The 72,089-nt window shown below is 41.2% G+C and overlaps 2 protein-coding genes across 29 annotated transcripts in view; one reads left to right on the forward strand and one right to left on the reverse strand.

Annotated features, from left to right (window-relative positions):
• Window positions 1–14,949: 14,949 nt before the first annotated feature.
• Slc26a3 (solute carrier family 26 member 3) lies at window positions 14,950–56,141 on the forward strand. 22 transcript variants are annotated; one of them, XM_087551977.1, is made up of 23 exons: window positions 15,088–15,204; window positions 16,319–16,432; window positions 25,889–25,947; window positions 26,328–26,468; window positions 26,977–27,116; window positions 29,137–29,247; window positions 29,631–29,797; window positions 31,246–31,410; window positions 32,872–33,024; window positions 34,256–34,338; window positions 38,137–38,284; window positions 38,380–38,493; window positions 38,602–38,679; window positions 41,850–41,945; window positions 43,305–43,411; window positions 44,779–44,848; window positions 44,939–45,031; window positions 47,237–47,332; window positions 48,292–48,525; window positions 50,964–51,018; window positions 53,240–53,382; window positions 53,493–53,558; window positions 55,692–56,141. In XM_087551977.1, the coding sequence occupies exons 2-23, from the start codon at window positions 16,388–16,390 to the stop codon at window positions 55,713–55,715; spliced, it is 2,388 nt and encodes a 795-aa protein (XP_087408103.1). In that variant the 5' UTR covers window positions 15,088–15,204; window positions 16,319–16,387; the 3' UTR covers window positions 55,716–56,141.
• A 6,355-nt stretch (window positions 56,142–62,496) lies between these two features.
• Window positions 62,497–72,089, reverse strand: part of Cbll1 (Cbl proto-oncogene like 1) — a 14,233-nt gene continuing 4,640 nt past the window's right edge. For 3 of the 7 annotated variants that reach the window (XM_087553186.1, NM_001399564.1, XM_087553188.1), the window contains 4 exon segments: window positions 69,704–69,801; window positions 69,309–69,392; window positions 68,329–68,402; window positions 62,605–66,027 (listed from right to left, as the gene is read on the reverse strand). In XM_087553186.1, the coding sequence (XP_087409312.1) occupies window positions 64,992–66,027; window positions 68,329–68,402; window positions 69,309–69,392; window positions 69,704–69,801 (1,292 nt within the window). In that variant the 3' untranslated portion in view covers window positions 62,605–64,991. 7 annotated transcript variants of the gene reach the window in all.

A 72,089-nucleotide genomic window follows, 5' to 3' on the forward strand; every position in this document is an offset into this window, starting at 1 on the left:
TCAAAAGGAAAGAGAACTGTGTAACTGGTGCTGACATCTTCATTATGAACCAGAGATCCTTTCATCCCTGGATCCACTTGGTGCTACACACCACATTTCTGAAAGAAAAGAAAAAAAAAAAAAAAGAGACCTACATATTTGAGCTTTTCTCTGTTACATTCTGTTTCAGAGAGTGAAAGGACAAATTGACATGACTGAATTTGTTTGGGGAGCTTTTTAGGCTTCTTTGAATAGGCAAAGAGGTGTTAAGATAAAATTTGGAGTTAGTCATGAATTTAGAAAAGAAATTGCTAAGCCAATTGGTATTTGTGTGAAGGGAATATGAAGTTCACAATGGTGTTTCTTCTGAATGTTGACTAGCTGCTGTGCTGGATTAGCATGGGTCAGAAAGATTCTTCAGGAAAAAAATGCTTTAATATGAGAAAAGAGAGAGTCCAATGGGACTCCCATTTCCTATTTCTAAAAATAGAGCTCTACAGTCCAGAGTAAGCCCCGCTTCCTGGGCTGGCAGGTGCAGGTCAGTGGTGAAATGCTTGCCTAGCAGATATGGGCTCAGCACTGGAAGAAAAATCAGGTTTTTGATCAGCATTACACTTTGTCAAGAAAGCTCTCTTTTCAACAAAAGGAGTTATTTCCCCTCCTGCTCATCATTTCCCCATGCTCCTAAATTTTTAACTGCATCTTAAAGAATACATTAAATAAATTAAAGTTGGAACAACTTGTCTACTTGCCTACTTCCTACTGAATTCAACAAAAGATTTAGCAGTTAAAATTGTAACCCCCAACAAGCCATCCTTAAACTTGTAATGAGTTGTGTTACACAGAGGGTATAATAACTCAAAAGACTACAAATCAGGTCTGATCTTCTCCTGGGGACAATGCTACAACATCAAGGTCATGTTTCTAACCAAATGTTACATCCTATACTTTTTTTTTTTTAAAAAGGACCACATTCTTCCACTCAATCAGTGTACACTGCCCATTTATCAGATGACATCTTTGCAATGTACACACGCGTCAAATGCCAAATCCATCCAATACTGAAGCAGTGTAGTTGGGTAAGACAACCTAAGGATGATGGTTGACAAGATTAGCACCGAGGCTCTGGAGGGAGAGCAGTTAACCTGAGAGATGGCTATAAAAGGGCTCAGGAGGTACAGCAGCTCCTGGGAAATTACTTACATATGGAAGAAAAAGAAGCCTGAGCGGTCAGGTTGTGGAGACAAGTTAAGCACACGGTTCAGCCTCATACACAAATCGGGAGCACAAGGAAGTGGTCCATTGATAGTGGGGTGGGGAACCCAAGAATCTAAAGAACTGACTTGAGAGGTAAGGCCTCTTGTTTTAAACTTTGACTAACTCTGACAATCTCATCTGGAAACTTGTCTGCTTTGCTCAACCGCTCTTTGCTTCTAGTTCCTCTTCAGCAATAGAAACAAAAGTGCCTATAAGGATTTGAGTCTGTCCCTAACCCACCAAAACTATTTAAAAGAAAAAGATGGCTGCTTTAAAGATACACAAAAGATGGCTGCAGCTCCCTTCATCTAAGTATATTGTAGCAACCAATGTTTATAGATTCTTGCTTAAACTTGGCTGACAAGTAGAGTTGCCATGGTGAAAACTGACCTTCCTTTTTAGCCTCTAAATATTTCCACTGTGCTGATCTTTATAGCAAGCAAATTAGATTTTTTTTGCATCAAAAAAAAAAAAATCCAGCGCAAGGCCCTGGGTTCGGTCCCCAGCTCCGAAAAAAAGAACCAAAAAAAAAAAAAAAAATCCATTTCATGAATGGACATGAAAAGGACAGGAGACACATGGCTGACTTAGGTCCATAAATAAAAAGTAGAAAAGACAGTGAAACTGACATGGGAGAGGCAATGAGTGGGAGATCATGAGTGCAGTTGGAGGAGTGCGATCCCGCTGCTTACCCATGGGTTCTGCTCTTATGGGAGAAATAGCCGTCTCCTGAGCATCTGAAGGGTAGAATGAATGGCTTTAACTAACCTGGCTCCTAACTGTGCTCTACGGTGAGAGCAGCTGAAAGTCTTCCTTCTAGACTTATCCTGGAGCCTCAACAGCTGTCCAGCTGTCATGATGCTGTGTGTCCAGTCTGTGATCCCAAAGTATGCTCATAAGACAAAGGGAATTGACAAAAGGGTTTAAGGATGAAAACAGTATTTTTAGAAAATCACCTTGGATTGCTTCTCAGCCTTTTGGCTAAGATCAAGTGTAGAAAATCACCTTGGAATCAGTATGCAGTATGGATTAGAGGATGAAGCCCACAGAGAAAGCAAAAAACAATCATTTATTAAACTATGTGCTAGAAACCAAATTTTCCTACTTAATTTAATTTAAAAACAGGTGTGTCTGTTCCTTGTCAGGGTTGCTGCTCTCACCTTAGGTGTGAGGGAACAAAGGTGGTTACGAGCTCAGCTGTCTGTAATTGCAAACACATGGCAATGGGTCAAGACTAGAAAGCTGTGGTGAGGGGAAAAGCTTACAGACACTGAAGAAGAGAGACAGAATTGACAAAAAGCCAAAACCAAAAAGAACTTAGAGCTAATGACAGCCCATGAGCCACCCATCAGGAGAGTGAGGTGGGAGGAATCAGGGGAACCAGAGCATAAACTTATAGTTGTGTGGCACCGTGTGGATGCACTCTGTGTGTTTAAGCAGTCCTATCCTGGAAGCTATATTCAAGATGGTTCAGGCTAGGCTGTTGTTTATCCACAATCACAGGTCACAACTAGGAAATACTGCTATTTATGAACATGTATAACGAGGTAATTTCTTAGAAATATAATTGCCAAGTCAAATTCTATTTTTCAATTTTTAAAAAATAATTGTTCTAAAAAGATTGATAAATATTTCCAAGTAATTGGAAAATATTTCTTAGTAATCCATAGTATTACTGAGAAAGAAAGACATGCATGGTCAGAAGTAAAGCTTTACTTCTGGTCAGATTGGCACAAGGATAATGTTCTGCCACTCTTTTCCGTTGCTTCAGGGTCACTTAGCAAGAGATGCATTCTTGTAAGAGGCCAATAGAGAGCAATCATTTGAGTGCCCGGGGTTAACAAACATTTATATTAAATTGAGGAATTATTTTGTTTGATGGCTTTGACTTCTTTAGAGACTAGTCCTTAGGAAGACTGTAGTTCTGTCTTCAGAATTGTGAACACAGGATTGAAATTGTATAAATGAATGGGTGCAGAATTAGAAGAGAGAAGACCAAGATGTAAACCAGCTGAAGGGAGACTGATAGGAGACAGGGAGATCGAAGAAAATTTAAGATTGAGAAGGAAAGGAGGAATCAAGGAGATGGTGTCAAGACTTAGGAAAATAGCCGCAGAGAGTCACTGGATTTGACAGAGACATGGAAAGAATGAATTCACCTTTGGAGGTTGGAGCTCATGGACAACTGAACAATGTTAGAAACCTTGGTCATTTGGTGGAAAATCCCACCACCGTGGACTTGTGTAAGATCCTGCCAGCTCTTTAATTCTTTGCAAAGATGAAGCTGGACCACTTCCAAAAGTTTAAATGACGTCTTCAATAAAGTGTACAGCAGTTTCCAAATGACAGATCCAGCCTTCCCACACCCATTCTTTTATAGGCTGCCTCCCTTTAAAACGAGGACTGTAGCAGGGGGAGGAAGTCTGCCGTGGTGAGGGTAGAAAGTCATCATGTCGTACTGAGACTTATAAAATGTAATCCTTCATCCCAGTACTGCTATAAGACGTCCTATACTCCTACACATAATAAAACGAATCGAAATAAGAAGCAATAAAGAAAGTATGGCATGCACGAAATGGGAGTCATGAGTCCCAGGTGACTTGTCAAGCCCGAACAATGAGTACTTCCTGCAAATGCTTCGGGTCATAGCAATCCTTCCCCCTCAGCCGCCAGCGCCCAACACAAATGTCCCAGGATGGCCGCTTCCCTAATCTATGCTCCTCCAATGGAAAGACATTATTAAAAGCATATTCTACGGGGTTGGGGATTTAGCTCAGTGGTAGAGCACTTGCCTAGCAAGCGCAAGGCCCTGGGTTCGGTCCCCAGCTCCGAAAAAAAGAAAAGGAAAAAAAAAAAAAAAAGCATATTCTACAAGACTGAGATTTGGTTTCCATAATTCTCAGGTCTTGATTTTGACCAAATTGCGACACTAGAAGTTTGTTTCTGGTTAGCTACTCGCTACCTTGACTCTTTCCCTTGACATTCTGAATATGAGTTACCATCTGTTGTCTCTAGATTTATCTTAATACTAAAAGGGGTTAACAAACATTTATATTAAGCTGAGGAATTATTTTGTTTGATGGCTTTGACTCCTTTAGAGACTAGTCCTTAGGAAGACCATAAGAAAAACTGTTTAATTTCTAAGCATTACAAAAAAAATTGAGAGAGGACAACTTGTATGGGCAGAGATGGGCAGCCTGTACGATGTGAAATGTGAAGGGATTGAGCTCTACTGTTAGTTTCTAAGGTAAAGAGACTTGCTTTCCAGTTCAATATATCTAGACATATATCTGCATTAAGCCAGTAAATGTTTCAATCTATTCTCTAAACCATAGAAATTTAGTCAATGCAGGTACAGCAGGGCTCTGTCAAGTCAGTTACTTTAAATGGCTCTACTATTGTTTTTTACAGAAATTCTCATAACTGATTGCATCACAATTCTAACACTGAGAACTCTGCTATATAACTTCTCACATTTCTGTACCTTTGAGAATCTGCTAGGAACTATGAAATGCTCCCTCTGAAATAGTCATGCTTTCCAACTCACATGCACTTTTTAAAATAATGTTTACGTTGTTATTTTACTTTTTTCTATATTTGTGGGTGTTTCACCTTCATGTATATCCGTATACCACATCTGTGCATAGTACCTGTGGAAGCCAGAAAAGAGCGTCAGAACCCCTAGAACTGGAGTTACAGATGGTCGTGAGCTGCCGTGTGAATGCTGAGTCAATAAACTCTGTCTCCAGAAAGAGCAGCCAGTGTTCTTACCTGCTGAGCCATCTCCCAGTCCTTCTTGTGTATTTTTGTCAAAATGCAATAGGACCCCTGGATTCTGACCACCAAATCCCTTAGGAACCCAGTTACATTTAAACTGAATTTAAATTCTGGACACCTTTTAAGATATATTTTTAATTGAATTTTAATAGATTTTAATAGAATTACATCATTTTCCCTCTTTCTTTTCTCCTCCCAGCCCTTCCCAGGTACCTTCTATCTAATCCCTCTATGCCCACATCCCCACTCTCTCAAGCCTCTTTTTCTTTTATTGTTATATATATATATATATATATATATATATATATATATATACACACACATATATATATTATATGTGTGTGTGTGTGTGTGTGTGTGTGTGTGTGTATGCGCGCACACACACAGACATAAATACAGTTTGCTAGTTCATTCTTGCTGTCTGTGTGTATAGAGCTTCAAGGCTGGCCACTCAACATTGAACAGCTAATGGAGGAACTCATCCCTAGGGGAAACTAATTCTCCTCTTGACAGTCAGCAGTTACCTGTGGTTCTTTGTTTAAGCAGTAGGACCCCGAGAAACATTTTCTCCTTTGAAATTAGCATGACCATTGTTCCAGTGTTGCTTATGCAGCCATTTCTAGGAGAGGCAGCCTCGTGGCAGACCTCCTGGTGTTCTAGCTCTTACAATCTCCCATCCCCTTTTTGACAATGCTCCCTGAACCATAGATGAAGGAGCTCTGATGTATGTGTATCCCTTAGGGATGGGCTCACTGGGATCTGTTGATGTCTGCATTGTTTGCAGCTGCCATCTTCTGAGGTGCCATTTGCTGTGAGGAGACGCTATTTTACATGGTTGGTAGCTGCACTTACTCAGGGGATCATACACAAAGGTTTCAGACTGCAGAGCTGGAACTCAAGCTCTGAAAACTTTATCCAGAAGTTCCTGCTCTGAGGAGGAGTCAATGTAAGTGGGAAGCTGGTCTTTTAGGGTAAGACATTAGGAGGATGCCTTGTTACTAGATATGAAAGCTTTCTTCTCAGCAGTGCTCTAAGTCCAGGGTATCATTCTGAACAGCCCAGTGGATAGAAAACTTGATGACTTGTGAACACACCAGTTATCTTGTTAAATTAAGCAAATCTTTCCCATCATTAGTAAAGAACAAAATAAAAAAAAAGATTTTATCTCAATCCAAATTTGTAAATGGAATAGAATTAAGATTTCAGCACAACCTTGAGAGTGGGGTTTTTCTATTAAAAGAGAGATCAGTTTGAGCATTGGCTGTATGCCCAGCCCTGTGCTGGGATAGACTTGGCACAAGCCTGAGGACTCGAGGTTGGCCAGCACTTACTTAAAAAGCAGCCGTGGAGCACATGTCTGTGTGCCCAGCACTATAGGTGGTGGGAGATGGAAGGTAGATGAAGACAGGCAGACCCCAGAGGCTTCACTGGCCAGTTCACAATGCTAAGCTCTGGGTTCATTGAGAAACCCGTCTAAAAAGTCAGACAGAGGAATGATTGAGGAAGACGTCGTGATGTTAACTTCTCTTTTTGATATGAGCAAGCACCACACACATACATACACTCATACCAGACAAACACACACACACACACACACACACACACCAGACAAACACACACACACACATACCAGACAAACACACATACATACATACCAGACAAACACACACACACACACACATACCAGACAAACAAACACACACACACACACACACACACACACACACCAGACAAACACTCACACACATACATACCAGACAAACAAACACACACACACACACACACACACACCAGACAAACACACACACATACATACCAGACACACACACACACACACACACACACCAGACAAACACTCATACACATACATACCAGACAAACACACACACACACACACACACACACCAGACAAACACACACACATACATACCAGACAAACACACACACACACACACACACACCAGACAAACAAACAAACACACACACACACACACACCAGACAAACACACACACATACATACCAGACAAACACACACACACACACACACACACACTATCTTCAAGAAAGAGAATGGTAGGAAGCCAAGAGGACTATTCAAGGTATCATGCAATTCCAAGGATAAAATTTGACAGGAGAGAATATTTACTATAAGATATTTGGGGAAATCACCAGTAAAGATGAACTGTTATTAGTTTAAGGTGGTTTCAAATTATTTGTTTCTTTTTTAAAGAAACAAACATACATCATAATGGCCCAAACTGAAAACGGATACTACCAACTGCTAACAAGTTAAGGAACAGGTGAGATTTTCCAGCAATAATGATGAGAATCATAATCAATAACTTACTTTTCCAAAACTACTCCACAGTGTTACACAGTTACACATATTTCTGTCTCCTAGCCTAGAAAAATTTACAGTACTTCAGAGGAATTAAACACTTGTTCACAAAACATTGTATAAAAATGTTTCTCGCGTCTCAAGCTAGGAACAGTCCACAGACTCATCAGCAAGAGAATTATGAGCAAAACGCATCACGTTTATACAACGGAATACTTCACAACAATAAAAAGAAGTGGGCAATTATATAGATGAACTACAAAAATATTAAGCTGTGTGACCAAAACAAGATAACACAAGAGAACATGCTGTATCTCCCGTTTATGTGAAGATCAAGAATGAGTCAAACTCATCAAACTCATGAGGAAATCAGAATGGATTCCAATCTTGGTTATGCAACTTATGTAACTTCTGGGAGTTAACTGGGATTGGCTGGGAGAGGACATGATCTGGTTCCCTGGTGGGATGGAAATGTTCTCCACCTTGATGGGGTGGATTGTCCCCAAGGTGCTTGGCAGAATAATGACTTCTGAAATTGACCGTGTGCTAAGGCCCAAACCTGGGAATGTTATACTTTAAATGGCAAGAAGAACTTTTTGGATGTGATTAAGGGTAAAAACTCAAGATTGGGAAATTATCTGAGAGAGAGAGAGAGAGAGAGAGAGAGAGAGAGAGAGAGAGAGAGAGAGATTGCTAGAACTACAGGCAGAAGAAATTGACATCAGAAGAGAGCAGAGAGACCTCAATGCTGCCAGCTTTGAAAATGGAAAAGTCATGAGCCAAGGAAAGCAAGTGACTTTTAGATCAGAAAAGACAAGATGAGAGTCTCCTCTAGACTCCAGCAAGGAACATGGCCTTGTGGGACACTGACACTAGTCTAGTAGGACTCATGGAAGACTTCTGACCTATAGAAATATGAGGTTATAAATCTGTGTTGTTTCAGATCAAATGTGCAGTCATTTGCCATAGGATCAATTAAAAACTAACTCGTGTGGGTATGGTCATCTGTTAAGGCCCATTTAATTGTGTACCCCAAAGCAGCATGATTTACTACTTGTGAGTTCCATCCTGTTGTGGATTGAAATGCATCTCTGAAAAAGATGCTGGGAACCTTGCAGGACTTCAGGTAGCCCTTGTTTGGAAATGGGTCCATTGCAGACGTAATCAAGACAAACTCCTATCAGAGTAGAATGGGATTTTGATTCAAAGTGACTAATGCCTTTCTTATAGAGGGAAAACATGGAGAGACACAGCGAGAAGGACATATGATGAAGACAGGCCGAGGCCGCCGTGATGCTTCCAGACAAAGGTACAAGAGATGAAAGCCATCAGTGGAAGGTAGGAGAAGGCAGGGGAGTATCCTGGCCAAGGTCTCACTGCAACATGGCTCTAGAAGTAAGGGGAAATATCTTTTTGTTGTTGTTAGGTTTACAGATGTGTTCATAGTACTTTGTACTTGTAGGTCTAGAAAATTAATGCACGCCTCAACTCTTTTAAACAGATCTTCAGTAGGTTATAAATCTGTGTTGTTTCAGATCCAGTGTTCAGCCACTTGCCATAGAATCAATTAAAAATTAATGAGTGTGGGTATGATCATTTGTTTGTTAAAGACAAATAAAATGTATATTCAAAACCGGCATGTTTTACTGCTTGTAAGTTACATCTTGTTCTAGACAGAAACACATCCCTGAAAAACATGCTGGAAACCTTGCAGGACTTCAGGTAGTCCTTGTTCGGAAGAAGAAAGCCTGCTTCCTGTCCTATTAATCCCCATAATAATAATCACATCCTGTTTCTTTTTATATTCTCATTATTCATATACATTTGTTACATACCTATGAATCATAAGCTTCTTTTTATTTGCTATGCCCCCTCTGTTTCTGTCTCTCTGAAAGTTTCTTATTATGTAGCGCAGATTGGTCTCCTTGAATTCTCAATCCTCCTGCCTAAGCCTCCCACGTGCTGGTATGACAGGCATGTATCCCAGTGTCCGGCTTCCCTAGTCCTCTGCCATGTCTCTGTCTGTTTCTCTCTGTCTCTGTCCCCCTGCCCTCCCCCAACCCCATGTGTGTGTGTGTGTGTGTGTGTGTGTGTGTGTGTGTGTGAGAGAGAGAGAGAGAGAGAGAGAGAGAGAGAGAGAGAGAGAGAGAGAGAGAATATTCAAGATCTACTACTGTCTTTAGGTTATTGTTAATATAGTGTGTGTGTGTGTGTGTGTGTGTGTGTGTGTGAGAGAGAGAGAGAGAGAGAGAGAGAGAGAATATTCAAGATCTACTACTGTCTTGCCAAATTTTAAGTATGTTATTATTAATACTAACTGTAATACTGTATGTTAGAGCCTCAAGACATACTCATTTGACAACGTGAAGTTTGTATCTATGAATCAACAATATCACTTCCCCATCCCCAGCAGTCCCCAACAATCATTTTACAGAATGCCATCTTAGGAACAAAGTGCTTTGTTTTGTTCTTTTTCTTAGAAGCATGGTTTCTTTGTTCCTTGTACGATTTATGATGTCTAGGTTATTTCCTTTGTTGCTCTTCTGCTATTATGGCTATGTACACTCTGAAACACATGTAGTGGGAAGAATATACACTTGAAAATGGAGTTCCCTAAGTCTTAGAGATGCAAATCTTCAGCCTGAGAAGACGTTTGGAACTGTTCTGGGAATGATGGCTGTGTTTATGTTCACACAGCAGCGAGAGAACTGTTATAACTTCACACCCATGGCAACGGTGTCAGCCATTTGGGTTTTGGTTTTGATTTTGTTTGCTTTGCTATTTTATTTGGTCTTGAGGACTTGAAAGTAGGACCTCTATGCACGTGTTCTGGTTGGAGATACACCCTAGACAAGCATTTTGCTCACAGTGTCTGACCAGCAAAAGCAAATATACCACAAAACAAATATTAAGTTTAAGAACTCTTCAAAGATTTGCAAGCATCTATTTAAAGGCCCCGTAAGCAAATTGTGTATTAGAAATTGTGGCTTTTCTTTTTCTACATGCCCTACTTAAATACAGACAAAGCTCCACTGTCATTGCTGCTGGGTATAAAATGGTTTCCATTGTGGTTTTAATTTTTATTTCCTTGGTTTTCAGAACAACCGAGAGTGCTCTTACATGTTCACTGGCATTCTGTAGTTTCTGTGAGTTCTGCCTTTTGTCTTACTGACTTTGAAGGCTTCTTCTTCTCTATTGGTAGAAATCCTTTTTAAGATTCAGTTGGAAGAGCTGCAGAGAGGGCTCAGTGTTTAAGAGCACCTGTTACTCTTGCATGGAACCTGCATTTGATGCCTAGAGCCCACATGGTAGCTCATAACTATCTGTAATTTCAGTGACAGGGGATCTTCCATTCTCTTTTGGGCTCAGTAGGCACCAAGCACACATGTGGTGCATAGACATATGCAGACAATTACCCTCACATATATAAAATAATAATAATAATGATATAATAAGAATAATAATAAGAAGAAGAATAAAAAATTTAAAGATTCAAGTAGAGTCAATTGCTTCTCAGGTCTGGGACCTCTCTTTACTTTTACTATACTGTCTTTCATGATTAAATCTTAATGATGTTGTATTTAGTCATTTTTTCCTTTAAGATATTCATATTTTAGCTGGGTGGTGGTGGCTCACACCTTTAATCCCATAATCCAGGAGGCAGAGGCCAGTGGATCTTTCAGTTCAAGGTCAGCCTGGTTCCCAGAGCAAGTTCCAGGGTAGCCATGAATATTCAGAGAAACCCTGTCTGTAAAAGCAAAGAAGAAAGAAAGAAAGGGAGAAAGAAAGAGAGAAAGAAAGAAAGAAAGAAACTGTCTCAAAAAAAACAAAAAATAAAATAAAAAGAGAGAACTATGCATATTTTTCTAAGTTGCTTTAAAAATACTTTTAGATTGAGATTATAATGGTATATTATTTCCCCCTCTAAAGGTTAATTTTTCTACTTTTTATATTTGGATTTTCAGTTATCTTAATTTTTGTAGGTATGATGCAAAATTGAGATCTAAAAAGAAAAACAATTTCAGCACAGGGTCATGCTATATAGCTCTGGTGGGCTTCAAACCCACCATCCTCAAGCCTCTAATTCCTGAGTAGCAGGAGACCTAACCTGGACTTTTTCCATGTGGATAAACATTGTCTCAGAACCTTTGTTTACAATCATATAACCTCTATGGTAACAGTTTCAATGTATACCTTTGTTTACAATCACATAACCTCTATCGTAAACAGTTTCAATGTGTGTTTCTAAGACTTCCAGTCAGCTCCCATTAGCTTCATTATCTTCCATATAACAAATACAGCACTGATTATTACAGATTTTTAATATTATTTTTTAAATGTACTTTATTCTACTTTTGATTTGGGAAGGGCAATATTTTAGCTTAGAGCAGGAGCCTGGAGGCCTGAACTGAGGCAGAGCCCATGGAGAAATCTTCCTTACTGCTCTGCCTCTGGGCTCAAGACCAGCTACTTTTCTTACAAGCCCACAACTGCCTTCCCAGAGACAACAGCACCCGCAGTAGGCTAAGCCCCCTCCTACCATCAGTTAGCAATAAAAAAAGAGTAACATGGGCTGGAGAGATGGCTCAGTGGATAAGAGCACTGACTGCTCTTCCAGAGTTCAAATCTCAGCAACCACATGGTGGCTCACAACCATCTGTAATGAGATCTGATGCCCTCTTCTGGTGTGTTTGAAAACAGCTACAGTGTGCTTATATAATAAATAAATAAATATTTTAAAAAATGAATAACCTGCAAATTAAGTCTCTCAATTTTTTTTTCTACTTGAAACTTGTCTTGGCTGCTCTTGGCCTTTTGTGTTACCATATAAGTTTTAGAGCTGTTTATCCAGTTTGTAGGTTTTAAAAAGATTATTATTATTATATTACTATTATTATATTATTTCAATAATATTAATATTACAGTAATAATAATGATTACTATTACAACAGCTTCTAATTTAAATAAACAGTTTTATGATATTGAGCCTTCACCTCCATGAAAATACACAGCTTTATAGTTTTCCTCAAATTTGTTTAACCTTAAAGATAGTCTGTAATTTCCTCCATAGATTTGTGTCTACAGCTAAGGCTTAGCCGCACGGATCTTTGTAGCTTTTGTTACAAGTCTCAATAGAATCTTTCTATTAAACTCTCTAGTTGGTCATCACAAGTAAATAAAAATGCTATTTGCTTATCTTTGCTCAGTTCGCATTCACCAGCCACAAACTCTGTGATTTGTTCTAAAATCAATCATTTCAGTTGGATAGTTCTGAAATTCTATTTTTAGGTAAAACATTTTCCAGTTCTTTCTGCACCCAAACCTAAATATGCATTAGATTAAGGCACACTGCTTTAAACAAATGAGGCATACATTTGTTAACGTAACCAAAAGTGGTTTTATATCATTGTTAAAGAAATGACAGAGCTAAGTCATCTGACTCTGACTGACTCCGAGACTTACATCAAATCTCAATAGACTCGTTTGTAACTGGAATATGAATTAAAACATGTGTTGTATCTCATCCAATCCTCACAAGAATCACACACAATGCAGTGTGTCCTGGAATATTTTGGTTTCTCCATCTATGTTGATTGAGAGGTCTGCCGGGTACAGTAGCCTGGGCTGGCGTTTGTGAAGTTGAAGCTAGCCTGGTCTACAGAGCCAGGTCTAGGCAAATCAGAGTTACACAGTGAGACTTGATCTCAAAGGTAAAATGAAGTAAAATAAAGGGATAAATGATATTGTAGCTAATTCAGTTTCTTGATAAGTACATGTATGAGACATGAGATTTTAAACATGGGTTAGATTAACTTATAGAAACTTCAGCAACCTATTCTTTTAGACCTGTGCATATCAGATTCATTCATTAGCCATCGGTTATTCTGCAAGCCAGTTGTCATGGGTGCTGGAGATGCAGCAGTTCCCAAAATAAAGGTCAAGACGCTTCGATGCTTCAGGCTGTCATTCTGATGGAGTCCGACTTCATACAAATATATAAGTATGGATATATAAGTTACAATGCTTTTCTTTTTTTAAAGAGACTAGAAGAGAAAGCCATCAAGGCCTTGTTAAAATCCAGAAGGCAAACAGGTTCTCTCTGAAGAAGTGGAAAGTCAGACAACGAGGCAGACAGAAAGGAAGGAGTGGTGTCAGAAAGGGAGCTGCAAATTCAGGGGACTAGTGGAGGCCACTGTGGCAATGTGGAAGAGATCCTGGTGAGGTGGGGACCTGAGCAGGATACTGTGCAAGACTTTGGAGGTCTTTGTTTTTTAAGGTTTATTTATTTATATGAGTACACTTCAGACACATCAGAAGAGGGCATCAGATCCTGTTATAGATGGTTGCAGTGATGGGAATTGAAGTCAAGACCTTCTGAAGAACAAGTGCTCTTAACTGCCGAGCCATCCAACCCTGACTTTGAAGGTCTGTAACCCTCAATATGATCATTAGCTCCATTAAGAGGCTAGTATGAGAAGCTCATTCTGACTATTAGATGGTTAGGAAAGAGAGAGGGAGGGCTAAAAAAGTAATCAGGAGAGGCAGAAAGGGGCTCTTGCAAAACATGTTGATAGGGGTTGGGGATTTAGCTCAGTGGTAGAGCGCTTGCCTAGCAAGCACAAGACACTGGGTTCGGTCCCCAGCTCCGAGAAAAAAACAAAAACAAAAACAAAAAAAACATGTTGACAGCTTAGGTGGTGATGAGGGTGAAATGGTGGCTTTGTTTTGAGCAGGTCAGAGGTGGAGAGACAGTCTGCAAAAAGAAATGGTCCCAGAGTTTCTGACATGAGCAGAGGGAGTGATTTTTCTGAAATGGAAAATAGTTGAAGCAGATTTGAGAGGGAAAATCAAAGGCTCAGACTTGGGGGACCACTAGATGCCATCTGAGTGGTCCTGCAGAGATCCTGAGCAAGTCTGGCTGGAGTTAGAAATCTGAGGACCACTGGGGACCATGAAGCTTTATTTATGGAAAAGGGAGCAGAAGAAAACAGAGCCCAGGGCAGAACCTTGGGAGTGGTGAAGAAGGAACAGGGTAGCTGGCAATGTAAGGTGGAAATGAAGTCGGATAGAAATACATGTGAACCCTTTAACAAGAGGAGACTGGGAAGAGTGCAGCAGCAAGGTCAAAGGCTAAGTAAGAGGTTAAACAAGAAGAGAGCCGAAATATTTATTGACTTTAAAAAACATTGGGATTACTGCTCTTAGTCTTGGGGGTGGGGTGGAGGGGATGAGGTGAACCCAGAAGTCAGACTGTTACCTGGAGTTGAGAGCGCGTTCCTATCCTTTATCGTACCAGGAGTTAACTTGTACACAAGTCTTTTGCAGCTACTAAGTTCTGCGGAGTCATCCAGCCAAGAAACAACACCTCTGAACTCCCATCTAAGCTGGTAGGTGAAAAGTCAGAGAGATAACATTCGTGAAGATTTTTTTTTTAAAACACAGTTGTGCAAATCTCTGCAAACCAATGAAATCTCTCTGCCACACCACACACACACACACACACACACACACACACACACACACGCACAGGTGAGGTGGGTGGTTCAATCTCAACAGGAAGTTGAAGAAGCTATAGTCATCATCACTTCTGCTGATCAGAGACTCAAAGGTCAAGACCATACTGGAGTCTTTCCATTGTTGTAAAAGTTAATGAAAGTTAGTTATTAAAGCTGACAGAAAGGTAATTTGCCCACCACTTTACATAACCTATATAAGGACATCCGCAATACATATGGATGCACGCAGAATCTATAGACCCAAGCAGATGGGTCTATACTGTCTCCCAGAACAGGACTTCTTTATCTCAAAAACTCCCCACTGTTGCTGAAGGTCCACACTGAAGTATATCCAGGTAGGAAGTAAATTTAACAATCATTGTATTCAAACTGATTTGCTATGTATCAAAATTATTTTTGCTTACCATGGCTTATTTAGAAGTTATTGCTATAATCTTGATTTATAAGCATGAATATTTTGTGATTTCACTAATGGGCTAAACATGTGTCTGGAACTCTTGCAATGTAAATTCAGTATTTGAGGAGCTTTAAGTTATCAAGTAAATGGTTGTGTGCATTGTTAAGACTTAAATAGGCTTTTGAAAGATAGGAATGGGCTTTACCTTAATTGTTCAAATAATTCCCCTAATTCTCCACCTAAAATGGGTTCCAGGTAGATTATCTGCTCTGAAAGGTTAGCAAACACAGTGAGCTTCTAGGAAAAGGTGTCAGCAGCAGGTGGACTCACCTGTGTGAAGGGATTTAGAGAGGCCACCTGTCCCAGACATGAGGGCTTTATCTTCCAGACAGCCGACAAAGTCCAACAGGAAAGGAGAAAAGGAGAAAAAGCAACAGCCACAAGCATAGAGAGTTACAGGAGACAGATGGGGTGGGGGTGGGTGGGAGAGACAGCCACTGACAGCAGTTAAGTACCTGATGCCACCATTAATATAAGATCGCACAGGGTACCTATGCTACCCTTGTCGTACCCAGGATACCTGCACTATCACTGATCCATGTTAACTAGACTTAATTTTATTTTTTTTTAAGTGCCAGAAAATTTTATTTACAATGTTCCTGTTGGCTGACTGGTTTGTTTGCGATAGGGTCTCACCATGTAACCCAGACTGATCTCAAACTTACTGGGCTGGTCTTGAATTCACAGATACCGTCCTGCTTTAACTTTCTGGGTGTTGGGATTGCAGGCATGAGCCACTGTGCCCAGCTTTATAATGTTTTTAAATGTATAAATAATCAATCTATTAGATCATTAGACTAAATAACTGTGTTTTTTCCAAAGTAGATTAGTCATCTGGAGAAGTAGTGTAGGGGACGAACCCATAAACACTTATTAAATAGCTTGTTATTCCACCACAGAAAACAGTTCATGAATGGGACTGGGTTGTTGTCATGATCATCTGGTTTTTTCTTTTGTTTGTTTTGTTTGTTTGTTTTGTTTTGTTTTGTTAGAGACAAGCTCTTCCTCGCAGCCCAGGATGGCCTGGAACTCATGATACAGCCTAAGCTGGCCACAAGTTCATGGCCACCATCCTTCCCCAGGAAGTGAGTGCTGGGATTACAGGAGTAAGCACCACATACCGATTAATAATGTTTATTTTGTTGTTTCGGTTGTTGTTGTGTTGTTGAGACAGGGTCTCACTATGTAGCCCTGGATGTCCTGGAACTCACTCTGTAGACCAGGTTGGTCTGGAATTCACAGAGACATCTGCCTGCCTCTGCCTCCCAAGTGCTGCTGATTAAAGAAAGACATGTGCCACCAGGTTTGGCAATAATGGACATTTTCAAGTTACTAGAATGAATTAGTAACAACGCAGTCTAGCATTTCTCCACAATAAAGGTCGTGTTTCTCGAGAGAGAAAAAGGAGAGCTTCCTCCCGTCTTGGCTTCATTCTGCTAGGGTCTAAAGACTGGAACAAACCAGGTGGAGTCTCAGGCTATCCTGATTCAATTTTGTGTGTGTGACAGTGAGAGCAGGGGCTCTCCACTCAAGTACAGGGGTGCTCTCCTGGAGCCCCTTGGCTTGTGTCTTCTGTCTCCAGAGCACGGTTTGGCATGCTCCCACATTAACACACGAAGAAAACATGCAGCACCGTGAGTCTGTCATCATCATGAAACCTGGCTTCTTTTGTCCCTGGCTCTGTCACTTGATAGAAGATTCAGGAAAGCCATTTATTGTCTCTCCGTTTGTACATGTGAATTGGCAGTAATGATACCCACCTTGTCTGCATGTAGGAAATAGAAGTGCTCAGGAAACCACAAGGCCTTATGGGAATGGCTAGGAGTTTTCTTTGCTGACCTCTGAACCTACTAGTCTGACGCTTGTTAGAGCATCTCTCAGTGTGTCTCTGATGAGTCCTCCTTCTGACCAGCCAAATCTGCTCTGCAGTTGTGTGATCTTTCTGCCCACCTGCTGTCAGGCACATATGCATTGTACAGCATTCATGGCCTTTATCATGACATCGTCATACATGTATACCATGCATTTCTCTCACACTCGCCCCCATCACGCTGTTGCCCACCTCCCACTACTCCCCTCCTTCTTCCCACACAGCCCCCTCCACTTTCATTTAAGGCAGCACAAATGCAGGCAGAGCGGTCCTTCTGAGTCTGCCTTAGTTGGCTGATGACCTCTGGTGTCGATCATTTTCCTGCAAACTGCATCATTTTCTTCTTCCTTATGGCTGGATAAAGCTCAAGCTTGCATTATCTGTCCCACTGTCATTATCTGTTCATCTACTGTTGGACACCTAGACTGGTACTTAACTTGGCTATCGAAATGGCACTGTAATAAACATAGGTGTGCAGGTGTTTTTGTTGTGTGCTGACTTAGATTCATTAATGTATAAACCTAGGAGTGGTTTAGATAGATGATATGCTAGCTCTATGTTTAGTTGTTTAAAAAAAAACCTCAATACTGATTTCCATAATTGCTGTATCAATTCAATCTACATTCCCAGCAACAGTGTGAGAACCCCACTCCCATCCCAAATCCTTACTAGTCCTCTCTGCTGAGTCCATGCTTCTTTCCCATCATCCCTTGCAAGGAACGGGGTGATGTTTCTGAGGTCTAACTCATGACACAGGTCTGCATGAAATGTTCCTCAGCCCCTACCCTTATTCACAATCATCCTTCCAATGTATTAACTGTCCCAAACATTTTATATATGGGAAGTTGAGTGTTCGGGCTACATCGTGTGTGCAAAATATTTTGTTCATGTTTTACTTCATTTCAAAAACAATCTTCTTGCATTCTTACTACATTACAGGACTTTTGCAAAAGGAAAACAAAACAAGACAGAAAAAAAAACCCCTAAGATTTGAACTTTGCTCTTAGGAAACTCAGTCTTATTGGGGAGAAACCAGACACAAATAATGGTAATGCACTGTGATGCCGAGTAGAACTATGTCTAGTGAGCTTTCAAGAAGGAAATGGCTAACTCCAGCTGAGAGAGTCCAGAAAGCTTTAAACATTTTTTTAAAATCATACATTACTGAGTTCCTAACAGACTATACAGGTCAATCAATGCCTGTTGAAGGAATGAAGAAAGGAATTAATAGTGGGGCCAGCTGAATATTTTTAAGGATGAATAGGAATTTAGTGGGTGTTGGAAAATACCACAAATAAAGAGAACAATGCGGATAAAGACGTAGGGTGCTAAATTCCACGGTGTTTTAGGAACTTACTACTGTACTTGTGACAAAGCAGGAGAAAATAGTTTGTATGGAAAGTAAGAGCCCAAATATTAAGGGTCTCCCAGGCCATGCTAAGAAGTTGAGATTGGTAGATTCCTCAAAAACAGGGTTCAAACCTCGGTAAGAGTGGCAAATGGCTACGTTTTTGGAGATAAGCTGAGAGAAACCTGAGAGTCATAGGAAAGTTGATAGCATTACTGTGTGTCTTGAGACGCCATGACTACAGCAAGTCATGTCATTGGTGGTGACTTACGGGTCAGTCCATTATGGTTATGGTGGCACACAGGCAGACTTGGTGCTGAAGAAGGAGTTGAGAATTTGACGTCTGGGTCAGCAGGCAGCAGGAAGACACAGAGACACTGGGCCTGGCTTGAGCTTCTAAAAGTTCAAATCCCACCCCCAGCCCCTAACAATGCCGCACCTCTTCCAACAAGGCCACACCTCCTAACAGTGCTATTCCCTTTGAGCCTCTTATGAGTGTGTGTGTGTGTGTGTGTGTGTGTGTGTGTGTGTGTGTGTGTGTGTGTGTGTGTGTTGGGGTTGGGGAAGGATTTTCTTTCAAGCCACCACACTATGTATTCAATAGGTCTTAGTTTTGTTGCATAGACACAGTTGCAGTTTGGGTCTGTTGTCTATAGGAAACTCAGTCTTGGAGCTGTTATGTAAGAAATCAAGGCTTATAAGTCTCTGTGCTTTAGCCAGTTTCAGAGAACAGCCCTATCAGAAAGATCAATAGCTTCTTATTTCTAAAATTAAGCAAACCAAGGCCTGGATCATAGCAAACCCAGCTCACCAACAGCAAAGACACGAAGCCAGGCATGCTTACCTGACAAATTCTCACTCTGTGCTGTTTGAGACAAGCTGGCCTCAACTCCTGATCTCTTTCCTATACCGCCAAAGTGATAGCATTAGTAGTGTGTACCACACGACTGGCACGAGTTTCACTCTTTTCTGTGTACTTCCTAAATTAGACTTGACTCCTCTTGTCCTGCATTATGTGGAGAATATAATGATGGAGTTGATGGAAAAAACAGACAGCTCAGAGTCTAAACTAAAATTAAGCTAAAACAGAGCTGAGCTTCACAAAGATGTCTGAAGACCACAATATATAAACAGGCCTATTAAACTAACAATGGAAGACATATATTACACACGCTCTAACCACTATGAACACTGAACTGAGATATGTGAGTTAGTCACATAAACATGACTGTAATGGCTATCCCTGGTTGTCAACTTGACTACAATCCAGAATTGGAGGGCTCACCTGTGATCCAGACTTGAGACAGGAGTACATAAGTTTCTAACCTGGATCTTGGCATAGTAGCCATGAAAAGCTAAGGCCCAGGCAAAGTAGTACAAGCTTTAATCCTTGAGGCTGAGGCAAGGAGACCTCTGAGTTCAAAGTCAGCCTGGGACAAAGGAAGTCCCAGATCTAGTCGTGGTACACACCTTTAAACTGGACCATGCCATCTGCTGGAGGCCTACATAAGGACACTGGAAGAAGGAAGATTCGCTCTTCTTCACTGACTTGCCAGCACATCTGTTGGAACTGCTTCTACAGAAGAGCAGCTGGAACAACTAGCCTTGTAGGACTGAGAAACTACTAGGTTCTTGGACTTCCCATTCACAGCTGACCATTGTTGGGTTAGTTGGACTACACAGACTATAAATCAACACAATAGACTCCCTCAATGTAGAGAGACATTCCATAAGTTCTGTGACTCTAGAGGTCACTGACTAAGACAATGACCACAGCAGAAAACAAAACAAAACAAACAAACAAACAAAAAACCCAAAGCACGCCCTTTAGTTGTCTTGTTTTGGACGCCTGGAGAAACTGTCTCCACACCCTCTCTTCCTCTACTCTAGTCCTGACTAACAACCCTGCTTGCATGAAATGAGTCTGGCTTCTAAACAGTCTTGGGAGTGTCTGTGGGATGCCAATGGCCTTCAAGGCAATCATCACAGAAAGGCAGGGAAAAAACATTTTCCATGTTTTATATAATAGTGGTCATGCATTTATGTCTTTCAAAGGAATAGCTTGGCTGTGTGTCCATGGCATAGATTAATTGTCCTGCTGTGCTTCAAAAGCAAATGAAATCCAAGAGAACTGTGGCTTTTACAGGGAAAGTGTTGTCAACTCCGGACTGGTCCCTTCCGACTTCTTTTTCTAACATCTCTGCTAAACCTTCCTCTGTTCCCTCCCAGCTCCTCGTGATCAGCACTCAGCCTCTCAGATGCTGACATTAGCATTCCCTGATTCCATCCAGCTTCACTCTGACCAGAATAAGAGCCTTTTTGCTCCGGTGATTATGAACGCTGTCTAGCCGCTGGTTGGGGTCCACACTGGTGGTGGTACTCACTAGAGCGAGTGTCCTCCTTGCTCCTCTTCCCTTACTCACTTCCCAATTACACATCTCCAAACACTGTGTAATGCTCTTTCGTAAAGACTAATTCATGACATAGAACGGGCTTACCTCTGGTTCTCTGCTGACTGGCACAGGGGTGTTTTGAGATCCATGAGAGAAACAGTGCTTTATGCCTGGCAAAGTGGACCCTTTTAGAGACGACTCCTCCTCCCCTCCCTAGTTTGAGGAGCTCTGAGAGATGTTATCCCTGGGAGTTCCCTAGTATAAGAAGAAAAACTCCTTCCTCCTGGTTCAATTAGACTCAGTTGCCAGCATTGCTGGTAGAACTCTGGTTCAAATGAGTTGCTTCCCAGAAGAAGGGATAGAGCTCTGAAGCCAGAACTAGATAACGGCTGAGTTGAAAAGGTTAGAGTCATAAAGGAGCCCCTCTGCAGAGTGGGGCAGACACAGTGGAGGCTCCCAGGTGACTAGAGATGGAAGGAGTCATAATCAGGTGGAACTCAGAGGGGATGTAAGGACTGCATAACGTCAATTCCTGGTGTTGTCAAAACATTACTAATACGTAAGAATAGCTCAGGTGAGAAATGGATGTCAGAAGTTAACTCTAGGATTAAATTTCTGCTAAAAATAAATATATTTTTAGAGCAGAGAATGATAAATGTGTGTGATTTGGCACCATGGCATGTAAATCTACATATATGTACATGTGTTTCTGCGAATCAATAGATACCAGAAAGGCCAATTAAATTTTAAAGTATACAGATTGGGAAAGTAAAAGAAAAATGAGCCGTGTGAGTGAAAAACAAATTAATAAAATCACTTGAGTTTTTTTTTTCATCTTTATTAACTTGAGTATTTCTTATTTACATTTCAATTGTTATTCCCCTTCCCGGTTTGCAGGCCAACATACCCATAACCCCTCCCCCTCCCTTTTTCTATGGGTGTTCCCCTCCCCATCCTCCCCCCATTGCCGCCCTCCCCCCAACAATCACGTTCACTGGGGCTCCAGCTTTGGCAGGACCAAGGGCTTCCCCTTCCACTGGTGCTCTTACTAGGCTATTCATTGCTTCCTATGAGGTTGGAGTCCAGGGTCAGTCCACGTATAGTCTTTGGGTAGTGGCTTAGTCCCTGGAAGCTCTGGTTGCTTGGCATTGTTGTTCATATGGGGTCTCAAGCCCCTTCAAGCTTTTTCAGTCCTTTCTAAGATTCCTTCAACGGGGGTCCCATTCTCAATTCAGGGGATTGCTGCTGGCATTCGCCTATGTATTTGCTGTATTCTGGCTGTGTCTATCAGGAGAGATCTACATCCACTTCCTGTCAGCCTGCACTTCTTTGCTTCATCCATCTTATCTAGTTTGGTGGCTGTATATGTATGGGCCACATGTGGGGCAGGCTCTGAATAGGTGTTCCTTCTGCCTCTGTTCTAAATTTTTCCTCCCTCTCCCCTCCTAAGGGTATTCTTGTTCCCCTTTTAAAGAAGGAGCGAAACATTCACATTTTGGTCATCCTTCTTGAGTTTCACGTATTCTGTGCATCAAGGGTAATTCGAACATTTGGGCTAATATCCACTTATCACAGAGTGCATACCATGTGTATTTTTCTGTGATTGGGTTACCTCACTCAGGATGATATTTTCCAGTTCCATCCATTTGCCTATGAATTTCATGGTCATTGTTTTTGACAGCTGAGTAATATTCCATTGTGTAGATGTACCACATTTTCTGTATCCATTCCTCTGTTGAAGGGCATCTGGGTTCTTTCCAGCTTCTGGCTATTATAAATAAGGCTGCTATGAACATAGTGGAGCACGTGTCTTTGTTATATGTTGGGGCATCTTTTGGGTATATGCCCAAGAGAGGTATAGCTGGGTCCTCAGGTAGTTCAATGTCCAATTTTCTGAGGAACCTCTAGACTGAAAGCTTCTGTAAGGCAAAGGACACTGTTGTTAGGACAAAACAGCAACCAACAAATTGGGAAAAGATCTTTACCAATCCTACAACGGATAGAGGGCTTATATCCAAAATATACAAAGAACTCAAGAAGTTAGACTGCAGGGAGACAAATAACCCTATTAAAAAATGGGGTTCAGAGCTAAACAAAGAATTCACAACTGAGGAATGCCGAATGCTGAGAAACACCTAAAGAAATGTTCAACATCTTTAGTCATAAGGGAAATGCAAATCAAAACAACCCTGAGATTTCACCTCACACCAGTGAGAATGGTTAAGATCAAAAACTCAGGTGACAGCAAATGCTGGCCAGAATGTGGAGAAAGAGGAACACTCCTCCATTGTTGGTGGGATTGCAGACTGGTACAACCATTCTGGAAATCACTTGAGTTCTTAACGAAAGTCATTTGCTCCCAACAAGCGTAGGCAGGATGAACGGCACGCACCCAGGACTGTCTGGAGCCTGCTCAGCTGCTCAGCCAGGCTGCAGCTGGGTGATTGGCTCGGGGCTCATGGCGTTTGTTACCTGTTGGGTGTGAGACAGCAGCGTTCTTTCAGGAGAGCAGTGGGGAAAGAAGCTGGTTCTCAAACTCTCATGGGTCCAGACACTTTCTTACACTCCCTTGAGTCTTGTGTCTGTGCACACCCCTGCCACCATGTGCTGTATGAGGAGGAAGCTGGCTACACTGTGCAGCAAGAGATGGCCAGATGTCAGGTTCTCCATCTAGCTGCAAGCAGGCGGGGCTAGCTGCAAGCAGGCGGGGCTAGATGCAAGTAGGCGGGGCATTCAAGAGCCAGTTGTGGTAACCTCAGGAAGGGGCTAGGCAAGAAGTTATTCCTGCTATCGTTGGCACTGACAAAATCTGAATGAATGAATGAATGAATGAATGAATGAATGAATGAATGAGTAAATAAAATCCTGTTTTGCAGAAAAAAATATAAATGGCAGAAGAATAAAAGATGCACTGTCAAAAAAGTTTTTTAGAGAAGAAAATAGGGGGAAAAAGCAAACTTATTGTCTGTGAACACCTCTGTAGAAAATGTGAGCAAAGCAGCCAAACTGGAGTATTCTTCCTGTGCATTCATAGCCTCATACAACCGAAGTACCATCTCAAGTCCTCATCCTAAGGTTGACTGCTTTGGAGTCCTCACTCTAGACAGCTCTGCCAGACACTCACGGCACCAGAAGTCACTGACTGAGTTTAAGGGCTAATGTCCCAGCTGCAGTGTGGGCAACTGGCCAAGAGACAAAACTCAAACAAATACCATGCTATCTAGGGAAAGAGCAAGCCAAGTCTGACAGAAGAGCAAGCTTGGATGTGAAGTACTATACAGCCAGTGAGGTAGGAAGTGAGAAGGGAAGGTGAAAGAGGGGACAAAGACAAAGGACAATAGGCTGAGAGGGAGATTCAGAAAGAAGTCTAAATGTCAGTAATGTTCAAGATTCAATAGGCGGAGGAAGAAGCACGCACTCTTAGAGGCTAATTCACAGGGAAAGTTAGACATGTTAGGAAACTGTCAGGGAAAAGGAGAGTAGGTGATCAAAGAGAGGTCCTGTGAGGCCAGGAATTGAAGTCGGTCTCTATTCCCGTTACAACATGAAGGTTACAAACATACAGGATAGACTCTGTGGTAGGAGAGAGCACAATGTGACACGATACAATCTAGCATAAGATAATTGTTAATCACTGTGATTTAAGTCAGAGACCAAAACTGGGCCTCCTGGGTGGGTGTGCAGAACCAAGATTAGAAGGGGAAAGACCAGCAGAATGTTCTGCAGTCTTGTTCATATTGGACAATACATTGCATGTCATAGAATAAACAGAAAGGTCTGATAATGGAGGTCCCATTTTTGGCATGGTTAGCTATATGAAGAAAAGACACTTAGATTGTATTAGTACATGATTATTTTTTCTCATCTGTAGGATGAGGATACTAATAGTTAATGCCTTAACTGTGAGTACTAAACTAATAATGCATATAAAGGGCTTTATAAATTGATCCTCTTCTATAAAAGAAACAAAATAGAGACATGAACTAGAAAAATCTAGATACCTTATATCACTGGTTTTCAACCTTCCTAGTGCTGCAACCCTTTAGTACAGTTCCTCATGTGTTGACCCCCCAACCACTCATCACCTTAAGTCTATAGATTTTTCTATTCTGGATATTTCTAGTTATAAATTGTATATAAATGGTTTTTGGAGATAGAGGTTTGCCAAAGGGGTCATGACCCACAAGTTGAGAAATGTTACCTTATATAGAAAATATTATTTTATATTATTTCACCTTTTTTTTTCTTTTTTTTTCGGAGCTGGGGACCGAACCCAGGGCCTTGCACTTGCTAGGCAAGCGCTCTACCACTGAGCCAAATCCCCAACCCCATTATTTCACCTTTGATTGATTGTTCTACACAGTTATTTATTCTATAGTTCATAGGATTGATCCTATGGCCTCATAGATGCAAGTGTACTGAGCTATAATCCAGCCTCAGAAAATGTAAACTGTTACATAATAACCACCATTTGGTTAACATCTGGAGCACGTCATATACATTAGTGGAAGTTTTGAAACTTTTGAACATCCTCAGTCCTCACAGTCCACAGCCATGGATATCATCTCCCAATGTATAACAGAGTCTCAAACAGGCTAAGTCAGCCACCCACAGTCTTTCCTTGGAAAGAAACTTGTCATTCACGAAGTAAACAAGGTTATATTTTGTCTCTATATAGTTTCCTTTGACTCCCAGGAACCACAGGAGTATAAATGGACAATATATTTGGTTTTCACAAATTAAAACCATTTTGAGGTCTTATTTTAAAAAACAAAGCTCTGATGAATAGATTAGAAGAAACTTGATTAGAGTCAAAGGGAAATGATTAGGCTTCGATCTGCCCCACTGTTCCAGTAGCAAATCTTTGGAAATATCTGTAGAAAAAAACAGTTGGTGATAAACCCTCAAGAACTGTTTAGTAAGTAAACCAAGTTGATTTATTGCTTTTCAGCTCTACACTTTAACTCAGCATTTGGAAGTCAGAAATGGGTGGATCTCTGTGAGTTCCAGGTGAGCCTGGTCTACATACCAAGTTCCAAGCCAGCCAGGGCTACTTAGTGAGACCCTGTATCCAAAATAAAAATAAAAACAAAAACAAGAAATCGTTGTTTAGTTAACCCAAAGGAGTTGTGTCTGCTTGTTGAAGGGAAAAGTGGTATTGCTGTGGAAAAAAAAAAAAAGTGACCCAGGTCCCTTAATCCTGCCCTCTTTTGATCTCGAAAGGTGGTAACATTCAGTTCGGAGCTCACTCATCTGTAAATTGCATCACATTATCTGAGTTATTTAAGAAGCAAGCTCTGTTTGGTTTCAGGCATTTTAACCTGCTAACAGCCAGAAAGAAGCGCTCACCACATAGTTTCAAAGGTCTTCCCATTTGCCACTGTCACCAGGGAAGGCAAAATGATCGAAGCCATAGGGAATCAGTATGTGGTGGCCAGACCGGTGTATTCCACAAAGGCTTTCGGAGAGGAGTTTAAGAAGACATACGGACATCACAAGACATTCCTGGATCATCTCAAAGGGTGTTGTAGGTAAGAGACTCCTGAAGTACTGGAACGAGGAAGGAATGACGCAGTTTCTTCTAAATTTTCTAGCTTTCAAGTTTTCCTCTCTGGCTCAAGTCCATAGCTTCAGGAATCTGCCATCCTTGCTTTCCAAACCTCTTACCCCGCTGTCTGAGGTGGAAAGGCAAGGGAACACACCCTCTCAGCAAGCGGCAGAAACACAGCTTCCAAGTCAGAGACTAACAGATGGAGACAGGCAAATTCCCAGTCGAAATGCTGCACAATTCAACTCAGACTGGCACACAAGTTCTTTATAGCTGAAGAAAAGCTGGCATTTTCCTTTAAAAGGAGAAAAGTTTCTTTGGTAGTGACCAGAAAGCTTTTGGCAGGGGCAGAGAGGCGATTGTGAGTGGGAGTGAAGTCACCACTTTTGTCTTTAAGATGATGTCATCGTTGTCAACTTTCTACTTGCTCTCAGGAGCCGGACTTAAAATCGATATTAATTCACTGACCTTGTGGCTTTCAATGTTTTCAGCTGCTCCTCACAAAAGGCCAAGAAAATTGCCCTGTCTTTGTTCCCCATAGCATCTTGGTTGCCAGCATACAAGATAAAGGAATGGCTTCTCAGTGACATCGTCTCTGGCATCAGCACTGGGCTGGTGGCTGTGCTGCAAGGTAACTTTGTCTTCCTTTTTCTCCTCTGTTACTTTTTCTTCTATTTTGAAGATATAATTTGCATATCATAAAATTCACTCTCGTGATTTGTGTGTGTGTGTGTGTGTGTGTGTGCGCACGCACGCGCTAGAGCAAGGCTTCACACCTACTAGGTTTGCATTCTACCGACACATTATACGCCAGCCAACCTTTTTGATATGTGTAACTCCGGGGGTTATTCATAGAGGTTGTGCATCTAAGATCACCAATTCTAACATATTTACCACTACCTTCTCTTCACAAATGCACAAACCAAAGCCTTTTTTATTTGATGTAGGCCCTTCCTACTCCTTCCTCCACTCATCACCTTAACCATAAATCTACAGATTTTTCCTATTCTGGATATTTCGTGCAGATGGAATTGTCTGTTGCACTCTGCATCTGATTCTTTACCTCTTAGCACCATGGCTTACTCATATAGTAGCAAGGACAGCATTCTGTGGCATGGTTTATACCACACTTGGTTGAACCTTTGAGTCATTTCTACTCAGAGGGATGATGAACGAACGATCTGTGAACATTTGTGCCCATTGTATGCAACTCTTTCTGTGAAAAAGATGTTTCAATGGTCTGAATCTATCCCCAGGAGTCTAAGTGCTGGTCCTGTGGTGGAAGGGTTTAGTCATTTGTAGAGGTGCACAACTGTGTCACTTCCAACCCTCCCACCAGCACATGTGGCTTCAGATCTTCCAAGGCGTCCTGCTTACTCTCTCTCTCTTTTTATCTTTGCTATCCTGATGGGTGAGAAGCAGCAGAATCACATCCTGGCTTTGGTTTGTATCTCTTTAATAACCAATGATGTTTACTAAGTATCTTCTCTTTTCTTGTGCTTGCTACTCCTGTGCATGCCTTTGGAAAAATAAGTCTTCAAATCCTTCATCATTTACTTCATTTGCTTTCTGTTTGGTGCTGGAGATCAAGTCCAGGGCCTGACCCAAACCAATCAAGAACTATATGACTGAACTAGATCCCTAGTTCTCCTTGCTGGAGATAAAATTTTAAAATTTTAGGTCCTCCAGCTCAGTAGAACATTCAGTGATAGAGGAGAAGGGCTGAGATGTGCTTAGTTGGTAGAGTGATTGCCCAGCATGCTCAAAGCCCGGGGTTCCATTGCCAGCACAATAGTAATCAGGTGTAGTGGTTCATGCCTGTAATCCCAGCATCTAGGAGGTGGAGGCAGGAGTATCATAAGTGTGACTGTATAGCATGTTTGAGGCCACCCTGGGCTAGGAGGTCCTGTCTTTTATTACAGAGTTGCAAGGGTTATTTATATGTTTCTGACACTGAACCTTTATCTGATACATATTTGCCAACAGCTTTCTTTTTTTCATTCTCTGTATTGTTCCTTCACTTGTTTTTGAAACTAGAGAAAGTCTCATGTAGCCTAGGTTAGCCTCAAACTTCTGCTCTTCCTCCCTCTATGCCCCAAGTGCTAAGATTACAAGCATGTGCCTCCAGGCCCAGTCTAAAAGGAGACTCGTTATGGTCACTTCCTGAGTCTTCAATGGGATTAGGGGAGAGCAGGGTAAGTCCATGGCAGATATACTACCATTCAGCCTCAGCTAGGTCCCCAAACACTCTTCTTTTGCAATACTGAGGAATCAGACTAAGGCATCCTGTATGCTATGCAAGTGATCTGTTGCTGAGCTTAATCCTTTGGGGATAGCATCCTTTTTGTTTTTTTCCAGTGCTGTGATTAAACAGAGCATCTATGTGTTAGGCAGATGCTCGTTCATTGATCCACACGTCCACCCGAGCATTTTTATTCTCAACTCTTTGCTTGCTTGTGCTACACACATCCTTTCTGAGAGACTGTTGCCTGAGCCAAGATTGCAGATTCATACTCGTGAGTTCTTCTGACAATGTTAGTTTGGAATACATTTTGCGTTACTGTGGTGATTTACTTCAAAACACCCAACCTAAAATCTAAAATACTAGGAGGACCCGATGAAACCTGATGACTGGGCTGTTGTCTTTCCAGGTTTAGCATTTGCTCTGCTGGTCAACATCCCTCCTGCCTATGGGTTGTACGCAGCCTTTTTCCCAGTTATCACCTACTTCTTCTTGGGCACATCTAGACACATATCTGTGGGTAAGTCAATCACTGTATTGATACGGGCTGGTTTTTCTCACTCTTCCTAAATTGTATTAGAAAACCACTGTAGGGGTTGGGGATTTAGCTCAGTGGTACAGCGCTTGCCTAGGAAGCGCAAGGCCCTGGGTTCGGTCCCCAGCTCTGAAAAAAAGAACCAAAAAAAAAAAAAAAAAAAAAGAAAGAAAGAAAAAAGAAAACCACTGTAAATTCCAGATTGGGCATCATTTGGAAGACTTCCAAATTTCCTGTTTGAATTTCCTGTAAGAATTAGGGGTAGGGCTGGTTGTACACAGTAGTGTGTTTTATGCAATTTCGTGATTGAGCCGCAACTCAGGCGTAGGGAGGCACATCCTGACCATCATTTACCTTTGGTTAACTAGGTCCGTTTCCAGTTCTGAGCATGATGGTGGGAGTTGTAGTTACAAGAGTGGCCTCGGGCTCCGATACTTCTCCAGCATTGTCCTCAAGCTCGGCAGAAAATGATTCAATGATAGAGGAGAAGGTAATGGTGGCCGCATCGGTGACTGTTCTTTCTGGAATCATTCAGGTGAGCCCCACTTAGTGTAATTTGTCTTGACTGGTACTATCTTTCTGTCTCTTCATCCTCCTGTGAATCCTCCTCAATTTTTGGTTTGTCTGCCTCCATTGTGTGGACCATAGGAAGTACTTTAAAATAATCTTCTTATTTACTCTTTGAGAATTTTATATAATGTATCTTGATCTTATTTTCTCCCCCCCGCCCCGCTCTTAACTCCTCACACATCCTCCCAGACTTGCCAAGTATTTGAGTCATTAACCACAACCACAGGCTAAACATGATCTAGGTAGAAACAGATAAACACAATCTACATAAAAATAAAAGTGGTGAGGATACTTTTTTAAAAGGTGTACATGGTAAGGAATAAAACGCTTAATTCAATAAAATTATCTTGGACTCAGTACTATATTTAATCATAATGATTGATAGATAGATAGATAGATAGATAGATAGATAGATAGATAGACAGACAGACAAACAGACAGATATAGATATTAACTTTGGAAGTTTTTCTTTCTAATGCCTCAGTTACTGCTATAATTTAGTTGGGAGGAAATTGGTGCTTTGTCTTTTTAACTACCTATATAAAAGGCTTGGGAAGAAATCTGGAAAACATTGCAGTGAGTCTGCACCTTCATTCCCAAGCTTCAGGGCCAACGCCATCATAGACCGTGAAAACATTATGGGTTTCCAAGATGTTACTTAAGGTTCCAATGATATCACAGCTTAAAACCATTTCTAAAAGGAAGGAAACGTCAGTTGTATGAGGCCACAAGTGTGTTGCGGCCGTGTGTGTGCAGTGTATTCACAAACTTTGCGTTCATTTGCTTCCTGCACACTTCTGAGTGTGGAAATTTTGTCAAGTGTCTGAGAGAAGCAGAGTCCACTTGACACACTCACTGTAAACAGTAATGCTGTGGGGACAGTAAGCACCTTTGTTCCCTGGCTAAAACCTCACTCTTTTAACATGCAGAATGCAGTTATGTATTTACTTTTTACATTTATGTATTTACAGGTGGGGGGGGGAGGCGGGTCCATAGGAGAACTTGATTATCTCCTTCCACCATGTGGGCCCCAGAGATTAAATTCAGGTCATTTGGCATAGCAGAAAGTACTTTAACCCTCTGAACCAACAGCCAGTCCAGGTCACATGTTTCATAAGCAACTTAAGTGACTCGTTTGAGATATGAATGGGCACTCACCCATGCATGCCAGGACAACAAATTTATGAAGGCTGGTGCTAGGCAAGATTTTACTCTAAAGGGCTCGTGGTAAGTCTTGTAAAGATACAGCACCTAACCACTAAGAGGAAGGAAGAAGGTGCTTGATGGATCTGATACTTCTCCAGCCATGGCGGACGACTGAGCATTGCATTTTGAAGTCCTACGGCAGGTGCAAGCCTTTGGCTTGCTTGTGTTCGTGGTCGCTACTAACAGGCTTTGTCCTTCTCTCCCCAGTTGCTCCTGGGGGTTCTGCAGATAGGCTTTGTGGTGATATACCTATCCGAGTCCCTAATCAGCGGCTTCACCACGGCTGCTGCCATTCACGTTCTGGTTTCTCAACTGAAATTCATGCTACAGCTGACGGTCCCAGCACACAGCGACCCATTCTCTATATTCAAAGTAAGTATTCCTGAGGTTTGAAAAATGCAGAAAGCCAGGCATGGTGGTCCTTAATTCCAGCACTTGGGAGACAGAGGCAGGTGGATCTCTGTAAGTTCAAAGCCAGCCTACTCTCTTTCTGTCTCTTTTTCTGTCTCTGTCTCTCTGTCTCTGTCTCTGTCTGTCTCTGTCTCTGTCTCTCTGTCTCTGTCTCTCTCTCTCTCTCTCTCTCTCTCTCTCTCACACACACACACACACACACACAAATATATGAAGTTCCTTGTTCCATGTCTTCACTCCAGTACAGTTGAACATAAATTAAGTTACTGTGCATGGAAGAAAGGTTTAAAATGTATACAGAAACAGTTTTTGAACATAATTTGTCCCTTTTGATAAACTTTTTAGTTTTGAGATATTAACCAGAACTTTGGACACTGACACCTCTCTCTGTTACCCTCAAAAAATGGTCTTATTTGGTCTCAAACCCCACTGAGAAATAGCAGACTAATGAGCTTGAAAAGGTGGGAATCAGATAGAACAAAACAGAAACCTGGTTGATTTGCGATAGGTCACTTCCAGCTACTCTCCCTTCCCAAACTCCATCCCAGTATGGATCAAAGCAGACACAGCTACCTTCTTAGGCTGTGAGACTGTGCTCTCTTTGTGTTGTGGTGAAAGAAGACAGTCTGCTCCCTTAAACTGGCAGCTCAGTTGTGTAGTATTTAGCATGTGTGACTCCATTTTGTTCGGGACAGTCTTCAGGGTTCTGAGACAGCACCTGCTCCAAACACTCTCACTCCCACACGAAAGTATTCCACAACTGGGGTATGCATGAAACCCCCTTCGCATCTGCTTGTGCTGTCTTGGACCTATGGGTGTACAACCAACTTCCTTCAGGAGGTAGACTCTGCACAGTGTAGGCATTTTCCATGTGACCCAAAGCAAGAAATCTGTCTTATGAAAGGAGTCCTTTAAACACACACACACACACACACACACACACACACACACACACACACACACACTCAGAAAACAGAAATGGTTCCTTGGACAGAACAGTGGCAAATCGTATGAGATAAAAAACAGTGCTATTGCCTAGTGTGGGTGAGACCTTAGATTTTAGTTCAGGCTCTAGCACTGCAAAACAAGACGTTAATGAGACTGAGGAGCAGAGGGGGATCCGCTGTAAAACCATGAAAAACACCCAACAAAATTTGATACCAGCCAAAGGTCTTTTTAGAAAATAAAAAATAAAGACGGACGCATCCCCAAAGCAGTGATCTTGGTTATGCTAATTTACCCCCATTGTACCTCATGACAACCCCTCGCAGTTTCAGGGCTCATGGTTGACAGCAGTTGAGCACACAAAGGCTGTGGCAATGTGCCAGTCTTTTTTTTGCCCGTTTTAATCTGTTTGGAGAGAAGTGCGTCTGAATTACAAATTCACGTTGTACTTTGGGGCCCCTGTGTTTCTGATGGTAGGTCCTGGAGTCAGTCTTCTCACAAATTCAGAAGACGAACATCGCAGACCTGGTGACATCTGTGATTATCCTCGTGGTCGTGTTTGTCGTCAAGGAAATCAACCAGCGCTACAGGAGCAAGCTTCCGGTGCCCATCCCCATCGAACTCATCATGGTAACGATTGTCATCAGAAGAATTTCACTCATAATCTAGGGTTTCAAGGAGAGAAGGTCGTCCGTACGCCAGGTTGCTGTGAGGCGAGCACTAGCTCCAGTTTCTGAGTTTAACATTTAGTATGGGTTCTTCCCTTCATCGGGATTTACTTTCCCTGCTATCTGGGTTTATTCTTTCAGAGGTGGGAATAGCAAGACCTTCACGGCCAAGCTATATTAAAAAAACAAAACAAAAGAACGAGAGAGAGAGAGAGAGAGAGAGAGAGACCCTTTAAACTTGAGCTGTGATGCTTGTGCAAACCAGAATTGTCCTGGGGCTTCTTAAAATGTAAGTAGGTCTAGGGTAGTAGTTATTATTGGTTTTTACCTTTTTCCCATTAATTAATTGATTGGTTTTTACATCCCAATTGCTGTCCTGCCCCATTCCTCCTCACAGAGTCCTTATCCCACATCCCCTTCTCTTCTGAGAGGGTGGAAGCTCCCTATGTATCCTTCCTCCCCCTCAGGGTGGATCAAGTCTCTGTAGGATTAGGCACATCCTCTCTCCCTGAGGCCAGACAAGGCAACCCAGTGGGGAACGGATTCCACAGACAGGCAATAGCTTTAGAGACAGCCCTCACTCTGATTGTCAGACCCACATGGAGACTGAGCTACCCATGTGCCTCTGTTCAGCCTGTGTATGCTTTTGATTGGTGGCTCAGTCTCTGAGAGCTCTTAGTTGACTTTGTTGTTCTTCCTGTGGAGTCTCTAGCCCCTTCAGGGCCCTCGATGCTTCCTCCAACTCTTCCATAAGAGTCCCCAAGCTCCATTTAATGTTTGTCTGTGGGTCTCTGCATCTCTTTCAGTCAGCTGCTGGGTGGAGCCTCTCAGAGGGCAGTGAGGCAAGGCTCCTGTCTGCAAGCATAGCAGAGCATCATTAAGAGTATCAGGGATTGGAGCTTGCTCATGGGATGGGTCTCAAGTTGGGCTATTCTTTACCTTTTCATTACATTTATCTATTTATTTGGGATTGTGACAAAAGCTTTCAGGAATTGATTCTCTCCTTCCACTGAATGGCTCTCAGGGATCAAATTCAGATAGCTAGGTTTGGCAGCTAGTGGGTTTGGGCTTGGGGCAATGGTTTGGATTTTTTTGTTGTTGTTGCTATTATTATTTTGTTTGTTTTGTTTTTGGTTTTATATCATTCTTAGTTGCACCTCACATTCTAATCTGGGCAATTTGGAATTCTGCAGACTGTAATTGCAACAGGCATATCCTATGGCTGTAACTTTGAACAGAGGTTTGGCGTGGCCGTGGTTGGGAACATGAGTCTTGGGTAAGTATATCGTCAATGCTGGCATCTTTGAGCACTCAGGGAAGAAGTGCCTGTGGTTACCAGAACCACACAAGCCCCTTGAAAAATCCTTGCACTCTCTCTCTTGAGCAAGCAATCATAAAGAGTGCCTGAACCCCTGGCACTTAGAGTCTCGTTATAGAAAAACTCACAAAGCAGGCAACCGAGGACTCCAAACAGTGAAAACTGGGACTGGAGAGAAGGCTCAGCAGTGAAAATCTCTGCTGCCTTTGCAGAGAACTGAATTCAGTTCTCAACACCCACATGACAGCTCACAACCACCTATAATTCCACTCCCAGGGTGACTTCCTCCTATGACCTCAACGACACCTGCATTCAGATTCACACACTCACACACTCACACACACACACACACACACACACACACCACACACCACACACACTCACACACTCACACACACACCACACACTCACACACACACACCACACACATTCACACACTCACACACACACACCACACACCACACACACCACACACACTCACACACTCACCACACACTCACACACCACACACACTCACACACTCATACCCACACACCACACACCACACACACCACACACTCACACACTCACCACACACTCACCACACACTCACACACCACACACACTCACACACTCATACCCACACACCACACACCACACACACCACACACACCACACACTCACACACACACCACACACTCACACACCACACACACTCACACACTCACACCCACACACCACACACCACACACACCACACACACTCACACACTCACACACACACCACACACTCACACACCATACACACTCACACACACACACCACACACCACACACACTCACACACTCACACACTCACACACACACCACACACACACCACACACCACACATTCACACGCATTTACACACACACACACACCACACCACACACTCATACACACATACACCACACACCACACACACACCACACACTCACATACCATACACACTCACACACACACACACCACAGACTCACACACACACATACCACACTCACACACACATGCACTCACACACACACACCACACACCACACACCACACACTCACACACTCACACACACACACACCACACACACCACACACCACACACACTCACACACTCATACACACACACACACACACACACACCTTTAAAAAATAAATGAAAATTAGGAAAATAGTAAAAATTAAAAAAAAATTATTTCTTTCTTATAAAGAGACACCCTCTGAAACCAGATTTCCTGATCAGTAAATAACCATAAACAACATGCAGTGCTTCATTTGAGGTCACCAGAGCCACGTTCCAAACATCCAAGAGACACACAGAAGGCACAGCAGCTGAGGAGTCCAGACAGCACACTCTCCCTCTCTCCAGATCACACTCAGAGCAAAGCTAGAGGGCTGGGTGCCGAATCTGAATGCTTATTCCGTGTGTTTGGCCAGCTAAGATGAGAGCCTTGCTTCATGCTGTGTTCTCTGTCCCACCTCTAACCACAGAGAGCACTGGTGGCTTCAACGTCCTTCCCAAGAAAAGCTGCTTTCCTCTTAAAATAAATAAAAGACGATTTTCCTTTCTCTAGGCTTAACACGTATTTGATACTTAGAGAAATTATATAAACATAGCCACTATATCTGCATCTCTCTTAATATAGCTGAATTCTTTAAGAGCTAATATATGTGTGGCTTTTAAAGCCACACATATTTATATAAATATACACATATGTGTGTATATCTTCATGTGTTCCACTTAATCAAAACAGTCAATTTTCAGTTTTAAGAAGCTGTGAGGAACGAGGCTGGGAAAGGCTATCTCTGGTTTTCTTCTTTCTCGCCTGCAATTTTCAAGGGATTGACTGTACGTCACTTCAGTGTCTTAGAGACAGAAACCCCAAGAAATGTAAACAAATGCAGACATCAAAGAGAATCTTGTCAGAGGAAAAAGGTTTTGAAAATAAATGATAAACCTCAGATCACTGAGGGATAATCCTTGTTTAGTAAACATATCAAACATCCACGCTCTAACCCCACCAGGTGTGTGGGGCGGGGAAGGGTATAGCTCGTTTATTAACCATGAGTTCCCCAGAGAGGCAGCATGGCCAAGTACAGTACTCGGTGCCCCAGCTCCTGAGCATCTGAAGTTGCTTGACTTCAGAATCCGCTCCTGTCCTTGGGCAAGTTCACTAAACTGCACCTCCACGCACTTGGTTATATAGGGGAGGAGCGAAAACTGGTAAAGATCCCAGAAGCGGTACATGAGTCTACGTATGTGGCATGTTATGTGCCCAGCTTCTATTTCAAACCCAAACATCACCACTTGCTGGCTTAGCACCTAAAGGAGATACAAGGCATGTGCTGTGTCTTAAATCATTCCATTTTTTCCCTAAGTGATCAAGTGAGCATTTTAAATGTTTGTTGTCTGCAAATAGACTTATTACTCAGGGTAATGATTATTAATTCTTGCTAGTTTGCTACTAGTGCATATAGCACACTGGAAGGTACTGTTATGGAATGACATGCGCACATTAAATCTGTGTAAATAACATGACCCAAGGGAAGGAACAATACAGAGAGGCTGTGTCAGATTCCAGGGGCATCGCACAGGCTTAATCAGCAGGCATGCTGTATTTCATGATGTACAGTGTTCACACTCACTATTCTAGCTGGCCTTCCCATATAATTACGAAGACAAGAGAACAGTATTATTGTCTCATTTGACAAGTGAGAAGTCAGGCTCAGGGAAAGAACGAAGTCTTTGGCCAGTTAACTCTGTCATACCACATTATAATGCTCAGAAGACAAAACAAAAGCAAAATTATCCTAACAATAGGTGCCTAGTTGTTTTGATATAAAATACAATCTTTAATTGTATCTCTGCTATTAGGTTCATTTTTTGAAAACGAACTTGCAATCTGCCTTTCTAGTTTGCATGGACTAATAAGTACATTTTCCAAAACCACAGCTGGGTATTTATTATCAAAGACATAAAAGATAAAACAACAATTCAGACACAGTTGACTGGATCCAATTGCGCACTTCCAGTAAGCAACAGGTCTGAAGCGGATGCTGACGGGATCTGAACATTTAGTCGCTTGACGCTGTTTGAGACAGACAGCTTTTATAATACAACTAGCAAATATCCTTACTGCTTGAGCTTATAAGCATAAATGTCGAAGTATCCCCTGTGAGGCACACTATCTCTGAAACCCTTATCACCTATGCTAAAACCTGCTCTCCTCTGGTCGTGGTTGACCCTAGCAGTTCTTCAGAGCACAGGGCAAAGCCCAAAGCCTGCTTATCAGTGTTTTCAATGAAAAGTTAGTTGTCAATGAGAAGAAGATTTTACTTTCTTATTCCAGAGTTGTATTTGCTCCGAGAGCCTTCCGTCATGGATAATTATTGAGGGCACTGAGAGTAAAAGCTGTGAAACCCATCATGACAATGGCTGGAACCTAAGATGCTTGCCTGAAGGGTTATATGAATACACATGACACTTCCGGTGGGCTGGCAAGATCGACTCTATCTTACCACTCCAGCCAGGGTGTATTATAACGGTTATTGATACAGGCGGCATTACTTCATGACAGTAAGAGGGGAATCGCCAATAGAATCAAGTTCTTAGGCCATACTTAAAAAAATAAAAAAAAGGACACAATCCAGCCCAGTCCGTATTCATTCATTCAGTTGCCTAATAATAAAATAATAATCCTAAGTTTGTGAACAAGTTGGTGGCATATAGCTTTGCTTGCTTTCAATTTCAGGTTTCAACCCCCTATTACCCCCAGTGTGGAAGTTTTCCAAGACACCATAGGAGACTGCTTTGGCATCGCGATTGTCGGCTTTGCCGTGGCCTTTTCAGTTGCTAGCGTGTATTCCCTCAAATACGATTATCCCATTGATGGCAACCAGGTAAGCCTAACTGGGCCGAATTAGGTATTCCGCGCACATAATCTTCTTCTGAAAGAGACCTTTTCAGGCACAGCTTCCTCCCTTGTCTCCCGCAGGAGTTAATTGCCTTGGGGGTGAGCAACATATTCACTGGAGCTTTCAAAGGATTTGCAGGGAGCACAGCCCTTTCCAGATCAGGGGTTCAGGAGAGCACGGGAGGCAAAACACAGGTAGGTATTCGAGCGTCTCTGCCGCAAGGCCAGCACAGTGCTGACGACTGAGGAGCCCGAGCCAGGCCGAAAGCACCAGCCATCATAGGAATTGTTTCCTTCTTGCAGGTCGCGGGGCTTCTCTCGGCTGTCATTGTGCTGATAGTCATAGTTGCCATCGGATTTCTCCTGCAGCCTCTACAAAAGGTAATCATCTTCCCCAAGGGGATAGCATCTCTCTTCTCGCGGCGTTAAATCTCTCAAGTTCCGAAGGCTGGGGAAAATGAGTTCTCGACAAGCTTTCAGATACCCTCCTTAGTCAATATTGTATGGACCAAGATTTCCCCTCTCCTGGCAGCCTTTTATGAATGTCAGGAATGTAGATGCCTGAACTGCTTTATCTACTCTACATAATTAATGCTCAAGCAGGGAGGGGCCCTGGCATTGTAGCTTCAACCTAGATTGACCGAAGTGAGGATTTTCTTAAAGGGTTAGGTCATCAAGCCTCTATCTAACGCAGAGAGTGGTGCTACCAGCGCCACACCTGTTCTTGGGAGCACGCCCTGAGCTCCAAGGAGTTTGGTTTGATTCCAAAACCAACACTGTCGGCTTGTAGGAGGGGAGTAAACAGCCAGATACAGAACTCTTGCCCTCGAGCTCCCTGTCTGTAACTGTTTGGGTTTCCTTTAATAATTGTAAACAGTCCCAGTGTCCTGGAAATCACTGAGCCTCTATAAAGGCACACGATAGTAAAGACAAGAACTTCGCTCTCTAGGGTACTCATAGGACTTCAAAGCAGTACACGAATGGGTCAGGAGCCCTACCACTGTCTCTACCGATTTTATCTGTGTGACTTGACATCAATGCTTCAACCTCTCCGAACCTTAAATCCTCCACACATAAAACAGGAAGGAAGAAGTACTAGCCATACAGAGTAGCTGTGACGATAAATGATGTAAGGCACATGGATTACTTAATTGCATTGATAATTAATATTATCCGAACATCCCATTATACTTCTGACTGCAAGGGACATAGAGATATGATCCAGCCCACCACTATCTATCATTTGCGATCTGGGTCCTTCTTCCATGTTGATTGATAGTTGACATGTGTACTCACTCTGAGGTGGGAGGAGGACTCCTGGTGTGGTCACTTCTAAGAACCATAATTGGCTGACTGTGTCTCCAAGTATCACGGAGCACTAGCTGCCAAAACCATGTCTTCCACACCCCAGAATCCTTAGCTTCAAAACAAATGCCATGACAGAGGTCAGCATATCACCACTAAAGAAAAAAATTAAGTGTATAGTTTAACCACTGTCACTCCTCCCTCCCTCTCTCTCTCTCTCTCTTTCTCTCTCTCTCTCTCTTGATTGCTAATCAAAGTGACCTCTATAGAGAATCAAGGGGTAAGCCCTCTACAAAAGTGGGATGTCTTCATGTTGCCTGAGTCATAACTCTGCTTCTTTTCATCCTAAGACATCAAAACAGTCAGTAACAGTCAGCGAGTACTGAGTATTTGAAGTTTCCCAAGTGTCCACAGATTCTAAAATCACACCCACACCCTCCCCCACACACACCTTGCCTATGGTTTCTCTGTGCTCTGTGTGTATCCTGCTGCATATGTGTTTCATTGTAAAATTGCTACAGATTGTTTTCCCCGCAGAATAATGCTGGGGGAAAATGCCTAATAAAAGTACAGTGTCGGGGTTGGGATTTGGCTCAGAGGTAGAGCACTTACCTAGGAAGCGCAAGGTCCTGGGTTCGGTCCCCAGCCCCGAAAAAAAAAAGAAAAGAAAAAAGAAAAAGTACAGCGTCTCTAGCCAGACAGCTTAGTATTTTCTAAACTCATATGTGGCGTAGTAGCCTATTGTACAGCTCTGAATACCTTCCCCAGCTACCTCAGAGGTAACAACCTGTATCTCAGTACAGTAACAAAACTAAGACATTGACAATAGAAAAGTACTTTTAGGTACATTACCAATTTTATTCTGTTTTTCTATTCTGTTCTATTCTATTCTATTCTGTTCTATTCTATTCCTTTTTTACATGGCATTCATTTGTACATTCATTGTCTCTTTATTTTTTTACTTTTTATTTTACGTGGATGGGTAGTTTTGCCTGCGTATGTCTGTGTACCACATGCAATGCCTGTGGAGGTCAGAAGAAGGCATCAGATCCCCCTGGAGATGGTAGTGAGCCACTCTGTAGGTGCTGGAAATCGAACCCAGGTCCTCTGGAAGAGCCTCTTAACCACTGAGGCATATCTCCAGCCCCCATTTTAACGTGACTTAAGACCATGTTTCTCTTAAATGGCAACCTCTACTCTCACAGTGAATCACACCAACCAAGTAGATATTAATATAAAAAAGTTAACTATAAAGATTAAAAAATATCTGGGTCAGTTAAACAGTGTTCAAGACATGAAAATGAGATCCCTCTTTGGTTGCCTTTGGTTGCCATGCTTTCTTGGTATGGAAGTCTTCAGCACATAAATCACACACTGCGCTCAGAGTGGACGGAACCAGTTGACGTGTAGGTAAGAAAGGGTCTTGCCATTGTTCTTGACCCATATGATCGTGGGTGTATGTCACTATTTCGCCTGTTTTCTGTTCACTGGAACAGCTTTCATAAGACTAACTGCAGCATGGGAAACACCAGAAATGGCGAGCAAACATGCCAGAAGGTTAGGATCCACCACCCCACTGTGCCAGTGTGGGGACGTTTTTAAGAGGCCGTGCTGTGGGTGATCACTCCTAGATTGGGAAATACAATTCCCTGGCTCATCTACTCATTCAGTGGCCAACTGTTAAGCCCTTCCCATACAGATTTACCATAGCGTGCCCCAGGAACAGAGCGGATATAGACTGAATGCTCTCAGAGCCTGCCTTGGGCCTTCGCTAATCAATTCCTTGATCTGATCCCTAAGAAAACAGCTCGGCAGTCATCATCAGCAAAGCCCTGGGACTGATTTAAGACCTCAAGGGCTCCAAGATTTTTTTTTTTTTTTTGCAAAGGGCAACCCCCATGCCTTTGTTTAAATGGACAGGTTGAACTAGCTTTACTTGGGGACAACTTGTTCGAGGACTTACACGTAAGTCTTAAGATATGCCTCTCTTTATCCCAGGATATAGACTACCATAAGTGTTATCAGCTCATCCACGGCACAGGCACAGAGAGCTGCTGGGATAGAATAGCCTCCTGCAGGAAAACACATCCATCCCAACCCTGGCCTATCGGGCATTGCACACAGGAAAAGGGTGCGTCCTTTGATACGCGTTGAGGCCCGCTAAAGGACTTATCTGTGGCCTTCACCTTTGCTTCCATTTGTCTTCTTTGATTAACTTAAGTACATCTGTTGTTTGTCTTCCACAGTCTGTCCTGGCAGCTCTGGCGCTTGGAAACTTGAAGGGAATGCTGATGCAGTTTGCCGAGATAGGCAGGCTGTGGAAAAAGGATAAATACGATTGTGTAAGTAGACACCATCATCTTCGAGGAAATGAAAAATCAGAACGGTTGTTTAACGCTGATGCGAGACGTATATTGTGATGGCTGTGAAATCTCGCTTCTACTTCTCTGCTTGCAATAACCTTAAGTTTATTTCCTGTCTTGACATTATATAAGCTGCCGATCATTACCTGGAAGTTTCAGTTAAGAGCGATAGGGGCACATGCCCATGGTCTCAGCACTCTGGAGACTGAGGCAAGAGGAGTTTGAGATCAGCCTGAGCTGAACTTTATAATCAGCTGAGTTTATAATGAGCTCCTATTTCCAAAATAGTAAAAAAGGCTAGATAGAGATGGCTCAGTGGTTAAGAGCACTGAGTTCAGTTCCCAGCACCCATGTTGGGTGGTTCACAACCTTCGGTACCTCAGACTTAGGGAATTACGCTCTTCTGGTGTCCATTGGCAGCCTGATAGACAGGTGTGCACATGCATGTGCGCACACACACACACACACACACACACACACACACACCTACCCATACATAAGCACATACAAGCATGAAAAATAAACATAAATACATAAATAAATGGGTTCTTGAAAGCAGAAAGTGTTGCGAAAAACAGAGGCCTTCCTTCCATCAGTCGTTATAGACCTTGTAGGTTATGCTGAATACCACAGAAGTGCTCTGAATTTGGGGGTATATGTGGTTTCTGCTCTTTGTTAAATATTGTGTTCGTTTCCAGAGAACCAGCAGAGGGTGTAAATTCTGAACATTCCTTCTGGAAACACCTGTTCCTTTGTGAAAGCACCTACTTGCTCTTAACCTGCCTGCAAAGCAGACTTTATAATTAGGGTCAAAGTCTGAGTATAAAATCTCCTGTTGGCATACCCTGTGGCACACAAGAGCATAAAGCAGTCATCTGCCTTCAGCCAGCTCATGTTCCTGATACATCACTGTGTGTGACTCTTTAAACCCACTTTTAGCATGCTCAAGGTTTTATAAAGATGGTGCTCACTAACTAAATCAATACTACAGAGCTAATATTAGTACAGGCTATCCCAGTCAATCTGCTGGGTTTTGCTTGCTTGTTTGTTTTCCTTGAAGTGCTGCGTTGAGGTTTGAACCAAGAGTCTACCATGTAGGCCAGTGTTCTACCATTGCTGTATCCAAGTCCTATTTGCTTGAGTTTCTGTGGCCCAGCACGGAGCCAGCAGAAATGAAATGACCTTTTGAGACATGTCTTTGTAGGTACTTTGTTCCCTCGCCCAAGATAACAACTTCCAACCTCTGCCTTTGGCCCTAGACATTCATGCTTTCTCTAGCTCTGAACCTACATTGTACTTCCTTAAACTCTGGTACATTGCTGTTTTCTCTTCTTACAGTTAATCTGGATCATGACCTTCATCTTTGCCATCGTCCTTGGGCTCGGATTAGGCCTGGCAGCAAGTGTGGCATTTCAGCTCCTAACTATTGTGTTCAGGACCCAATTGTAAGTGTTCACCGTGCGCTCTGCACACAAACACAACGTCGCAGACTTCAACTTTCAATTAGAAGAGAGAAACAAATGCCAGTGGCTATGAAAAAAGAAGTGTGTTTGATAGCAAGTGTACCTATCAAGACCATGAGGTAGAGGGATGGCTCAGTGGTGAAGAGTACTTGTTACTCTAGCAGTGGACCTAGGTTCGATTCCCAGCGCCCTTGTGCAACTCTAGTTCCAGGTGAACCAATGCCAGCTTCTAACCTCCTTGGGCAACAGGTATGTGTGTAGCACACATATATTCATGCGGGTGAAACACTCATACACATACATAAACATAAGTAAATCCAAAAGAAATGTTTTTAAAAGACTGGCCAGTGAATGTACCATCCCTCAAAGTCACCCCATCTAAAGGCTTGAAGGACAACAGAATGCTCCACCATTACAATCCAGTCTAAGGAAGATACCTGCTGCTGGTCTGCCTTCTGCTGTGATACAGGTTCAAAGGCAAAGCAAACATCTCTAAGTCTACTTTGCTCACCAATGACCAAGATGTGATTCTATCCTAAGCAGGCTTAATGTCCTTACCTTAGACTCCTTACACAGGAGAATGAGTTACCTAGAAGATGGACTTTTAAGGTAGTTGGTGGGGAGGGGGGCTCCCTCTTCCTCTTCAGCAGAGAGTGCTGAACTTATGAACTTCTCAAAGACCCCAGGTTAAAAATTTCTTTAAAATCTTGTAGTTCTTGATTCTTAAAGCCATCCAGTTCAAGTACCTTTGTGATTTTCAAGTATTTGTCAGGTAATATCACCACCATGTGGTCACTCAGCCCAGCTGGCATACATGGTGTGGTTGCAAGAGAAATGGGAATTCAGGGGTTCTACAATGGAGGTTGCTACCACAGTTAAGGTTATTCTTTGACTAATGGAACGTACTGGTGTAGAAACGGTTCTTATTCTGTCCCTCTTTCATACCTTGGGTTCTTACTGAGTTGGAGTCCTTAGTCAAGATCCATCAGATACAGAGACTGAAGGTCACATGGGCAAGTTATTTTTAACCCACGTCCTTGTCTGAGTACATTTGGACCGTACCTTAGCAAATGACAGTTATATTTAGCATTCAACTGCTATGGCCTTATCGGTTACCTGTACAAGGCTGTGGTGTAGTAAGGAGGAGTCACTGTGTACAAAGCCCTGTGACACAGAGATAAGGTGTTTGCCCTTCATATCCTCTAATGAGATGATGACTCCCCCACCTTTCAACTTTGAAAAGCAAGCCAGGTTTTGTAAGCGAGGGGCGGGGGGTGGGGGCGGATCAGTGCTGGGCTTAACAAATTCGAGAATGATTTCCTGACTGGGCAGTGTTTTCTCCCCCACAGCCCAAAATGCAGCACACTGGCTAATGTTGGAAGGAGCAACATCTACAAGAATAAAAAAAATTATGCTGACGTAAGAAAGACCTATTGTTGTCTTTGACTTGCTAAAGTAGTGTCAGAGGAAGGCAGCGAGACTCATCTTTCCATCTTCTCTGTCTTATAGGTTTATGAGCCAGAAGGAGTGAAAATTTTCAGATGTCCGTCTCCAATCTACTTCGCAAACATTGGTTTCTTTAAGCAGAAACTTATTGACGCTGTAAGGTTCAGAAAAAAAAAATTGAGTGTCTGGGAATGAAATGTTTCTTCTTTAGCATGAAGGTCACTGACTTCTTGGATGTTGAATCTGAGCTGTGTCAATGTTTAGCCTGCATGCCCTAGAGTAGGTAAAACTATCTTAAAAGGATCCATTAATATGTTAGATTCTGCTGTAAAGTAAAAACATTTACTCAGGCCTTAGTTAACTGGGTTTAGTACATGTTCTTGGGGGTAGCAGCATCAGAAACAAGAGTAAACTATTTAATGTTTGACTGCATCACCAGAGAAAGTCAGGATAGCAGCTATAAATGGATCAGTGACAATGAGTGCTTCCGAATTGGGGTAAAGAAGGCAAAGATCAATCATTGAAGGTTAAGAAGCAAAAACTAGGATCTGGAGTGATGACTTCTAGTTAAGAGCTCTGGCTGCTCTTCCAGAGGTGCTGAGCTCAAATCCCAGCAACCACATGGTTGTGGTGGCTCACAATCATCTGTAATGGGATCTGATGCCCTCTTACAGTGTGTCTGAAGACAGCGACAGTCATATATAAAATAAATAAATATTAAAACACACACACACAAAAGAAAGAAAAAAGAAAGAAAGGAAGGAAGGAAGGAAGGAAGGAAGGGAGAAAGGAAGGAAAGAGAGAAAGGAAGGGAAGAAAGAAAGGAAGAGGAAAGAAAGGAAGAGAGAAAGAAAGGAAGGAAGGAAGGGAGAAAGGGAGGAAGGAGAGAAAGGAAGGGAAGAAAGAAAGGAAGAGAGAAAGGAAGGAAGGAAGAAAGAAAGAAAGAAAGAAAGGAAGGAAGGAAGGAAGAAAAAAAGAAAGAAAGAAAGGAAGGAAGGAAGGAAGGAAGAAAGAAAGAAAGAAAGAAAGAAAGAAAGAAAGAAAGAAAGAAAGAAAGAAAGAAAGAAAGAACAGCTTACCTTTAATCCCAACACTTGGGAGGCAGAGGCAGAATCAGGAGGATCTCTGTGAGTAGGAGGGCAGCCTGGTCTAGAGAGGGAGTTCCAGAACAGACAGACCTACATAGTGAGTGAGACCCCATCTCAAAACTTGACATCCATTGTAAAGACACATCCTTTGGCTTACTTTGTGCCTGATTATAATAATTAATTTGTTAAGTAGCCCCAAACTGAATACCAGAACTATAAAATTATACTGAAAAACACTTCAAAAATTATAATCACATAAATTTTAATAAAATTTTAGAATTTAAGAAATCCTTAGGTGTCATTTATAGCTGTCAAAAAGAAAATTAATTGAAACAGATTAAGATGCTTGCAGTTAACCATCAGACTGAGCACAGGGACTGTGGAGGAGTTAGAGAAAGAACTGAAGGAGCTGAAGAACATAGGAAGTACAACAATATCAACCAACTAGACACCCCCCCCCAGAGCTCCCAAGGACTAAACCACCAACCAAAGAGTACACATGGGGGAAGAAGGGGCTGGAGAGATGGCTCAGTGGTTAAGAGGGTTAAAAGCACTAACTGCTCTTCCAGAGGTCCTGAGTTCAAATCCCAGCAACCACAACAATCTGTAATGAGATCTGATGCCCTCTTCTGGTGTGTCTGAAGACAGCTACAGTGCACTTATATATAATAAATAAATAAATCTTTAAAAAAAAAGAGTACACATGGAGTGACCCATCCTTCCAGTTGTATATGTAGCAGAAGCTGGAATTGTCTGGCATCAATATAAGGAAAAGCCCTCAGTCCTGTGAAGGCTTATTTCTCCAATGTAGGGTAATGCCAGGGTGTTGAGGTAGGAGTGGGTGGGTGGGAGGGGGAGCATCCTCATAGAAGCAGGGGGAGGGAAAATGGAAGAGGGGGAAACCAGGAAAGGGAATGACATTTGAAATATAAATACATAAACTATCCAATTAAAAAATGGAACAAAAGAAAATTAATAAAATCAAATCCCCTTAGGAGCTTTTGTGGGTCAAAACACAGATACAAATAAAATTTAAATCCATTTATAGATGGTCATTTGTGGTTAAATTGGACTCTATGAATATCTTTAAACTTTGGTAATTGCATGCAGGCTAAACCCCGACTCAGAATTGTTGCTGGTATTGTTTTTAAATGTTTTATCTCTAATATTCCTGTGTCCTGAGCCCTCAGCCCCTCCCAGCTAGTCATTATCATCACATTCTGTAAGTATCTGGATGCTCAGCTCCCCTCTAACATAGCTATTGGATTTTCAGGTTGGCTTTAACCCACTTCGAATTCTACGCAAGCGCAATAAAGCTTTGAAGAAAATCCGAAAACTGCAGAAGCAAGGACTGATACAAGTGACACCTGTGAGTTTCCTGCCCACGTTTCCATGTGTTTTGGATAAAAACGTTTAGTAAAACTTAATTCAAAAACCTTGGTTCCTGTCTTAGTCAGGGTTTCTATTCCTGCACAAAACATCATGATCTAGAAGCAAGTTGGGGAGGAAAAGGTTTATTCAGCTTACACTTCTATGTTGCTGTTCATCACCAAAGGAAGTCAGGGCAGGAACTCACACAGGGCAGGAATCTGGAGGCAGGAACTGATGCAGAGGCCATGGAGGGATGCTGCTTACTGGATTGCTTCCCCTGCCTTGCTCAGTTTGCTTTCTTATAGAACCCAGGACCACTAGCCCAGGGATGGCACCACTCACAATGAGCTCTCCCTCCCCCCCCACCGCCCCTGATCATTAATTGAGAAAATGCCTTACAGCTGGGTCTCATGGAGGCATTTCCTCTAGGGGTGCTCCTTTCTCTGTGGTAACTCCAGCTTGTGTCAAGTTGACACACAATACCAGCCAGTACAGTTCCCTTACTTTAAATGAAATGCTAGATAAAGATAGTCCATGTGTTAATTGATGTCATATTTATAAAATTTACTTATGTGTTTGTTCACGTGTGTGTGGGCATGTGCACATGTGTGTATACATGTGGAGATCAAAGTACAACTTTCAGGAGTTGGTTCTCTCCTTCTTTCTACCATGTGAGCTGCAGAGAGTGAACTTGGGTCATAAGGCCTTGTGGCAAGCCCCCTTACCTGCTGAGCCATCTTGCTAGCCCTAGTGTCATATTTTGAATGGCATCTTTGAAGATCGACTTTAACTTTTTTTTTTTTTTTTTGGTTCTGGGAAGAGTATCCAAAGCAAAGCACTTCAGATCCTGTTGCTGACTCAAGTTTGAATCCAAGCTACAGGAACTCCTGCGTCTCTATGACAATGCACATTTTCCCAGTCAGAATCATGATATCTGTTATCACTTCTCTCTTGCAGAAAGGATTTATATGCACCTCTGATGGCTTCAAAGACTCTGATGAAGAATTGGACAACAACCAGATAGAAGAACTGGATCAGCCGATCAATACCATGGACCTGCCCTTTGAAATAGACTGGAACGCCGATCTCCCCCTCAACATCACCATCCCCAAAATCAGCCTCCACAGCCTCATCCTCGATTTTTCAGCAGTATCCTTCCTTGACATCTCCTCAATGAGGGGCCTCAGAACGGTAATTTGTGTCTCCTTGGTGGAATCAATGAATCAGTTGCTAATGGCAAATTGTATGTATGGAAGAAAACACACACATCACACACAAATGTGTATCATACATACATGCACAGCACATAAACACTACCCCTACCATGCACACCTCATACAGCCCCCCCCCCCACACACAAGCCAGATATCAACACTGAGTATCTTCTTCTGATGCTTTCTTTGTTTTGATACTGGGTCTCTCAATGAACCTAGAGCTCATTGATTAGGGCCCATGAGCTATGGAGAGTCAGCTACCTCTGTGTCTCAAACACACACACACACACACACACACACACACACACACAGACACACACAGACACACACACACAGACACAGACACACACAGACACACACAGACACACACAGACATACACACACAGACACAGACATACACACACAAAGAGAGACATACACACACAGACACAGACATACACACACAAAGAGAGACATACACACACACACACACACACACACACACACACACACACACACACACACACCATAAATATGCCACAAGGCTGGAGCTAGAGACCCATGCTACCACCCAGCCTGACTTTTTATATGGGTTCTGGGGAATTAAGCAGACATCCTCATACTTACCTGACAAGCACTTTACCCGCTGAGCTACCTCCCCAGCCTGGGCAATACAGACTTCTTAGAGTTTTAGACTCAGTTAAGCTTCTGAGACACAGACAGGGGTGGGGAGTGTTGGATAGAACCACACAAAATCAGAATGTGGCTGAATCCACACTTAAAATGTGTGCAGAAGCCTCAGGCTCGCAACACAGTCGCGTCTTTTTCAAACCGGGCATCATGGGTATTCTCAGAAAAGTATGGGCATTGAAAACAAAGGGGCCTGGGACGTCTGGGATGAGGCAGGACAGTGGGCGTATGTTTTTATCATCTTCTCCCAGATGATGAAATGCACTAGACTATTAAGTGTGTTGTATTAAATTACACTACATAGCCACATGAAAGTATGTGGACATCACGTGCCTTAAAAATAGGTCTAAAACGAGAAGTGTGGCTGCTGCCTTTTCATTGTGTCCTTTCACTTCTACAACTAATTTACACCAGAAGTAAAAAAACTCAACAGGAATTTAAGAACTCCTACCCTGCCCTCTGCTTCTCTTGGGTTTTCATGGATACCTGTCTCAGTAAAACTGAGCTGAGCTCCATTGAGTATGGATAAACTGAACACAAAAAAAAAAAAAAACAGAACCAATTTAGTTTTCTTTTAAACTTTTTTTCTATTTGGTTTTGGTTTTTTGGGTTTTGAGGGGTTTTTAGTTTTTTTGGTGTTTTTTTTTTGTTTTGTTTTTTTTTTGTTTTTTGTTTTGTTTTTTTGGTGGGAGGTTTGTTTCTGGGTTTGTTTGGGATTTTTCTGGTTTTGTTTTGTCTTGCTTTTCTTTTGGAGTCAGGGTCTCATGAAGCACAGGATGTACTGAACTTGTATAGCCTAGGCTAGCCTTGAGCTCCTAATCCTCCTGCCTCTGCTTCCAGAGTCCAGGGATGTGAGCCTCCATGCCTGGCTTTCCAACTTACATCACACAACTGCTTGCTTCTTCTCTCTTTTTTGTTTTTTATTTTAGCTCAAGAAAAAGAAAACCATGCACACATTTTAGCAGTAGAAAAGAAAGAGCATGGACTCTGACTAGTTTTTAGAAATTCCCAGTTCCCTGATAGTGCCTGGAGAGGTGTTTTCTGATGGTGATGATGGTCTCCATGCCCTATTCGTGCCTGGTCATGACTGAGAGCTACCTTTCTTACTGTTTGTCACCTCACCTCATCACTGGAGGTTTGACTTTTGCCTAGACAACAGGAACCCGAGTCTTTCCTCCTTGGTACTGGATGCATCCGGCTGCTGCGAACAGGAACAATAGATAACACACGGACTAGTCTGTGTGTTGTTCTTATATGGATAGAAAGTTCTAGCCAGGCAGGGTGGCGCACACCTTTATTCCTGGTGCTCTGGAGACAGAGGCAGGTGAGTCTCTGTGCACTGGAGACCAGCCTGGTTAACAATGTGAGTTCCAAGACACCCAGGGTCCTGTTACACAAAGAAACCCTGTCTTGAAAAAACATAGGATATTTCAAGAAAGTGGGAAAGTTCTAGCCATTTCCACACAACATACTGCCATGTTGAAGTATAATCAGGGGTGATCTTGTGAGTTTGGGACAGAATAGTTTTTTATCCTTTTATCAAGAATATTTAACTTATTATGGGGGTGTTCCCCTTCAGGGGTCTATTTTTATGGTATAGTCTTGTTTTTAGCTTTAGCGTGTTCTTATTAACTGTTTCAAATAAGCAAGTGCTTCAGAAAAGAATCACTCATAAGCTACTGTGGTAGTCTGTTTGCAACAAGCGAAAACTCTACCCTAAAGTGAATGTGTCTTCTGTTCTAACAGATTTTACAAGAGTTTATTAGGATCAAGGTGGACGTATATATTGTGGGAACCGATGGTAAGTTCATTGTTTGTTTGCTTATTATTTTAGGACAGTATCTTGCTGTGTAGCTCAGGTTGGCCTCAGCCTGCCAAGCGCTGGTATTACAGGCATGTGCCGTCTTGCCTGGTTAAAGGTGTAACGATGTTTTCTTTCCAGTCAGTGCTGGAGATGGAGCCAGGGCCTCATGTGACAGCCCCAGCCCAGGTTCCGTTAGCTGTTTTTAACATTCAGACGATCTTCTCAGGCTCACAGCCAATCTAGACAGTCCGTCCAAAGAATAAGTATGCCACGTGATCCCAAAGAAGGGAACTGAATTTCTAGTTGAGCCACATAAAAAATCCCCATAGAAACCACAGGCTTACATTTTGCTGTTATGTTAACAAGTGATTAAATTCATTTTATGGTTTGGGTCCTAATTTCATAGCTATAGAGAATGAGCGAGTTACCGGCTTTTCACTCTAAACTTGCTGGAAACATTGTTTGCAGTCTCTTGTTCCACTAGCATTCTTCAGCCTTAACAACCTTGCCTTGGCTTCTCACTGCTGGTAAGGCCTTTCTTGCCAAAGGTATCCAAGGGTGATGGCCAATTTATCAGGACTAAAGGCCTGCTCTTAAGGTCTATCTGAGGCTTCACTTGAGTGCTTGGCCTTAAAACTCTCCCTACTTGACTTCTGAGCCTGCTCTTTTGCTGTCTCCCCTTCTGCTCATAGTGACAGTTTCTTTTACTGGCAGCTCTCCCAGGCATGGCTTTCAGCTCTGCCCCCCCCCCCCCCACTTCAATCTTAAAATCTACCAAAGCGATTCCATGAACTCTTCCTAGCTAATCTCGCCATAGTCGTGTCGAATGTATCCATGGGTTAATGAATCCCCAGACTCTATCTCCAACCCAACTCATAGCTGACACCCATGTGTACACTGGCCGTACTGATCTTGTCTTCTTAGTCCCAGTCTCTTGTCAAGTTCTTAGGAAATGCATTTAGTTCAGTGAAGACTCACCGAATACCTTCTACACATCAAACACTATTTCAGGCAAGGACACAAGTTCCTGACTTTATGGAACTTAGCTGCACGGGAAAGCCATATATCATAGAAAACTAAGTCCAGGACTGTGACAGCTGAGTGGGAACATTCTGAGGCATGGGAGTCAACCTTGACAGCATTTCAACACAGAGTATTTTAGGGAGAGTGGCATCTTTCCGGGCATATAATTACCTGCTTATTATTATAACTGCTCCACTGGTCCCCGTAACCTGTAATTTATTGGAGGACCTCATTCCATCCCTACAACTGCAGATGTTCGTACCCATCTCCCTCTGCCACCCCATATGTCTTTCAGTCTCATGTCACTTTTCTCCCTGCCCCCCATGCTCTTTCTGGGTCACCTGTCTGTTGAAAAGCTCCCTGTGAACTTCCACACCCTCCCCCATCCCTTTCCCTTCTTTTTCTTCCTCTCTCTCTAAAGTCCAAGAGCGATAAAATGTTTCTACTCTGTAGTTCTTCCTGGGAAGAAACAGTCTTCACCTGCTGTCAGAATTTCCATATCTTATACGTCCACTAACTTACCAAGACAATGTGAGGACCTACTGTGTGCTTGCTGTCACATTTAAAATGAAGAAAACAAGGAAAGGGGGAAAACTAGGCTGTTCCTTGCCCACACTGTTTTACTCTTCCTGTCAGTAGTAGTTATGTATAAATGTTCTTTTCCTTTCTATTCCTTAGCTAGAGCTTTGCACATAGTAGACATAAGGTCATATTTGGTTGAATGATCTATGCACACAAATATTGGCCAGTGCCTGCCTGTGTGTGATTTCTCAAAGACAATGGGAAAAGTAATGTAAGAAGTTAAGATGATTTAGAAACCCAGCAGCCTGAGAAAATGGGCTACAGTTAAGTCCCTGGTTAATAATAGATCTGACAGCAGACACTGCAGTACACTGCATACAGGCCTAGAGTAGTGTTTTCTATTAGGAAGAGTGAAAGATTTTAATAATAGCCACATGCCTCACAGTCATTAAGGAAGCAAACTCAGGGGACTCCTGCTTAAACAGGTTTCTTCTAGGAACCACTTGAGGTTTTCTCAGGAACCTCCTCTCTTCCACATGAGGGCATTAAACGTGTGAAAGGTTCATAAGTGTCCAACAGTCAACCAAACACCTACAAACAGGCTTTCAAATAAGCGGTCTCATGAGGAAACACGTGTCTTTTCTAAATTCTACAGTGTCTTCTTTTTCTCCAGATGATTTCATTGACAAACTTGCTCGGTGTGAATTCTTTGATGACGAAGTCACAGACTCAATATTTTTCTTAACAATCCATGATGCTATTTTGCATATTTGGATGAAGAAGGACTACAGCACTTCAAAGTTCAATTCCAGCCAGGTACAGATGCTTTAATGACATTCACAGTTGTAGCCAATTATATACACTCAAGTTTTTCCCTCTAAATTTGAACATCGAGCCCTGATCACTATTTCCACTCTGCTTCTCAGGAAAAAGAAAGGAAATTTGACTTTACCATAAATACAAATGGAGGATTACGTAATCGGGAATGTCAGGTATGAGTCTTCAGACTTATCTTCTTCTAAACATCATGGAGAATGTGTGTGTGTGCGTGTGTGCGTGTGCGTGTGTGTGTGTGTGTGTGTGTGTGTGTGTGTGTGTACATGCACGTACATGCTTGGAGATAGCTAGTTCATCAGGTAAAGGTGCTTCTTTCCAAACCTGATCATCAAAAGCTCACTCCCCAAACTCCTCATGAAGGAAGGAAAGAGCCGACTTTCATTGATGTTGACCAGAAATCACATGCACACAATGTTGTGCACGCATGTATATGCAGACGTGCATACAACACAATTTTAAGTAGTAAGTTTTCTGCCATCATCTGTAGAAAAACCAGTGCCTATTTGAGCCTCTGTGTCACATCCTTGGGAACTGAAGGAATGCTTCCTAATTTCATGGGAAAGTTTGATGAAGCATAAGCTCAGAGGAGAAAAAAGGAAAGTAGAAAATAACGAATTAGTGTCCCCTTGAGCATTCACTCACTCAGTTTTCAAAGTTGAAATAGAACTTTCAAACATGGTCTTATTCTAACGTTCTGGTAAGCCCACAAGTCAGGGGAACCATCTTGTCCATTTGTCCACCAGCAGGTTAATTAGTGAGGCTGGGAAATAGCAGGCACCCTCTGATATACAGATGCACAGAGTCCCTAGAACAGAGGCTAAGCTAGCTTGACATGGAAGGTAAGCTCCTTTCCTTTCTCTCTAGAATGGATTGCCAATTATTTAACTGGAGAATTCCAAATCATTCCAGAACATTCGTTTCTAAAACAATCAGTCTTTTAAGGAGATGTCTGTAGTATAGGGAAAGTGATTTCTTTTTTAAGGCCCAAACATGGTAGGTTCATTAAATTATTTTAAATCCTTAGGATGACATATGAAGGTAGTACCTTCTATTTCAAATCAGGATGTGGTTAATCAGGCTCAGAGAACTTAATGAATTTGTGTAAGATCACACACTGAGTAGCAGTGACAGAACTGGAACTAGGAACTGAAGACAGACCCTATGTCCTACCTCACTGCAGTATACAGTCTATCCTTTAGTTAATGACTGCTCGAGGAGAAGCTAATGACTATCATCAAGTATAGGAGGTGGCCCGTGGTATCCCTTAAATGAGGAAAGGCATAACAGCCAGCAGGAATTCAGAGTAGATGAAAATCAAGGCCTAGAGTCAGTTAACCTTGCACCAAAGGGCGGTTCAATAGCAAAGGTGGATTGGAAGAGCACTGGTTAGAGACCTGAAAGGACAGCAAGACTGATACCACCTCCATTCAGATACACACACACACACACACACACACAGAGTTCAACTCTAGAATTGTCACCAAGTACTAAGGGATAAGGTCTAAGAAGTGTTTAAATGCTATGACATCAGAATGGAGGAAGTATCATGATATATATACTGTGGCTTCCCATATTGGAAAAACAAAAATTTAGCACCAGCTACTGGATTTCCTTAGAGGAAAATAAAAACAACAGTTGTTGTAGGCCTCCCGCTGTGGGGTTAAGAAGAGAATGTGAAGGTGGAGAGACAGCTTGGCGGCTTGCTGTCAAGCCTGGTGATGTAAGTTTGATTGCTGGAACCCACATGGTGGGAGAAGAGAAGTAACCCTTTCAAGTTGTCTTCTGACCTCCACGTGTACACCACAGCATGCCTCTTTCCCCATCACATAAATAAGTGAATGAATAAATTAATGCAAAAGGATACTAAAAACAAGATGTCTGGCTGACTCACAAGGGTGACTCAAAATGAATGTAAGAAACCACAGGGCTGAAATATAGTGCATCGTTACATTGCTTAAGCTACAAACAGGCCTTTGGAACTCATACAAATTAAGTTAGCACATGGATCTGCAGTAATGGAAGGCCACTTACGATTCTTTAAGCTGAAAAGATGCTCAGTAAGAGCACTGGTTACAGACCAGGGTTCAATTCCCAACACTGTCCTGGCAGCTCACAACAATCTGCAACTCAAGTCCTAGAGGATCCGATGTCCTATTCCGAACCCCACAGGTGCCAGCATGATTCATATACAGATGTGCAGGCAAAACCGCCAAGCTCCAGGTCCTAGGAAAGAATCCCTGAAAGGCGATTAACGAACTGTCTAAAGCAATCACTTTGCTTTCTTCCAGGTACCAGTTGAAACGAAATTCTAATCAAGCTACAATTCGGAAGGATTCTCCTCTGTCATAACAAAAACAACTTTATACCTAGGAAGCTATTGCTAAGTTCATACGTTGTATGAATGGTATTTTTATTTGACAGAATTATGTTTCAAACTTTGGAACGAGATTGTTCTAGTATGGTATATTTTTCACATATCTAGTTATGAAATTATGTACATATTACTAATTTTCTACCTTGTAGACTGTCAAAGGTAGAAAAGTATTGTGTTTGTATGTATTTTTTGTAGCACTGACAGATTCCTATCCAAGTCATTATCTTCATGCTCAATGTTTTATGGTGTATTTACACCACTGCTTTGACTCTAATTTATACAGGTCATGCTAATATATCTCTATTTTAAACAATTAAGCTGTACGGGTGTGTGCTATTTTATTAAATTTGTTAGTTTTCTGAAACATGCTTGCCGTGGATCCCTTCTTGGGTGCTGTGACTACGCCGCTCTGAGAAGCCTGTAGAACTTCCAGGACTTCTCTGAACAGATTTTATGATTATCACTCTGGTTCCTAAGGCTTCCACCCATGAGATTGAGAAACACCACCTCTAATGCCACTGTGACAGTACTATATAATGGCTTAAGGGCAATTTCTTACTTCCCTTCCTGGTATGAAAACAATATAAGCCAATGGGGGGCTATAAAATGACAAAGCAAGAAGATAAGAGGAAAGAGAGGTGAGCGGATGGCCATTGCTCCCTGGTCTCACTGGGAGAGGAGTGGTAGGAAAAGCTGTGATGTATGTAGCTCACAGGGCAGGAAGAGTCATTGACTTTTTTTCTGGAGAGTGAAATCTAGCTTCCTTGGGTCCATTAGAGGGAATCGTTCACATGGCAAGTCTATACTTACTAATATTAGTGACACTTGGAAATTAAACCGCAGCATCACACAACTCAGGGCTGTCAATTAAACACCAAGGTACTCTGAATGAGAGAGCTGTGCCGTTGTTCTAGACTGGCCTCTGATCACTTATTGTCAAAGTACGGTTCCATCCTCTCCTGGGACGGTCCAGGAAGGCTTGTCTGTTAGACTTAAGTCAAAGTACAGAAATGCCAAATAAAGTTATTTAAATAGTGACTTTCCCAAAGAAACAAGAGAAATAGTACCTCTTGGGTTAGGCTTTAGAGTCATGATCACCTTATAGGACACAGACACTAGTTTAGGATGTGTGTGCCTGTAAACCTCGGGATAAAAGCATTTGCTTTCCTAGGAGCTGATTTAAGTGGAGTTGTACAAAAGCTTCAAATTCCTATCAAACAGTACTATCATCCAGGCAATGGCGCCCCCTGTATTCCTGCCAGAAATCACAAGGGGCAGATAGAGTTGCCCAGTCCTGGTGCCTGTATCATAACACAGCTAACCTCACCATCTCAACCGTCCCACAGAACTCATTGTTAATTGTTCCTTCTCTCCTCTAAGGTAGGAATCCTTTGAGGTATAGAAATTCACCTGTACCTCCACTTGTCTGCTTCGGAGCCAACACTGAAATTAGCACAGCTCTCTCACCCCTGACAATTAGCTTTGGTAAACAGTGTTCCTGACAGCATATCATTTCGTTTACAAACGTTTTGAGCTGGAGCCTGACTCTACAAAGCATGAACAGAGAAAGGGAGAACTCCCTTTTTAGCATCTCCATGGATTTCATCAAGTTGAAACTTCCTTGCACATTTGATTTTTCATCTTTTCTCCTCTGTGAATGAAGACTCTATTCTTCAAGCTCCAGAGAAAACAAAACAAAAATCTGCCAGGAAATCCTGACTAGAACCCATATGACATTGAATCCGTTAATTCTCAAAATAACCTTATACAGTGAAGATCCTTGGGGCTAGGGGCTGAGCTCCAGCCCTGGGCTGTTTACTTACTTGGAGGTTTTTGAGATGCGGATTCTTGCATCCTAGGCTGGCCTGGAACTGTGTGGCTGAGGATGACCTCCATCTCTTGATTTTCTTGCCCCATATCCCAAGTACTGGGAGTGCATGGGTGTGCTACCCTCCTCTCACCATAGCTGAGCTTCACATTTATGAAAGCAAACTGCAGTCAAAGAGGGCAAGCGATACAGTTGCAGAAATCATCAGATAATCTAACTATACAGTCTATACACTTTACATTTTTGGGAAACATTACCCCACCAAAGAAATTAAAATGTCTGAAAACTGACTACAGGTAGCCCTAACTCAGAAATAGTATGGGTACATGACGTTTGCTCCACGGTTACTAATTAAGCACAGTTACTAATTAAGCACTATACACAACTAAACACAGCCTGCAAAGCCAGTATGAAATTATGTTGTTTTTGTAATTTTGTGTTTATAATCTGGTAATTTGTTTTTTTAAAATATTTACATACATGGGTGTTTTGGCTGCATGTCTATCTGTGCACCTGGTGCACACGGAGGCCAGAAGAGGGCATCAGACCCCTTGGGAATGGGGTTATGGAACCAGACCTGAGTCATCTGGAAGAGCGGCCCATGATCTTTTAACTGAGCCATCTCTCCATTCCTGGTCATTCATTTTTAAGGGTGGAATACTTTTAAGACCATTAAGTGTTGAAAACAAATACTTAAAAATCAAAGATTTAGAAGGTAAGTTGCTAAATACAAGGGGCCATATCTACTTTATAAACTCTTTATGTACCCACATCTAACACTATGAGTATTTATTTCTCTGTACACACACACACACACACACACACACACACACACACACACACACACACATGTACACACATAAACAGTCCTCCTGTTACCCAGGTAATACCTGCAATGCTACCACCATCACTAGTAAAATTAATAAAAGGCCGGCTGGTTTCTGCTCCAATCTTTGCTTCACTAGTCTTTTTTACCATACAGCCAGAATAACGAATCCTTTCACAAGAGGCAGGCCATTCATCCTCCTTTATCTGGAAGGCCACAAGGGCTTTTCTTGTCACTAGTATAAGGTCCTTATTGCTATTAACTTTTTTGAATTTCTTGTCAAGTCTTGGAGGCCAAACAGTATGAGCTTGTGAATGCTAGCTAAATGTTCTGAGACTATCCTGCCCTGAACCTCATCTTCATTCATTCTCTCATCTATCTAAAATAAACCAAGCAAAATCCCACATGAAGTCCTTTTCTTTACAGTTCAGTTTGTAAAAACTCTGCTCCCATTCAGCATGACTTTCACCTACTTAAAATCTTAACTCAAATGCTGTTCTTTGAATGCCAGTTACAACCTACCCAGGTATGCTAACTGGTTTTCCCACAGGATTCTGACACACATCTGACCTGGTACATAATTTAATACTTATGCTTGGTAGACTCTGAAGTCTGTGCATCTCATGAGCTTAATACTGTCTAGTGAGTAAATATTTCAATAAATGAACCTTCATGTACCACAATAGGTCAGTATAAAGTTAGTGAATATAGCTTATGAAATACATTTAGCAGGGATTAGTGTGTTTTCTGTCATGGAGAGTTGTATGCAGTTTCTACTACCTTGCTTTAAGCTCTGGGCAGCCTATGCTACCAACCATAGCCCTGGTTCCTTGGATTCATAGATGAAAGACACCTACACAATAGTTCATTTTTAACCAGCCTTACAGCTCAGTGGCTGAGCTCTACTAAGCCTCCCACAGCTAGTGTGCCCTTCCCTTTACTCCTTGCTTAACATTAAATCTGCCCTCAATTTTAGTTGCCCAGTTACCTTCTCCTTACTCAGCACCCTAAATCTGCCCTCAGCTTAGTTGTGTTCTAATCTCCTGCCAGCTACTCAAGGCCCAATTAGGGAAGCAGCCAATGGCCACTCCACCCAAGATCTTGCATGGCTAATGGCTCTCTCTCTCCCTCCAAAGCATGGCAAATACTTTACATCCTCCTGTGTTTCCTAGCTTTCCTACCCACCTCTTCTGCCTAGCCATTGGCCACTGGCATCTTTATTGATCAATCAAGAACCAATTGGGGAACAGGTTCTTCAATATCCACAGGCAGATTCCCGATCAGAGCATCAGAACGAATGCCTATACCTCACCTTTTCTGTCCAATTAAAACTCTTCTCAGACATAAATTGAACAAAATCATAACAATCATGTAAATTACGAAGTATGATATACAATTAATATCTAGTCCGTCCTTTTTGTCAATTAGATAAAGTATCATCATTCCTTAGAGTTATAATTCTATCCCTGAATTATGTTTAGTTTTTTGCCTGTAATGCCATCTGAAAACCATGTCTTCCAATCTATAACCTGTCAATGTTAAACAACTTGAGTTTGAATATGACTATAACTACTCTCAATCCCGTCAGAAATCTGAGAATTAAATACTGCCTGAGTATATAGGAAGAATCAAACATAGCTTCCAAAACTATGTAACTATCTCAAATAGAGATAGCTGACTACCTGGACTACTCCTAATTCCTTATAACATTGGAGCATCTTCAGCCTTCTGGCCCAGAACCATTTCATGGCAGACCTTTCGTGAAGCAGGAAATACTTAGTACTAGCTTACCCTGTCTTGGCAGAGCTTAGTCGTCGACTATCCCACCTGTTTGACCTTTTTGGACAGTATATTGTCTATAGATGATATAAGCAACTTCTGTCCATTGGCTACCTTGCCACAATCAGCAACTTCGCCTGGAGGCAAAGATGCTCAATTCTTCTTTGAAGAGAAACAGGGAAGTTGTCAGGACCAGGCATGTCTCATGATCAAAAGAACATTAAATATCACATTCTGTGGATTTCTGGTGTTTTTGAAGACTAAGTAAAGTATCTCTGAACTGTTAAACCTTGATTACTCTTGGCCATTTCTATTGACTAACCTGAAAACACTTTATTATAATTAAATCAAGTCTAACATAACCATGAGTTTGTTATCTGGCCCTTGTGTTACTTAATCATCTTAAGCAGTTTGTAAAGCAGTTACAGACTGAATCAAAGCCTAGTATTCTTTTTTTTTTTCTTTTTTAATTAAATTTTTATTGGATTTTTTAAAATTTACATTTCAAATGTTATTCCCTTTCCTGGTTTCCTTACCCTTATCCCCTCCTCCTCCACCTTCTTCTATAAGGATGTACCCCCTCCCCAACCACCTCCCCTTATTGCCTCCCTGCCCTGACATTCCCCCTACACTGGGGGATCCAAAGCCTAGTATTCTTAAATGAGTTACAAGAGTAACAATATTAATTTTAAATTTTGTATCAACATATAGATTTATACTAATGAAAAGCTTAATTCTATAACAATATATAGTTCCTGTACCAATTTTAAGAAATTATAACTTTAATTTTTTATCAATTACAAAGATTTTTTTATCAATGTAAGAGTAGGGCTACGTGTTTTGTTCAAGAATAAAATTTAGTAATCTATCTCATCTATTCTCTCCCTGTTCAAAATTATGACCATTTCCAAATTACCCTTTAAAATAACAACTTATCTAAAATTTTTAAAATAACCATTACCAGACACCCAAACCTAGGGAATTGGACTAACGACTCTCCATGGCTTCTTCTTGTTGAATAGGGGCAATGAGGAATTCTCTAACAGGGTAGGGAGGGGTAGACTCTCTCCCTTTGAAGCATGGCAAATACCCTTTCTTCCTCCTGTATCTCCTAGCCTGCCTGCGGGAACCAGGAAGCCCCGCCTCTTCCTCCCAGCCACTGGTCACTGCCATCTTTATTGACCTATCAAGAACCAACTTGGAAACAGGACCGTCAGCATTCACAGGCATATTCCCAATCAAAACATCAGAACCACCCTCCACAACAAAGCCTATTTAGTTGTTAAAGAGTCATAACTAAAGCTAGATGTTAACTATTCATCAGGAGAAACTGACCACCATGATAGCTGGGGGTGGGGACCTTAACTTTTTATCTATTGTTTTTTCTATGATTTAAAAAAATTAAGGTTTTAGAAGTAAAAGGGGGCATGGCTTTTAAATATGAAGGAAGGCAAACTAAGAATTTTTAAGGCAGCAAAAGAATATAACTTTAAATGTAACAGGATGGACAGTGCCTACTACTTAGAATGGAAACAAGATATGCTTAGGACACATAACATCTTAGGAAGATTGCCTCTCCTATAGGAAGATCCTGCCCATGTGTGATACCTCAACTGTGGCACTTTTATTGTAATCCTGTAATTCTGATATCTGAAAACAAATGAGACAATGAGGCTTGAAAACTAGTATGTTCCTTAAGCATAAGTGAGGAGAAAATGAGATTTTAAAAACTAAGTCTGTTTTTATTAGGGGTGCTTCACAACAGTTACCTGGTTTATCCAGCACTCCTACGCTTGGTACATCCAGCACTGCTTTATTAGATTGTACAACTATTATTAAAAGTGAATTCTGCGTGCTTCCTAGGTCAGATTTTAACAAATTTATTTTAACCAGAATAGAGTATTTTTGAGTATAAAAACTTCCTTTAATATCACTAAGTTTGATAGCTAATCTTGAGAAATGTTTTTAAGTATTTGCAATTTTTGTGTACTTTCAATGTTAAATTATCCGAGACAGAGAGGTAGGTCCTTTCCTAAAACCTGTATGACACCCTTTACGTGCTTGTGTGCCTCACAGTAAACAGCTCCTGTTTTAAGAACAGCAGGAACACTCCAATCTTTTCTATTTATATTTCCATTATATCTGACTAGTATTTACAGTTTTGAAAAAGTACCTTTTACAGGGCAAAGTGAATATAGCTCTTTACTGTCTTAAAAATGGATCTTCCTCCAAAGTATCCACAAACTGAACAAATATACCAAAAAAAAAAAAATACACAAGGTAACTTTTTGGTTATAAACATTTAAAAGGTGAGTCTAATTTTACTGTAGAACCATGGAAAGTTCTGCAGTCTCCCAAATATGTCATCAGGTTTAAAAACTCATCTAGGCAAAATAGTATTTATGCTTTCATTTTATTGTTTTTAAGAATTAAACTGCCACCTCAGTAGTCTTAAGAGCAATTAATGAAACATACATACATTTAGACTTATGTCCATCATAGACAGCTTCAAAGGCTTCCCTGAAAGGTGCTGGGATTCACATCTTTTTCCTTAAGAACAGAAACACTTAATAATAATCTTGTTATCTGTCTACCCACCCACCCCTCATTCAAACAATTAACTGATATTCGAGTCTAACATTTAAAATTCTATTACAAAACATTCATCTCACCTGCATCCCAGCATAATGTATCAACCTAACTGAAATTGTTTTTTTAAAGCCTACAAGAATTCTCATAATGTGGAATTTTTTTCATGATACTGATTTTTTTTTTTTTTTGGTCCAAAAACAGGCGAAGTGGTTTCTTACCACAGCCAATCCCAGTCAATCTCAGTATAAGAGCTTCTCATAAACAGCTAAAAAGAAGCTAATATGAAACTGGCTATTTTCCAATTATGTGAAACAAAGGGTTATTTGGATTTTAACAGTAATATTTTAATAGCTCCTAAACAGGGGCAAGAAAAAGAATCAAGTTTGCACCAGTCCAAGTACCTACAGTAATGATAGAAACACTCACCACGTCGCACTATTTCACTTTCATGCTTCTAATAACAAGAATTTCTCACTAGAAATAGTGCATGAGCAAACCAGATTCTCAAAATGCTACATGTGAAAAAAAACTTGCTCAAGAAAAACCTGCATTAGTTATCTCTGGCCAGCCAAGGATGGATGGCCATTGTATTATTTCTTCTCAAAGTTTAGAAATGATTTTTGCATCTGATCATCCAACATGAGAATGTTTTCCTGTACCTGACAGAATGGTGAATTAGCAATCAGTATACTCCTTGTCAAAAACCAATGTTCTAAATTTATATACTACAAACTATCTAATAAATGTTATCTGCACACTACACACCATGTTTATATTATGCACCATTTTAAAGGGGAAGAAAAGCTTCACAAGAGTTTAGTCAACTCGAAGGATATATAATAACATCCTGAGAAGGCTGACGTATACATAGGAAACAGTAAAAACTGAGTGGTCGTCTCCAGTGGACTGTAACAAGCCCCTGTAATGCAAACACTGACTCTAAAGGCACCTTCCTCGGCACTGAAATTCACAATCTAATCATTACTTTTCTTCTGCCCAATTAAAAATTATCTGGGTGTCTTTAACTATTGATTCCATTGTAAAATGTTCCAATTTTAGATTGTTTTACCAAGAAAAGAAAGAAGAAATAATAGTTTTACATTCCCAACTTAGAGGAAAAACTCACCACAGCCACAAAACCTGAGTAAATGCTAGCTTGTGATTACAAGAACACCGCTTGCTAATACATTAGTCAGATCCCTCCACTGCACTCAAACTGCAGTTTATAATCCCATAAATAAGAACACGCTATGCACTAAAGTACAGAATCAAACTATGAGCAAATGCAGATTTAAATAGAGCCTAGTCAGCCCCAAATATGTAGGTTAAGAGAGTGAACAGAGAACACATTTCATCCAAATAACACCATTTTAAAAGTCCTATAAAGTAACAGAATTTAGGATTAAGTGTGACAAATTAGGTGACTAAGCACTCAGGAAAAGCATCAATGAAAACAGCACTCATCGGCGGTTAGAGCCTGTAAAGCAGGTCACCTTCCAAATTATACAACGGGTACCCTGAGACACACGTCAGCCAACTAAGGGCACAAACTCTGATGTGTATTGGAGCTTCACAGGTTACCCAACATGAAAAGGCATCCAAGTGAAACGCACTATACAATACACCTTGAAATTTCAGTGCCTAAAACGTGAAATAATTCCCTACAATTTAACAGTCTGCCTAGTAACAATTTAGTACATTTTTACTTTTAGGATTTTATTTTAACTTTGGAAAATTAGTGGTAAAATATGGGTTAAAAAATGATATGGCTGCACTTAAATTCACATAAAAATAGCATTTTTACAACCATTTTGAAATTTAATTCTTTTACACAGGTTAACAAAATGTGTCACAAGGAAACTAAACATTGGGTTTAATAAAAGCAGTATTTCTCAAAGTGGAACAGTGAAATTGTTTTCATTTTTTTAAACAAATGGTCGCTTTTGGGAAAATTTATCACATCAACGTAACAGTTGTTAAGATATAGTTGTGCTCAACCAAGCCATTTATCTGCACTACAGAATAGTACTTGAAAGCAATCCTAAAGTCAGATTAAAACCATTTTAAGAGACAAGACTTTGTTTTACAGCTACCTCAAGAGGTCGTTTTCCTTCCACAGTCAAAGCTCAATTAAGATTGACTAATTTAATTTTTTTTCCTTGTTATATCTTCAGTTCAAAACACTATGATCACTGGTAATACGGTCTGTATCTTGTTTGATCTGGATGATGTGGTCCAGGTAGTGGGGTTTGAGAAGGTGGGCCCTGCATTCGTGGAGGAGGTGGTGGCCCTCTTGGTGCAGGCCAGATACCAGGACTCATTCCTCCTGGTTGTGTAAATGGAGGGCTCAGAGTTCCTTGATCTTCAGTAAACTGGGGTAAAGAGTTAGGATTATAATGGTGCGGAGGGGGTGCAGTTACAGGTGGACCACCATGCTGAGGTGGAGGGGGTCCTGGAGGAGGATGATTCATATAAGGTGGCATTTGGGCAATAATATGTCCAGGGGGAGGGGTTATTGGTGGTGGAGCAGAGGTCATTGGTGGAGGTGGAGCTTGGCTATAGACCAAGTGAGGAGTACCTGCAGCCTGGGGAGGATGTGGCATTGGATGGCTTATTGGTGGTGGAGGAGGTGGGGGAGGTGCGTAATGTTGCTGTGGAGGCATGATGTGATGAGGGTGAGACACCACTGGTTGACCCTGATATTCAGGATGGTGATGAGCAGGTGCTGGGGCAGGAGGTGGTGGTTCTCTAGCACCTGAACTTGAGTCATCCTGAATAGGGACGGTTATTAAATTGCTGTGTTTTCTTGTTGAAATACGAAAGGTTTCCTGACTGACTGAACGAGGTGGAGGTGGAGCCATGGACAACTCTGCTGGAGGAGCACGGATATCCTCGTGTGGCTGATTATAGTGCTCATGTGGCACATGCTGCAAAGGAGGCGGTGGCATCATGATGTGCTGCTTTGGAGGAATGTGGCTCATATGATGCTTGTCTGGTGGCATTATGAAACGATCAGGGATTTCAGTTGGTGGGGGGGCAATAGGAGGATGAACATTCTCAAGTGAAGCACGGGTAACAGGTTTTCCAGCTCTCATATGGCGATGGTTGATGTGAGCTTGTAAGTCCCTTTGAGACAGATATGTTCTCTTGCAACCTTGAACAATGCTACACATGAAGAGAGAACCTCGTGTGCACTGTTCAATCCGCTGCACAGGATCACTACATCTAAACAGGAAGATAAATTGATTTACTTAAACCAAAATATAAAACAGCACATTTAATTTAAGCTTTACTTTAAAATATTATATAAGATAGTTGCAAAGTTAACAGTGAGTACTGAATAACTCTCAGTGAACCTTTAATCTTCCGTGGTTGCATCAGACACTAATTATCAACATCTTTACCAAACTGAGAACATTTTTACCTCAGAACTCTAAACTGTATCACCAAATAGAATGCCTTAAGAGACCTTCTATTTCCCAATACTTACAGCTCATTAATTTTCCCTAACTATAGTATGACTTACATACAGGAAGGACAAAGCAAAGGATCTATCATTTACAACCATGGAATTCAAAATTCAGTTGACTTTTCCTCACTGTAGGAGCTAGGATGCTTCTAATTTGTGGCCATTTTGCACATTTCCTGCTTTTCAGTCATCTAATTCACTACACATTCAGAAACACCTCCAGTTAAATAGGGTAAGGTCTTTTCTTTTGGGTGATGCCTAAAAGCAGTAGAATATGCTATTTAAATTAACTCTGGTAACTTTATTTCCTGCACTTGGTTTTACAATTAAGACAGTCAAACTCTCTAGAGAGGTAAAGACTACGCTGGTGAAGTTCATACTAGAACACATTTAGTTACCTGAAAACTAAACTGCACTTTTAAATAATAATACTGGAATCTCTAGGGGATGGAGACATGGCTCCGCAGTTAAGGGCACTGAATGCTCTTCCAGAGGTCCTGGGTTCAAATCCCAGCTCCCACATGGCAGCTTGCAACTATCTGTAACTCCAAAATCTGACACTCTCACACAGACAGACACACAGGCAAAACACCTATGCACTAAAGGTAAATAAATTAAAAAAAAATTTAGAGAAAATCTTTTAATGTCCATTACATTTAATGTTGCATTACATTTTAATTATTACCTTAATGGGACAATATATGTTAATGTAATTTTAAAGCTAATGCACAACCCTGGGCTGGGAAACAGGCATTAGAGAAATACCTCAACAAAGTCTATAATATATACTTCCAAATTAATATTCTTCTATATAACTAGTTCTTTATAACTATATAGAACATATATTAGTATTCCTTAAACACAGTATGTATGTATTTCATAATCTATAACTTTAAAAATCTAATGAAGGGTTGGGGATTTAGCTCAGTGGTAGAGCGCTTGCCTAGCAAGCGCAAGGCCCTGGGTTCGGTCCCCAGCTCTGGGAAAAAGAAAAATGTTTAAAAACCTAATGAAATATGCCAAGAAAATCAGTTGTCATTGGGTCACTAACAAACCCTCCCTTTTTTCCCTAGCAATGCCCATATCCTACACCATCAAGGGGCAATCTTTTCTTACAGTTGTTCATAGTTCTATTAGCAACCAATAGTATTCCTTGGGGTACTTTTAAGTACAGGTTAAGAGGAGCTGGGAAGCCCTGAGCTAATCCAAAAAGTTTCATTCCATTTTTCTCAAGGCTTCCTTATCAGAGGTTTCAAATTAATATAAATATTCACTTTATTATACAGCTATCCCAAAACAGACAGCATGCTACATAACTTCGAGTCTATCATGATGTCATTATCACCCAACATCCTTATGTTTGGGTAACTGGAAGACTGGCATAGTGTTTATTATATGCCAGAATCTACTATTCCACTAAATCTTATTTTAATCTTAAAAATAATATAGGGAGCTTATAGATATAAAGCCCTACTTGTACCACATAGCTAATAAATAGTCAAAAGGGGACTAGAACTCAATAATTCTAATCCTGGGACCAATCAGACAGCTCGACAGGTAAAGTGCTTTCTGTGCAAGCCTGCTAATCTAAGTGCCATCCCCAGAGCATAGGTAAAGTTGGAAGGAGAGAACGGACTCCACCAAGCTTCCTCCTGACCCTTGCTCATGCTCACACCCCACCCCACCCCCACATTATTCACATACAATTAATAATAAAAGAAAGTTAATTCTAATTTTGGAAAGATTGTTCTCAATCACCAAACCACACTATACTTGCTTCCAGGTGTGCCAGACAAATACAAAACAAAAACAAAAACAAAAACTGGTTTGGTGTCTGACACTGTTCCTATGGTGATAAAGGGATTTCATCATTTTAGCTACTCTGAATAGGCCAACAATGGCTAGTTCCCTCTTCCAGGGAAGGGGAAAACTCCAGGTTCACAGAGAGTGTCTCAGCCAGCACATCTGCATCCTTGTCTATTTCCATTACACCAAAACCTTTAAGCCATCTTGCTTATAAGGCACTACTATTAGACAATCTAATGATTGTATCTTACCCCGGGCACATCTTATCTCCTTTTTTTTCATGTAAAATAGCACAGTCATAGCAAAAGACATGCTTGCATGGAATCTGTAGGCAAAAATATCACAGTTAAGCATCCTATAGCATTTCTGGTTCTTTTTTTTTTTCGGAGCTGGGGACCGAACCCAGGGCCTTGCGCTTCCTAGGTAAGCGCTCTACCACTGAGCTAAATCCCCAGCCCCAATATAGCATTTCAATACTGTCAGTATGTGATCTATAGACAGAAGGCACACAGGAGTTAATGATTATTTATTAAGACTATATACCAGAAGCAGCTAAGAGTCCATCTATCCCATCCATCCCATCCATCCCATTCTCCCTCCCTCCCATCCATCCATCCATCCATCCATCCATCCATCCATCCATCCATCCGGTATTTCAAGGCAGGGTTTCTCTGCAAAGCCTTGTTTATCTTGGAACAATTCATTTATCTCTGCATTCTGAGTGCTGGGGTTAAATGGGGCAATAAAGTGGGTGGCATGTACCACCACTGCCCAGCAACAATCTTAAATAACAAGTTTTTGAAAATGTTTTGAAAACTTTGGCTCTTTTTCCAATACCTGTACATCTGCTAACACTTTCCTTTTTATTTTGGAGACGGATCTCATGTTCAGCTCAAATTGCCTTACACTCTGATATACTTGAGGCAGTCCTTGATCTTATGATCCTTCTGCCTCAACTTCTGTTGGGAGTGCTAGGATTAGAAGACTATCCCCCCTTGCCTGGCATCTACATCTATTTTCAGATGTGTGAACCTAGCGATGTTAAAATTGTCCCTGCAAGTATAAAGCTCCTGAAAAAAAAACTCTAAATGTGTTTTATCTTACTGCGATTCTCCTGAAACTATTCTAAGACAGTAAACAGAATAACTATATTAAATTCATGGTATAATTAAACTTCTCTTAGCTTTTTTCTATGTATTATGTTATAAAAACAACCTTAGTTGTAACTTACCATTCTTCCATAGACTTTAATGGGCAATCCACATTTGTCACAGAAATGAACTGGTGTATCATCCTTTTCACCTAAGATGTTTATCTATTGAAATTAATAAAATTTTCTCTTTAAGCAATTTTGAAAATTGTACTTATCAATTCACACAGTGAAATGATTAGAATTTCCTAAGTTGTTACCACAAACAGAAGTAAAAACTGATTAGTATAATTCCATTTGCTTGTTTTCTTTCTTAAACAGCAGTTATGATTTTACTTGGTTTTACTAATAATTACTTCAAATTATTTCTGAACATGGTAGAAATAAGCAAGTGGACTTGTGTGTGCTACAAGTCATAGATATACTAAAAATCTATACCAGTACTAAATGCCGAATGTTTCATTTTTTAGTTATACCTTAAAATCCCAAAACAGGTGTCCCGGAAATCTTCGCTGATTTCCAAAGAGTTCGCCCCCTTTACAGTCATACCGCTGTTCTTCATTATAATCAAATCCTTCTGAGAGAAAAAAAGTCACATTATATTTTTCAACTTCAAATTTCATTTCAAAAGTATATTTACATGGCAAAATTGGTCTATTTACTGAAAAATATTTCTGACTCTCAGAGACCTAAAAACATGAAAATCAAAATTACAAAAACTACTCTAAAACAGTAAAAAAAACTCAAAACCTGTATTAAATTCATGTTATTATAAAACTTCCCTTAGCTTTTTTGTATATAAAACTAGTTATAAAAATATCATAATAAATATTTTAGAATCCTACCTCTACAACACCAGACCTTAATTGTACTTACATATGCCCACAGATTTTAATAGACAATCCACATTTGTCACAGAAATTAACTGGCATATCATTTTTAAACTGGAGTTTAAAATGCCAGCTGGAAGCAGTCTTCATGATCATTGAGTCCACCTCTAGTAATTCAGAAATGACAACATATAGTGGGTACAGCAGCCACCTAAGCTGAGTGCCAGAGCCAAGAACAGACATGTATTTGAGTCTCTTATTCAACGCTCTTACCAACTCCACAGTCCACCTCTAGTATAAAACCTCACCAATTACCACCATGTTTACTGAACAAAATTTAAAGATACCCATCATCATTTATTCTAAACTACCTACAAATTGTAAGAATAGAATTTAGGAGTAAGACAGATCTTCTAGGACTTGAGTGTATGTTAACAGCAAGATTTCTATCCTGGAAGAAAAAACAAATACTCTCTATTTGTGGTAAGACCTCACTTTAAAAACCAATACATACCCATAAATGTTCTAAAGCATGGGCCAACAAACTGTTGCTATAAAAGGCCACAGTATAATTCTTAGACTCTCTTGGTCATATAAATCTAGTAACTCTGTCATGCTAGTGGAAAAATAGCCACAGGCAATACTCAACTGAACAGTAACTTTGTCTTTTTTAAAGGAACTAAAGTTGGCCTGCAATCAGCTTGCTGACTTCTAACAGATGGGAAGACAGGAGAGGGGGGTTTTATATTCATGAAAACTAGGAAAGGTCTTTTAAAGAATATACTAAAACATGGAAAGAGCAAAGTCTAGTTAACTGGCTACCTAGAATGTTCAAGTTCTTTACAGTAATATTTTATACGTAAAGTTCAAAAGATAAATGAACTATACATTTAACAAAGTCAGTATTATACAGAATTCAAAATTAAGAGAAAGACACTAGTGAAAATAGATCCTGGAATCAAGACAAGCTATGAAAGGCATCCAACCACACACTTCAGCTCCTGCCTGTAATCCCAGCACTTAGAAAGCTAAGGCAGCAAGATTTTTGACCTTCAAGGACAGAATGTTACAGAGTCTGCCTCAAAAAACTGTTAAGCTAATAATACAAAATATTGATGTGTGTGAGGAAAAAACTAACACACCCTTTCTGAAGAATAATTTAGCAAGATCTGATCAATTCTGAAGTGTACAAACCAAGTCTTTACTCTCCTTCCTCTTTTAAATGGTTCTATGGATGAAACTTGGGCCACCAGGCTTATGTGGCAATTACCCTCACCCATTTAAAAACCTGGCCATCTCCCAAGTCAAAGTTTTAATATTCATGTTATAACACAATTATAGCAAAACAAGTATCTACAAGAAAGTTAAATAAATTATGGGATATCTATAGACTACATACTATTCATTTGTTTGAGACAGGGTCTGACCTCAAACAACAATCCTCTAGTTTCAGCTTCCTAAGTGCTGGGATTTCTTTCTGCCATGTGCTACATCACCAGGGTCAACCATTTTTGCTTTTCTTTTTTTGTTTTTTTCTAGACAAGATTTGTTCTGTGTAGCCTTGGCTGTCCTGGAACTTGCCCTGTAGACCAGGCTGGCCTTGAACTCAGAGATTCACCTACCTCTGTCTCTGGAGTGCTGGGATTAAAAGCATTCACCACCACCACCACCCAGCTTACTTGAAACATTTTTTTAAATGTGAAATACTATTTTTAACCAGCTAGATTTAATCATGCTACAATATGGATATACTTGAAAATATCATACCATACATAATAGATACACAATGTGAAACATTTTTTTAAGAGACAGTAACATCAGCTTTGGAAAGGCCTGTGAAAACAAATTTTACTTTTAAGTAATGCTCTCTACAATATCGATTAGATTTTTTAAAAAGAGGGAAGGGTGCTTACAAAGGAATAGAAGACAAAGAATATGTAAGGCTAAAATTTTAAAGTAGGTTTAAGTAAATAAAGTCAGATGGATTATTTGATATACTCAGATAAACAACAGAACTCTTTTAAAATTTACT

This window comes from Rattus norvegicus, chromosome 6 (genome assembly GCF_021556685.1).
Source record: "Rattus norvegicus strain SHRSP/BbbUtx chromosome 6, alternate assembly SHRSP_T2T, whole genome shotgun sequence".
In the NCBI taxonomy this organism is placed as follows: domain Eukaryota; kingdom Metazoa; phylum Chordata; class Mammalia; order Rodentia; family Muridae; genus Rattus; species Rattus norvegicus.

Bases quoted from the DNA above. Each gene is read 5' to 3' on its own strand.
- Slc26a3 (XM_087551977.1), top strand. From the start codon at position 16,388: ATGGCCACCATCCTTCCCCAGGAAGTGAGTGCTGGGATTACAGGA. The intron at 25,948-26,327 runs GTGAGCCTGGTC...CACTGTCACCAG, and splicing joins TGGATCTCTGTGAGTTCCAG to GGAAGGCAAAATGATCGAAG. The intron at 31,411-32,871 runs GTAAGTATTCCT...TTCTGATGGTAG, and splicing joins ACCCATTCTCTATATTCAAA to GTCCTGGAGTCAGTCTTCTC.